Source organism: Mustelus asterias, chromosome 8 (assembly GCF_964213995.1).
Source record: "Mustelus asterias chromosome 8, sMusAst1.hap1.1, whole genome shotgun sequence".
In the NCBI taxonomy this organism is placed as follows: Eukaryota; Metazoa; Chordata; class Chondrichthyes; order Carcharhiniformes; family Triakidae; genus Mustelus; species Mustelus asterias.
The window spans coordinates 125,564,839-125,636,927 of NC_135808.1; the positions used below are offsets into that span (position 1 = coordinate 125,564,839).

Consider the following 72,089-nt stretch of genomic DNA (forward strand, 5'->3'; position numbering starts at 1 on the left):
TGGAGCTGTGAAGCAGCAGTGCTAACCACCGTGCTACCGTGCCGCACGGATCATTTTCAAAAAATGGAACTTTCCTTCCGTTTCTTTGAACACTTCCATTTAAGGAAGGGATGGTTGTGTGGAGGGATGGGGGGGTAGGTGTGGGAGGTGGGCGTGGGGAGGGGCGTGGAGGTAGTGTGGGGAGGGGTGGGGGGTTGGGCATGGGGAGGGTTGGTGGTTGGAGAGGGGTGGGGAGGGGTGGGGGGTTGGGCGTGGGGAGGGGTGGTGGGTGGGGAGGGGTGGAGGTGGGTGTGGGGGTGGGCGTGGGAAGGGGTGGGGGGTTGGGCGTGGGGAGGGGTGGGTGTGTGGAGGGGTTGGACGTGGGGAGGGGTGGGGGGTTGGGCGTGGGGAGGGGTGGGTGGGGAGGGGTTGGACGTGGGGAGGGGTGGGGGGTTGGGCGTGGGGAGGGGTGGGTGGGGAGGGGTTGGACGTGGGGAGGGGTGGGGGGAGTTGGACGTGGAAGGTAATATGATGAAATCTCCAGGAATGTCTCCACCCAGAGTTGGTAACACTTGTTATAGTAGAGGATGGGAACTAAAAGTTTTCATTTTGCTTTTCTTTTGTGCACTGATTGAGCTGTTCTCTTTAGCTCTTCACCTCATAGATTTCTGCCACTCATACAATCCTTCTCAGTGGTCCATCTTTCTGAGGGCCTCCAGCACTCAGGCCCATCACGGCCTGTCACTGATACAGGGACTGATCAAACAGTACGTTGCATTGCAGCAAGGCTGAAAATGTCACATCACAATCGTACTACAGATACCACCATTACTGCACCAAACTGTCCCTGAGGCACGGCGGCACAATGGTTAGCGCTGCTGCCTCACAGCACCAGGGACCCGAGGTTCGATTCCCGGATTGAGTCACTTCTGCACGTTCTCCCTGTGTGGGCTTCCTCCGGGAGCTTTGGCTTCCTTCCATAGTCCGAAAGACGCCAGTTGGCCATGCTAAATTCTCCCTCAGTGTACCCGGACAGGCGCCGGAGTGTGGCGACTAGGGGAATTCCACAGTAACTTCATTGCAGTGTTAATTTAAGCCATACATGTGACAAATAAATAAAGTTTACTTTACTTTTTAATAGCAGCCAAAGAACAGACAGCAGTTCATGTAGATCATGAGTTCACCAAGCCAGTACCTGTTTCAGTCCCAGGCATGTTGAGGCAAAGCCTCCTCTACTTAAGGTAACTTCCTGCTCAGTACTGCCTGCCTGAACGTGCTGCGGCAATCGCCAACACACTGAGGTTTTATTTAAACTTCAGCTGTTGTTATTGTTTGAGATACCTCTCTCTCTCTCTCGCTCCACCCTGTTCCCAACCCAGTTTGGCTTCTTTTGTGAGCGATTATGTAATTACCCAGCCACAGATTTATTTTTATTCTGGACAGTAATAAAGTTACAGACCCAACCAAGCCACTTTAAGTCAGATACTTTCCAGCTGTGGGAATTTAAAGTGAGTGGGGAAAGAAGATGTGGCCTGGGGGGGTGGGGGGGGGGGGGGGGTGCGGGGGGGCGGGGGGGGGGGGGGGGGCGGTGGGTGGTGGGGGGGGGGGGCGGTTCTTGTTGGGTATTTTTTACTGTTAGACTTTTTTTTGTCAGAGGAACCTCAGTAGGATTCTCATTTCCCAGATACTGCACCCTTGCAAATAGTAATCTTTTCTACCACACACGTTCAATTCTATCTTCTAGTTACTTGGCGGCCATTCCATGAGCTTTAAGGAGAAGGATGGTGGAGTAGATTTTTCATTATGGGAAGGAAGCCTATATTTCTCGAATACATTTATCCACCAGCAGGTTGCCAAACTTGATTTGATTTGATTTATTATTGTCATATGTATTAGCATACAGTGAAAAGTATTGTTTCTTGCAATCTATACAGACAAAGCATACCGTACGTAGGGAAGGAAAGGATAGGGCACAGAATGTAGTGTTACAGTCTTAGCTAGGGTGTAGAGAAAGATCAACTTACTACAAGCTAGGTCCATTCAAAAGTCTGATAACAGCAGGAAAGAAACTGTTCATGAGTCTGTTGGTACGTGACCTTAGACTTTCGTAACTTTTTCCCAACGGAAGAAGGTGGAAGAGAGAATGTCCGGGGTGTGTGGGGCCCTTAATTATGCTGGCTGCTTTTTCGAAGCAGCGGGAAGTGTAGACAGAGTCAATGGATGGGAGGCTGGTTTGTGCGATGGACTGGGCTTCGTTCACAATTCTTTTTAGTTTCTGGCGGTCTTGGACAGTAAGAGTTTTAACAACACCAAGTTAAAGTCCAACAGGTTTATTTACAGGGAAATGAACCGGGCCAAGTGTTAGATTTGGTTGTGGGAGAGCACTTTGGAGATAGTGACCACAATTCGGTGTCTTTTGTTATTGCAATGGAGAGGGATAGGACCGTACAGCAGGGCAAGGTTTATAATTGGGGGAGAGGTAATTATGATGCGATGAGGCAAGAATTAGGGGTCATAAGATGGGAGCAGAAACTGTCAGAGAAAGGCACTAATGAAAAGTGGAACTTTTTCAAGGAACAAATGCTGTGTGTCCTTGATAGGTATGTCCCTGTCAGGCAGGGAGGAAATGGCTGAGTGAGGGAACCATGGTTCACAAAAGAGGTGGAATGTCTTGTAAAAAGGAAGAGGGAAGCTTATGTAGGGATGAGGAAACAAGGTTCAGATGGCTCGATTGAGGGTTACAAGTTAGCAAGGAATGAGCTGAAAAAGGGGCTTAGGAGAGCTAGGAGGGGGCATGAGAAGTCCTTGGCGGGTCAGATCAAGGAAAACCCCAAGGCTTTTTACTCTTATGTGAGGAATAAAAGAATGACCAGGGTGAGGTTAGGGCCGGTCAAGGACAGTAGTGGGAACTTGTGTATGGAGTCAGTAGAGATAGGCGAGGTGATGAATGAATACTTTTCTTCAGTGTTCACCAAGGAGAGGGGTCATCTTTTTGAGGGAGAGAAGGGGTTACAGCTAATAGGCTGGAGGAAATAGATGTTCGGAGGGAGGATGTACTGGCAGTTTTGAATAAACTGAAGGTCGATAAGTCCCCTGGGCCTGATGAAATATATCCTAGGAATCTTTGGGAGGCAAGGGATGAGATTGCAGAGCCTTTGGCTTTGATCTTTGGGTCCTCACTGTCCACGGGGATAGTCATGATGTGGAGATGGAGCAGCGCTCCGAAAGCTTATGGTATTTGCTACCAAATAAACCTGTTGGACTTTAACCCGGTGTTGTGAGACTTCTTACACGGGGATAGTGCCAGAGGACTGGAGAATGTTGTTCCTCTGTTTAAGAAAGGGAATAGAAATGACTCTAGTAATTATAGGCCGGTTAGTCTTACTTCGGTGGTTGGTAAGTTGATGGAAAAAGTCCTTAGGGATGGGATTTACGACCATTTAGAAAGATGCAGATTAATCCGGGATAGTCAGCACGGATTCGTGAAGGGCAAGTTGTGCCTCACAAATTTGATAGAATTTTTTGAGGAGGTAACTAAGCGTGTTGATGAAGGTAGGGCAGTTGATGTCATATACATGGATTTTAGTAAGGCGTTTGATAAGGTCCCCCATGGTCGGCTTATGATGAAAGTAAGGAGGTGTGGGATAGAGGGAAAGTTGGCCGATTGGATAGGTAACTGGCTATCTGATCGAAGACAGAGGGTGGTGGTGGATGGAAAATTTTAGGACTGGAGGCAGGTTGCTAGCGGAGTGCCACAGGGATCAGTGCTTGGTCCTCTGCTATTTGTGATTTTTTTTAATGACTTAGAGGAGGGGGCTGAAGGGTGGATCAGTAAATTTGCTGATGACACCAAGATTGGTGGAGCAGTGGATGAGGTGGAGGGCTGTTGTAGACTGCAAAGAGACATAGATAGGATGCAAAGCTGGGCTGAAAAATGGCAGATGGAGTTTAACCCTGATAAATGTGAGGTGACTCATTTTGGTAGGACAAATTTAAATGTGGATTATAGGGTCAAAGGTAGGGTTCTGAAGACTGTGGAGGAACAGAGAGATCTTGGGGTCCATATCCACAGATCTCTGAAGGTTGCCACTCAAGTGGAGAGAGCTGTGAAGAAGGCCTATAGTGTGTTAGCTTTTATTAACAGGGGTTTGGAGTTTAAGAGCCGTGGGGTTATGCTGCAACCGTACAGGACCTTGGTGAGACCACATTTGGAATATTGTGTGCAGTTCTGGTCACCTCACTATAAGAAGGATGTGGAAGCGCTGGAAAGAGTGCAGAGGAGATTTACCAGGATGCTGCCTGGTTTGGAGGGTAGGTCATATGAGGAAAGGTTGAGGGAGCTAGGGCTGTTCTCTCTGGAGCGGAGGAGGCTGAGGGGAGACTTAATAGAGGTGTATAAAATGATGAAGGGGATAGATAGAGTGAACGTTCAAAGACTATTTCCTCGGGTGGATGGAGCTATTACAAGGGGGCATAACTATAGGGTTCGTGGTGGGAGATACAGGACGGATATCAGAGGTAGGTTCTTTACGCAGAGAGTGGTTGGGGTGTGGAATGGACTGCCTGCAGTGATGGTGGAGTCAGACACTTTAGAAACATTTAAGCGGTTATTGGATAGGCACATGGAGCACACCAGGATGATAGGGAGTGGGATAGCTTGATCTTGGTTTCAGATAAAGCTCGGCACAACATCGTGGGCCGAAGGGCCTGTTCTGTGCTGTACTGTTCTATGTTCTATGTTCTATTTGGTAGCAAATGCCATTAGCTTTCGGAGCGCTGCTCCTTCGTCAGATGGAGTGGATATCTGCTCTCAAACAGGGCATACAGAAACACAAAATCAAGTTACAGAATACTGATTAGAATGCGAATCTCTACAGCCAACCAGGTCTTAAAGATACAGACAATGTGAGTGGAGGGAGCATTAAGCACAGGTTAAAGAGATGTGTATTGTCTCCAGACAGGACAGCCAGTGAGTAATCCTGCAGACTCCACACAGACAGTGACCCAAGCCGGGAATCGAACCCTGGTCCTTGGTGCAATAGATCCATGCTCCCATTCACCATTCACCCCTCTGCTCGCTGACCTGCACTTTTCAAATCCATCCATGGCCTCGCCCCTCCCTATCTCTGTGCAGTAATCCTCCCCACCCCCACGATTCTCGGAGCTATCTGCACCCATCTAATTCTAACCTCTTGAGCATCTGATTTTAATCTCCGCACCATTGGTGGCCGTACTTCCAGCTGACAGTGCCCCAAGCTCTGGGATTCACTTGCTATCCCTCTCCGTCTCACTTCCCTCCACGAAGACACCTCTTAAAAATACCTCTTTGACCAATCTTTCGGTCATGTGACCTGATATCTCATTACGTGGCTCAGTGTCGTATTTTGCTTTGTAATGCTCCTGTGAAGTGCCTTTGGACATTTAATGTTAAAGGTGCTATATAAATGTAAGTTGCTGGTTGTTCCACATGAGTCTCTAGGCATTCCTCAAATAACTCTTACTAGCAAAAACATTCTATTTCTTACTTCTTTCATAGAATCCTATAATGCAGAATGAGGCCATTCAGTCCATCGAGTCTGCACCGACAACAACCCCATCCAGACCTTATCCCTGTAACCCCATGCATTTATCATAGCTAGTCCCCTGACACTAAGGGGCAACTTAGCATGGATAATCCACCGAACACGCACATCTTTGGACTGTGGTAGGAAACCAGAGCATTCGGAGAAAACCCATGCAGATATGGGAGAACGTGCAGACTCCACACAAACAGTCACCCAAACCGGGAATCGAACCCGGGTCCCTGGTGCTGTGAGGCACCACTGTGCCACCATGTTCATGTGTTTATCCAGCTTCCCCATAACTGTATCTATGCTATTTACCTGCTCTACCTGGTAGTGAGTCCCACACTCCTACCATCCCCTGGGTTAAATAAATTTCTCCTCGATTGCAAGTGAATACAGTTAAAAAAGGAGGAATCTTCTTGAATATATAGCACTTTATGGTGTTCTGTTGTTGTGAAAGGCGCTATACAATTGCAGGTCTTCCATTCTTCACGCCCACTTTCTCCAAGGGGCCACCTTTCACCACCTTCTCGAGGGCAATTAGGGATGGTTAGAAATGCTGGCCGAGCCAGTGGTACTTACATTGGAAATCATGAGGGGCTGGACAGAGTAGACAGGGAGGAACTGTTCCTGTCCGTAAAAGGATCAAGAACAAGGAGGCACAGATTTCAGGTGATTTTCACAAGGAGCAAATGTGATGCGAGAAAAATCTTTTTCACACGGCGAGTGGTTGGGGTCTGGAATGCACTGTGAGAAAATGTGGTGGAGGCAGATTCAATTGAGGCATTCAGGAGGGCGTTAGGTGATTACTTGAATAGAAACAATGTCCAGGGGTACAGGGAAAAGGCAGGGGAATGGCACTAAGTCATAGAAACATAGAAGATAGGAGCAGGAGGAGGCCATTTGGCCCTTCGAGCCTGCTCCGCCATTCATCACGATCATGGCTGATCATCCAACTCAATAGCCTAATCCTGCTTTCTCCCCATAACCTTTGATCCCATTCGCCCCAAGTGCTATATCCAGCCGCCTCTTGAATACATTCAACGTTTTGGCATCAACCTCTTCCTGTGGTAATGAATTCCACAGGCTCACCACTCTTTGGGTGAAGAAATGTCTCCTCACCTCCATCCTAAATGGTCTATCCTGAATCCTCAGACTGTGACCCCTGGTTCTGGACTCCCCCACCATCGGGAACATCCTTCCTGCATCTACCCTGTCTAGTCCTGTTGGAATTGTATAAGTCTCTGTGAGATCCCTCCTCATTCATCTGCACTCCACGAAAACAATCTTAATCTAGCCAATCTCTCCTGATACATCAATCTCGCCATCCCCGGAATCAGCCTGGTAAACCTTCACTGCACTCCCTCGAAAGCAAGAACATCCTTTCTCAGAAAAGGAGACCAAAACTGCACACAATATTTTAGGTGTGGCCTCACCAAGTCCTTGTATAATTGCAACAACACATCCCTGTTCCTGTACTCGAAACCTCTCGCAATGAAGACGAACATACAATATGCCTTCTTTACCGCCTGCTGAACCTGCATGCTTACCTTCAGCGACTGTTGTACAAGGACACCACTGCACACTCCCCTCTCCCAATCTATAGCCATTCAGGTAGTGACTTGCCTTCTTGTTTTTGCTTCCATAGTGAATAATCTCACACTTATCCAAGTTATATTGTATCTGCTATTGATCAGCCAACCTGTCCAGATCATTCTGAAGGATATCTGCATCCTCATCATAATGCTTGTTTGGAGAGCTAGTGCAGACACGATGGGCCGAATGGTCTCTTTCTGCACTGTAACAGTTCTGTGATGATTGGGATTGAGAAGGAATTTGGAAAAATCACCCATGCCTCCAGTAAAGGCTGCTGGTTGGTGGTCAAGTTTAGCAACCTGGGCTAATGCTCCACTCCTTAAGCCAGAATGCGGAGGTAAAGTAAAGTGAATGTTTACTTATTAGTATCAGAAGTAGGTTTACATTAACACTGCAATGAAGTTGCTGTGAAAATCCCCTAGGCGCCACGCTCCAGCACCTGTTCGGGTCCACTGAGGGAGAATTTAGCACGGCCGATGCACCCTAACCAGCACGTCTTTGGACTGTGGGAGGGAAACTGGAACAGATGGAATCCACACAGACACAGGGAGAACGTGCAAACTCCATACAGACAGTGACCCGAGCCGGGAATCGAACCCCGGTCCCTGGCACTGTGAGGCAGCAGTGCTAACCACTGTGCCACCGTGCCGACCCAAGGTCCTTTGTAACAACTCCAAGGTGGTGCAGGGCAGACATAAATAAGCTCAGAACATACCTAGAGTCGAACCTGTGACTTGCCTTGGGTATCGTAGCTCAGAATCAAAATTCATTCAATTAATGGCCGGGTCTGAGGAACTCGCTCTGACCTAAAGAAAATACAGCACCTAAAAATATAAAGTTCAATCACAAGTCAAATCTCAAAACAGATTAACAACGCGTTAGATCTGGAAGAAAGTGAATTCCACCTTTTAAACTACAGTCTGTGACAAGGGAGACACGTGTTCCAGCGTTCCAGGGGCTGTAGTGCATCCAAGTGTTTCATTTTCAAACAGTAAGAGGGCAGGGAAATGCGGGATCTGGCTGCTTTGGAAATGAAAGACTTACATTTACAATCCCCCTCCTGATAATGCACTGCCTTACTGCCTCTTAATAAAACAAGTACATGATAATGAGGTTCTCCTGTAGTTACAAGGATCAATCATGTGTCCTAATCTCGAAAAAGCTGCATTTATTCTGCTGATCTCTTATCCTTAATGTTGGCATTCTTAAGTGGAGAGATTTAGACTGGCATGCTCAGTGTCACCTTTCAAGTGTGGCTCAGGTTGCCCCTGGATATTTTAACAGAGAAATGTTCTGTGTTACCTGGCACAGAGACTCACACGTCAGGATGGGCCAGTGTTCCATTCCTGCACTCTCATACAATCATAGGCCTGAATTTTACCGCCCCATCCACCACGGGAATCGGAGCGGGTGAGGGGTGCACAATGGGAGGTCTGGTGACCCTGGGCGGGATTTTACAGTTTTGGGATGAGTGAGGTCGTAAATTTCCACCCATAGAATCCCTACAGTGCAGAAGGAGGCCATTCAGCCCATTGAGTCCCCAATAACTCTCCAAAAAAGCATCTTACCCAGGCCAACCCCCTGCCCTATCCCCATAACGCCATGAATTTACACCGCTAATCCCCTTACCCACACATTTTGGACACTAAGGAGCATTTTAGCATGGCCAATTCTCTTAACCTGTACATCTTTGGACACTAAAGGGCATTTTAGCATGGCCAATTCATCTAACCCGCACATCTTTGGACACTAAGGGGCATTTTATCAGGGCCAATTCACCTAATCCGCACATCTTTGGACTGTGGGAAGAAACCAGATCACCCGGAGGGAACCCACACAGACATGGGGAAAACGTGCAGACTTCACTCACGACAGTCACCCAAAGCTGGAAACGAACCCAGGTCCCTGGCATTGTGAGGCAGCAGTGCCAACCACTGTGCCACCGTGCCACTGAAATGCGCCACCACCTGCCTTCATCGCGCTCCATGGCAGGGCAGCAGGTGGAAACTGGCAATGTGTTGAGGAGCAGGTAATGAAAACAAAAAGCTGAGGTTCTTGTCTAGAAGATGTGTGTGGACATCAGGGGAGAACATGACTGGCCTCTGCTGTAACCCTGCCACAGACATCAAATAGTATGACCAGCATTCACGTGAAGATGACAACTTGTCCGAGGCCCAGACCGCCTTGCGCACCTTGTATGGTTTGAAGTAAAATTCTATAAACCGGGAAAGGTCTGTACCTTCTGCGAATGTTTCGAGAAGGACCGCACTTTACTGACTGGAGATTTTCAATACCACAACTTGCAACTGCTGTTTGAGTGGTTATGGAATCAGAACTACTGCACTTTTAATATGGCCTTTGTAAATCCTAATGACATTTAGTACGATCAGAATTTGACTGTCGATATATTTATTGAATCATAGAATCCCCACAGTACGGAAAGAGGCCATTCGAGCCATCGAGCCTGCACCAACCACAACTCCATCCAGGCCCTATCCCCATAACCCTGCTAATCCCCCGACACTAAACAACAGAGCAATCCACCTAACCTGTACATCTTTAGATTGTGGGAGGAAACCTTTGATTTGATTTGATTTATTATTGCCACATGTATTGCGATACAGTGAAAAGTATTGTTTCTTGCGTGCTATACAGACAAAGCATACCGTTCATAGAGTACATAGGGGAGAAGGAAAGAGAGGTCCGGAGGAAATCCAAACAGACATGGGGAGAACATGTAAACTCGGCACAGTCGCCCAAGGCTGGAATTGAACACAGGTCCCTGGCGCTGTGGGGCAGCAGTGCTAACCACTGTGCCACCATGTCGCCCATTGGGAAGAATTTTCTGGACCCGTTGCGGTGGGGGCAGCGAGCCGTTCAAATATCCGTCGGCTACAACGGGACCGGACAATCCCGCCAGTAAGAACAGCGGTAACATTCCACCCATCGTGAGGGCAAGTCCATTGCCAATCCCCACTTCCCTGTGAACTGGTTTCTGAAGGAATGTAGTTGGTTTGAACAATGGGCCAGAATATTGTGTCTGAGAAAGTGCCAATTATTTTAAACAAATTTATTTAAGCTGCCTGTCTGCAGTTTCTTAGGTATGCTTTTTTTTATTACGAGGAAAGCTTGAGAGGATTCACTTGCAAGCTGCTCCTGTCTGCGTATTGCTGTTTGTAATCATTTCAAATAACTCGAGTATTCGGTAAAGAACTGGTGTTGAAATTTCTCAAGTGTGCAGAATGCAAAATAAAATATTGGAATTGATTTTCTGTCAGCCCTCAGTCATTGCCAACACAACTAAAATAAATAAAGTTTTAAATCTCTGTAAATACCAGCGTCTCACTGGGAGCAGTTCCAGTTGTTATGACAGCAAAAGGCACATGACTTTGAGTGAGTTAACCCAAGGCCTATATATGAAGGAGGGGGAAGGGGCGGGAGAAAGAGCAAGAGCTAATCCAGATGTTCCTTCACCAGTACTTAAGATTTTATCTTTGGTTGGACAGATGTAAGAAATTAAAGCATCAATTAGCTAGTCATTTCGGATTTTCCTGGAATACTGTGGTGCAAACATCATTTCAGACCCACTCCATCCCCAAACACAGTACAATATTTTGATTAAACAATTATATCTGGTGTGTCACACACCACAAGATTATCACGCAAATAGTGATGCTCGGAAAACACGACAGCAATGGAGGAGATGAGACTTTTCTTTGTGTGTGTGAATCAGCCCCTGTACACCAGCATCAGGGATTGAACTCACTGCTGTTCCTCATATTTTATTCCCTTAAATTGTCTCTTAAAATATTGCACAAAGTGCCTCCCATTAACTTTCCTAATTTTAAATTTCATTTGTGGGGCATGGGTGTCGCTGGTTAGGCCGGCATTTATTGCCCATCCCTAATTGCCCTTGAGAAGGTGGTGATGAGCTGCCTTCTTGAATCGCTGCAGTCCATGTTCTGTGGGTTGACCCACAATGCCATTAGGGAGGGAATTCCAGGATTTTGACCCAGCGACTGTGAAGGAACGGCGATACATTTCCAAGTTAGGCTGGTGAGTGGCTTGGAGGGGAACCTGCAGGTGGTGGTGTTCCCATGTATCTGCTGTCCTTGTCCTTCTAGTTGGAAGTGATCGTGGGTTTAGAAGGTGCTGTCGAAAGATTTTGGTGAATTGCTGCAGTGCATCTTGTAGGTAGTACACGGTGCTGCTGCTGAGCATCGGTGGTGGAGGGAGTGGATGTTTGTGGATGTGGTGCCAATCAAGCAAGCTGCTTTGTCCTGGGTGGTATCAAGCTTTTTGGGTGTTGTTGGAGCTGCACCCATCCAGGCAAGTGGAGAATATTCCATCACACTCCTGACTTGTGCCTTGTAGATGGTGGACAGGCTTTGGGGAGTCAGGACGTGAGTTACTCACTTGAGTTCCTGTTGGTCTAGACAAGAGTGCCAAAAACTATTTAACCTGGAGCACCATTGAGGCAAGTCCTATCCTTGTCTCACCTGATATCGGCACAGGACAACAGTTAGAAGTAGAAGCTTGAAGCCAATTGCAGCATCCCTACTGCCGCCTTGATTGGCAGTTCAACAACAAAAAACTCTTAAACCTGTATAATGCCACTAATAGAATATGTCTCAAAGCACATTATATAAGTGAAGCTAAACTAAGCAATGGGCAGAGTACGGAATGGTGACTGGAAACTTGGGTTCATTTTGAGAAGGTTTCCAAGGGAGTTTAGGCAGGGGATTCCCAAGAATAGGGCCAAGGCGGTAGAAGAAGGGATGCACTAAAAGCTAGAATCTGGAAGGTACAGTGGTTAGCACTGCTGCCTTGCAGCATCAGGGACCCGGGTTTGATTCTGGCCTTGGGTGACTGTGTGGAGTTTGAATGCTCTCCCCATATCTGCAAAGGTTTCCTCCGGTTCCCCGGTTTCCTCCCACAGTCCACAGATGTGTAGGTTAGGTGGATTGGCCATGGTAAATTGCCCCTTTGTGTAAATAAATGTGTAGGTTAGGTGGATTAGCCATGGTAAGTACGCAGGGTTACTGGGATAAGGGGAAGCCTGAGTAGGATGCTCTTTATAGATTCAGTGCAGACTTTATTCAGGAACAGTGACCACAATTCAGTAAGCTTTAAGGTACTGATGGATAAAGATAAGTGTAGTCCTCAAGTTAAGGTGCTAAACTGGGGGAAGGCTAATTACAACAATATTAGGTAGGAACTGAAGAATGTAGATTGGGGGCAGATGTTTGAGGGCAAATCAACATCTGGCATGTGGGAGGCTTTCAAGTGTAAGTTGATAGGGATTCAGGACCGGCACATTCCTGTAAGGATGAAGGAAAAATGTGGCAAGTTTTGGGAACCTTGGATAACGAGAGATATTGTGAGCCTCGTCAAAGAGAAAAAGGAAGCATTTGACAAAGCTAGGAGGCTGGGAACACACAAAGCAAGTGTGGAATACAAGGAAAGTAGAAAGAAACTTAAGCAAGGAGTAAGAAGAGCTAAAAGGGGTCATGAAAAAGCATTGGCCAGCAGGATTAAGGAAAATCCCAAGGCTTTTTACACATATATAAAGAGCAAGAGGGTAGCCAGGGAGAGGGTTGGCGCACTCAAGGACAAGGGGGGGAATCTATGTGCGGAGCCAGAGGAAATGGGCGAAGTATTAAATGAGTACTTTGCATCAGTATTCACCAAAGAGAAGGACTTGGTGGATGATGAGTCTGGGAAAGGATGTGTAGATAGTCTGAGCCATGTTGAGATCAAAAAGGAGGAGGTATTGGGGTTCTTGAGAAACATCAAGGTAGACAAGTCTCCAGGGCCTGATGGGATATACCCCAGAATACTGAGAGAGGCAAGAGAGGAAATTGCTGGGGCCTTGAGAGAAATCTTTGTATCCTCACTGGCTACAGGGGAGGTCCCAGAGGATTGGAGAATAGCCAATGTTGTTCCTTTGTTTAAGAAGGGTAGCAAGAATAGTCCAGGTAATTACAGGCCGGTGAGCCTTACATCAGTGGTAGGGAAATTATTGGAGAGGATTCTTCGAGACCGGATTTATTCCTACTTGGAAATAAGGCTTGGAGGGCCGAAGGGCCTGTTTCCTGTGCTGTACTGTTCTTTGTTCTTTATAAGTGGACATATTAGTGAGAGGCAACATGGTTTTGTGAAGGGGAGGTTGTGTCTCACGAACTTGATCGAGTTTTTCGAGGAAGTGACAAAGATGATTGATGAGGGTAGGGCAGTGGATGTTGTCTACATGGACTTCAGTAAGGCCTTTGACAAGGTCCCTCATGGCAGACTGGTGCAGAAAGTGAAGTCGCATGGGATCAGAGGTGAGCTGGCAAGGTGGATACAAAACTGGCTTGGTCAAAGAAGACAGAGGGTAGCAGTGGAAGGGTGTGTTTCTGAATGGAGGGCTGTGACAAGTGGTGTTCCTCAGGGATCAGTGCTGGGACTTTTGCTGTTTGTAATATATATAAATGATTTGGAGGAAAATGTAACTGGTTTGATTAGTAAGTTTGCGGACGACACAAAGGTTGGTGGATTTGCGGAGAGCGATGAGGATCATCAGAGGATACAGCAGGATATAGGTCAGTTGGAAACTTGGGTGGAGAGATGGCAGATGGAGTTTAATCCGGACAAATGTGAGGTAACGCATTTTGGAAAGTCTAATACAGACAGGAAATATACCGTAAATGGCAGAACCCTTAAGAGTATTGATAGGCAAAGGGATCTGGGTGTACAGGTACACAGGTCACTGAAAGTGGCAATGCAGGTGGAGAAGGTAGTCAAGAAGGCATACGGCATGCTTGCCTTCATCGGCCGGGGTATTGAGTTTAAAAATTGGCAAGTCATGTTGACGCTTTATAGAACCTTAGTTAGGCCGCACTTGGAATATCGTGTTCAATTCTGGTCGCCACACTACCAGAAGGATGTGGAGGCTTTGGAGAGGGTACAGAAAAGATTTACCAGGCTGTTGCCTGGTATGGAGGGCATTAGCTATGAGGAGAGGTTGGAGAAACGTGGTTTGTTCTCACTGGAGCGACGGAGGTTGAGGGGAGACCTGATAGAAGTCTACAAGATTATGAGAGGCATGGACAGAGTGGATAATCAGAAGCTTTTTCCCAGGGTGGAAGAGTCAATTACTAGGGGGCATAGGTTTAAGGCGCGAGGGGCAAGTTTTAAAAGAGATGTATGAGGCAGATTTTTTACACAGAGAGTGGTGGGTGCCTGGAACTCGTTGCCAGGGGGGGTAGTGGAAGCGGATATGGTAGTGACTTTTAAGGGGCATCTTGACAAGTACATGAATGAGATGGGAATAGAGGGATATGGTCCCCGGAAGCGTAGGGGGTTTTAGTTAAGTCGGGCAGCATGGTCGGTGCAGGCTTGGAGGGCCGAAGGGCCTGTTCCTATGCTGTAATTTTCTTTGTTCTTTGTTCTTTATGTGCCAAATGGCTTCCTTTTGTACTGTAAGCATTCTATGATTCTAAGCGGTAATGCAAGATTGAGAGTGTAAGGTACATAGGGTGGGTTAAAGCCATGAAAATAACTCTTATAAACATATTAAAAGGTTTAAAAGTCGAAGTTAACAACAAGGAGAGGCTGATGGATGAATGGGACTTCAGTAAACTGCTGAGCTTTGAACAAGTTAGACTTGATAAGGGCAAAGGATGAGAGGCCATCAAGAAAGATATTAGACAAATTGGTCCTAGAGATGGCAAGGCCAGTCATGGAGGTTTTAGCAGGAAATGTGGGTGAGGTGGGGGTGGGTGAGGGGGAGCAGGAGGTAAACAGTCCAGGTGACTGTTCAGACACATGGAACAGGCAGGGAAATAGAAAGATACAGACCGCGTAGAGGCAAAAGGTCTTTAGTTTAGAAAAGTGCCATGTGTTGGCACCGGCTTAATGGGCCGAATGGCCTGTTCCTGTTTTTTTGTGACAAGAGAGGATGAAATTCAGCCTCAAAAATTGGTTCAGACCAAGCAGCTGGCAGAGAAGGGATGCAGCCCATAAAGACAGAAGAATGAGCCTGTATTTATATATCAACTTTCTCATCCCAAAGTGACAAGTTCTCAGTTAAGTACTTTTAAAATGGGGTCATTTTTAACGCAAGGGTACATGGCAGCCAATTAACACTCAACAAAGTGCCCTAAGCAGTGATAGAAACATAGAAACATGGAAGATAGGAGCAGGAGGAGGCCATTTGGCCCTTTGAGCCTGCTCTGCCATTCATCACGATCATGGCTGATCATCCAACTCAATAAGAGCAAATTACTGTGGATGCTGGAATCTGAAATCAAAAGAAAATCTCGGCAGATCTGGCAGCATCTGTAAGGAGAGAAAAAAGCTAACGTTTTGAGTCCAGACGACCCTTTGTCAAAGCTTTGACCTGCTGAGATTTTCCAACATCCAACTCAATAACCTAATCCTGCTTTCTCCCCATAAGCTTTGATCCCATTTGCCCCAAGTGCTACACCCAGCCGCCTCTTGAATACATTCAATGTTCTGACATCAACTACTTCCTGTGGTAATGAATTCCACAGGCTCACCACTCTTTGGGTGAAGAAATGTCTCCTCACCTCCATCCTAAATGGTCTACCCTGAATCCTCAGACTGGGACCCCTGGTTCTGGACTCTCCCACCATCGGGAATATCCTCCCTGCATCTGCCCTGTCTAATCCTGTTAGAATTTTATAAGTCTCTATGAGGTCCCCCCTCATTCATCTGAACTCCAGTGAAAACAATCCTAACCTAGTCAATCTCTCCTCGTACATCAGTCCCGCCATCCCCGGAATCAGCCTGGTAAACCTTCGCTGCACTCTCTCGAGAGCAAGAACATCCTTCCTCAGAAAAGGAGATCAAAACTGCACACAATATTCTAAGTGTGGCCTCACCAAGGCCCTGTATAATTGCAACACCGCATCTCTGCTCCTGTACTCGAAACCTCTCACTATGAAGGCCAACATGCCATTTGCCTTCTTTACCGCCTGCTGCACGTGGATGCGGTAAAGTGATGCAAGAACCTAGATAATCTTCTTTAGTAACATTGATTGAGGAGTGTTCGGATACCAAGAGTTCCCTTAGTCTTCTAACAAGTGCAATGGGATACTTATTGCCCGTCCGAGAGAAACATGGTTTAAAATTTCCTCTGAAAGGTGGGACCTCGGAGTACTGCACTTCCTTCGTGCACTGAAGTGTCAGCTGAGGTGAGGCGCTCAAGTCTCTGGTGTGGGGCTTCTATCAACATTTGTCTGATTCAGAGAAAAGAAAGATGCAACTAAGCCGAGGCTGACATCAGTAAGTGAAAACTACAGATTCCCATAAATTATCTAGTATTGCAATGTATTTAAGGATTATTTCACCATTTACCTCTTTAACATTAGGTTTTGGGTTAGAAGCACTGCTGTGATTTGCAAGCTGCTGCTCATCGTTTAGCCATCATAACTGTTTATTTATTAATCACAATTAGGCTTACATTAACACTGCAATGAAGTTACTGTGAAAATCCCCTAGTTGCCACACTCCGGCGCCTGTTTGGGTACACTGAGGGAGAATTTAGCATGGCCAATGCACCCAACCAGCATGTTTTTTTGGACTGTGGGAAGAAACCCACACAAACACGGGGGAGAATGTGCAGACTCTGCACAGACAGTGACCCAAGCCGGGAATCGAACCCAGGTCCCTGGCGCTGTGAGGCAGCAGTTCTAACCACTGTGCCACCGTGCCGCCACTGGTCACACAAAACGAAAATAAATAAATCCATATAATTATTTCAGCCCAAACTGCAGCATGATCTTGTCAATGAATCATAAAACCTGTGGGGTTTTTTCAACACTTTTTTTCGTGTTTACATTAAGTGATTAATACATGTCTCAGCCAGCCATCAACCAGTGTACAGAAATAAATATTCATGATTAGGGTTTCAATATCCTGCAGTAGCCCAGAATCACGCACTATTGCATGCAGGCTGGTGATTGAATAAATAGAAATGAACTGCAGATTTCTGAAAAATAATTCATCAAATGCATTCACTGCTAATAGGAGCAGATTGAGACATTAAAGCTTCCTCCAATGAAAATAGATGTCTTTTAATGGACTTGTGTAACATTTATCCATCCCTCAAGCTAGGAATCATTGAAATCCGGCTTAAAGGGTCTATGCCTTGCTCAAAAGGTGATTTTTATTTGGAACAATATACCAGGTGAGGTACTGAAGCCATTAGGATGCATGAAGCATTGAAAGCTTCAAAGGGCCGGATCGCTTTTCCTCCTCATCTTCGACTCTTCTTCTGTCGGGATGCCTGCTTGACAGTTGTCCGTGGACGTACTTCGCTTCCTCTCAAGGCGGCGGCTTCCCAAGACAGAGATTTCCAAAAGAGAGAACGAAGATGGAAAACATAAAGCTTGTACTTCAAAACCCCAACGGATATCTGTCCAACCTTTGTACAATACATGACATCTGATTGGTAACACACTTTGAAAATCAGGCCAACAACAACTTGCATTTGTATAGCACATTTAACGTAGTAATATTTAACATCCCAAGGTGCTTCACAGAACTGTCAAGCAATACTTGACACTGAACCACAGAAGATGATGTTAGGAATGTGGCCAAAACTTGGAGAGGTAGATTTTAAGGAGCAGGGATCAGGGGATTGTCACAGTAACTTCATTGCAGTGTTAATGTAAGCCTACTTGTGTTGCTAATAAATAAACTTGAACATAGAGGGCAGAATTCTAAAAGTCTGAAATTCCCGCCCGACTGTCAATGGCATTTCACATTGTCCGCAATCTGCTCGCTACAATTCCAATGGTGGGCAGGATGGGAGAATTCAGCCAGAATCCCTAGAGTGCAGAAGAGGCCATTTATCCCACCAAGTCTGCAGCAACTCTCTGACAAGAGTGTCTTACCCAGGCCCTCTCCCCCACCCTATCCCTGTAATATCACACCTTTCCCACAGCTAATCTAAGGGGCAATTTACCATGGCCAGTCTACCTAACTTGCACATTTTTGGATTGTGGGAGGAAACCGGAGCACCCAGAAGAAACCCACAGACATGGGGAGGACGTGCAAACTCCACACAGTGACCCAAGCCAGGAATTGAAACCAGGTCCCTGGAGCTGTGAGGCAGCAGTGTTAACCATTGTGCCACCGTGCCGCCCTTGTCACAGGTTAGCCAATTGATGACATAGTCACAAATGGTGGAGTGATTTAAAAAGAAGAGGTTGTACAAGAGTTTATCATCTTGTTTAAGAAAATTGAAATTTCCCCCCATTTGAAACCCAGAGCGATACATGTATACAAAGAACTACACACTTTGTTGGAATTGATGCATTCATCGTACAAGTGGTTAGCACTGCTGCCTCACAGCACCAGGGACCCAGGTTCGACCGGCTTGGGTCACTGTCTGTGTGGAGTCTGCACGTTCTCCCCGTGTCTGCGTGGGTTCCTCTGAATGCTCCCATTTCCTCCCACAGTCTGAAAGACGTGCTGGTTAGGTGCATTGGCCATGCTAAATTCTCCCTCAGTGGACCCGAGCAGGCGCCGGAGTGTGGCGACTAGGGGATTTTCACAGTAACTTCATTGCAATGTTAATGTAAGCCTACTTGTGACATTAATAATTAAACTTAAAACAGTTGTAGCAATCATCTTTCATTCTGGAAGAAAACACAGGGAGGTCTTTCTTTTTTATCTAATTCGATGCCATAAGATTAATCTCCATTCCATGGTGATCTAGTGGCTATACATCAGTAGGAGTCATTCCAGTTGTAGAGTTACAACACTTTGTTTGTTTAATGGATTAGGTACAGGTGAAAATAGGACAAGGTGGCAGAGAGAAAAAACAAGAGAACTGCACGCAACTCAAGGCGGTCTTCGGGTTCAAATGTTTGGCATCAACTAGCTGTTAAAAAAATTATACTCATTATCATCCATACCAGACAGCTCAGCCAAAGGAAGCTTTAACTCCAAAAATTAACAAAAGCTTTTAGAAAGATGAGCTGGTTTCCCATTACTAAGGATCTATAAAGTCAAGTTCCATTGATGTTTATATTAGGATTTTACTGGCTGCCTTGTAACAGGGCTACGTTTCAGAAAGTCTGGATTAGCCACTTTCCAGAGGGTCATTTCGGGGGTTGTTGAACAGATGTGTTACAGGCGGTCAGCTTCTCTGTTAAAGAAACATTCAATGCATCAGGGAAGCAGATGACATGATCTACCATCATCACCTGAACACCTTTAAATGCACAGACAGTCCCTCTTAAAATAGTGAATATCCTCTGTACTTGTAATTGCTTTTAGTTTCTAGCCTTCCCACCATTGCTTATCTTTCCCATGGCAGTAAATTGCTTCGAACCCAGATGTTAAATATAGGAGTTAATTGGTAATGCTTCATTTTGAATTAAGTCCCGATTTTATGAAATCTAATCGGTTATTTGAGATTTATTTCTGATTTAATGGGGGGGGAGCGGCAATCTGAGTGTCCACATCAATCTGGCCAACATCAGTTTCAGCTCTTATGTGGTGAACTACCTTCTTCACAACTGAACGATAGTTCAGAGTCAACCATCTGGGTGGTACAGCGGTTAGCACGGATGCCTCACAGCGTCAGGGATCCGATTTTGATTCCTGGCTTGGGTCACTGTCTGGGTGGAGTCTGTTCGTTCTCCCCATGCGTTCCCACCAGGTGCTCCGGTTTCCTCCCACAGTCCGAAAGATGTGCTGGTTGGGTGCATTGGTCATGCTAAATTCTCCTTCAGTGTACCCGAACAGCTATTGGAGTGTGGCGACTAGGGGATTTTCACAGTAACTTCATTGCAGTGTTAATGTAAGCCTACTTGTGACAAGTAAACAAACTTTAAAAAAGATCGTGACATTGGCAAAAACCATACGGAAATTAACTTCTTCCACAATGTGTGGACATCGTTGGCAAGCGAGCTATTTATTGCCCATCACTAACTGCCCTCGAGCGGTGAGCTAACTTCCTCACAACTGATAGTTAAGAGTTAACCAGAATACTGTGTCTGAAGCCATGTTTATGCCAAAGGGGAACAGATATCCTTCCCTCAAGGAGTTTAGTGAACTAGATGGGTTTTATTTGTGACAATCCAATGATCACATTGTCACCATTACTGACACTAACTTTTTATATTTCAGATGTGTTTTATTTAACCATGTTTATAATCTCCTTTAAATACAGTAAGAGCTCTTAATGCATTTCACAGAAATGTTACGAACCAAAAGTTGGCACCAAACTACATTCAGAAGATAATCGGATAGGTGATCAAATGCATCGTCGAAGATATAGGTTTTAAAAGAACATGCTGTGAAAGAATAACAAAGGTAGCACCTCTTTAATGCAACAAATGTCCCCAAGGCACTTCAGAATGAAAACTGAGCGGAAGTTAAAAGAAGTAACCAATAAAACAGGTTTGAAAGGGTTCTGGGGCAAATTTCAATACAGTAAGAAGTTTAACAACACCAGGTTAAAGTCCAACAGGTTTATTTGGTAGCAAAAATAAACCTGTTGGACTTTAACCTGGTGTTGTTAAACTTCTTACTGTGTTTACCCCAGTCCAACGCCGGCATCTCCACATCACAAATTTCAATAAGCAGAACCAAAGCATTTACATAGATTGCAATTGCACTATAAACCATTAGGCCACTGAAAACACAGATCCTTGTTTTTGGTCAAAGCTATTGCCAGTTGTTAAAACAGGTGTTCTATTTGCTTTCCCTTCCCTCATCTCCACCAAAATCAGCCCCTCCAGATCAAGTTAGTGCTTTGAAAAGTGCACTTTTGAAATGGGAGAAACAGTCACGTGCTGCACATTGATTTAATATATGCAAGCTCCAAAACCTTAGTGACTTTGGAACCCAACTTTTGCCATCAGCGACACCCTGCCCCTCAACACCACTTGGAAATCTAGATAAACCAAGAGTGCATTCGCTTTCAGCTGACGTGCAAGCCCAACCTTGGAACGCACCATCACATTTAGCTTGTAACGAGTGTTTAAAACCTTGAAATAGAATTCAGCAAAGCCCTGGATAAAAGCAAATTACTGCGGGTGCTGGAATCTGAAACCAAAAAAGAGAAAACGCTGGAAAATCTCAGCAGGTCTGGCAACATCTGTAAGGAGAGAAAAGAGCTGACGTTTCGAGTCCAGACGACCCTTTGTCAAAGCCTTTTTCTCTTTTGGTTTCAGCATAGCCTTGTTGCATAGCTTGAAAAAAAAAGATATCCAGGTGCGTTTCTTTAAAAAAATTAGAGACAGCGGGAGTATGTGTGAAAAGCTCCCAAAAGCAATAGGCAAAACCTTTTTAAACAGCACCCCATGATAAATTTCAGAGCTGTCCCACATTGATGCAATTCAACCATTATTTAGGAGGATGAAATGGAACCAGAGACAAGGAGAAAAAAAACGTCATTTCTGTCAACTTCTGCCCTCATGTAATGGCTTTTTAAACCGGGATTCGGTGCTGCCTTGATTTAGAGAATGCGGTGTTGCTCCTTTGCCTTGTTTGTCCCGGGGTGGGAAAATCTCGCATTAACATATCAGGAGCTGCATTCCAATGACAGAAAGCAGGTTTGAGCAGCTTCCCTGTGCACAGAATCAAAAAGGTGGCACGGGTTTTCCCCCCTCCCCGCCCCGACTTTTAACTTCCTCCAACGAAAGTTCATTAATCCCATTGCGAGCGAAAAGTTCTGGTGCTAAAATGCTTACAAACATGTCCGAAACTGGTGATTTACGATTCCCGAGTTTAGATTTAAGGTTCCCAGATCCATTACCGCTCACCCTTCTCCTCCCCCACCACTCCAAGCAGATCAAAGACGCCTCTTTACTGAATGCATATGGATTATCTGAGCATGAATGACATTTGTAACGTAATAGGTCCATAATCTAAAGTACATAAAGCTTTTCCCTCTCTCCACTCACCCCCCCCCCCCCCCACCCTCTCCAGCCCCGACCCCCGTTGTAGCCAATGCTAAATAGACAGAACCCATTAAAAGTTGGCATTAAAACAAACCTAATTCTACCAGTCTTACTGGAAATGGAACCAGAGTTGGGTGGTACGCATTTAAGAACACACAAAAATTCATCTTTTCCCCAGTTCAAGCTTTTTATTATTTAAATACAACGGTACTAGAGCAAATGGTTTCTTCTTTGAAAATATCACAAATAAAATTTCAATTCTTAAAGTCCTACATTAGATACTAGAAAGCTGGGATGTTTCAGCTGGGGTGGGGGGAGGGGGGGGGGGTGGAGGGGGAGAGAAGCAACATATGACAAATCACATACATGCATACATACATGTTATTGTACAGAGAACCACTAAAAGTGTTTATATGATAGCGAACTACCACAAAAATCACTGGATTTTTCTCCCTTTGCCGCCTCTTTATTAATAATAATAGCAATAAACACATTGTCCTTACAACACTTAGAAATACAAAGAGCCAACACAATTTTTTTTTTGCAAGGATGTCGTAAAGAAAAATAGAATATCAGTGAGGGGGTTGGGGGAGGGGATAAACCCGAGGCCAGTGCCTTGCTAATTATTAATGTAGGTACAAAGCACATTTCAAAACCTCCAGTAATTACTTTAATTTGTCATTATTCCAGATGTCCTCCAATGGGCTATTTTGTAGGTTTTTTTTTTCCGTCTCCCCGCCCCCTTTCTGAACAGTCTCATTAGCCCGGGTTCACGGAGTCCGTAATCTGGTGTCCTCAAGTCACTTCTAATGCAAGAACAGCCTGGTGAGAGCAAACTAGCAAGGGTATATACGTGTGCAATGTCGTCATGTACCTGGCATTGAAACCAGCCAAAAAACATGACTGTCTACTGGAACAAAGTGGGGTCCACCTGTGATGAGCCAGATCGAAACGATGAAGGCACGCTTTCTGCACTGCTCCGAACCATCTCAGCAAACCTGCGGACGCAAACCGTGATAAGGTCAGACCAAGGAGAGAAGAGGTTATTTTAAAATTCATTTCACCCGTGAGCGTCGCTGGCTGGGCCAGCATTTATTGCCCATCCCTGGTTGCCCTTGGTTCAGAGGGCAGTTGAGAGTCAACCACATTGCTGTGGCTCTGAAGTCATAGAATCATAGAAACCCTACAGTGCAGAAGGAGGCCATTCGGCCCATCGAGTCTGCACCGACCACAATCCCACCCAGGCCCTACCCCCACATATTTTACCCGCTAATCCCACTAACCTACACATCCCAGGGCTCTAAGGGGCAATTTTTTTAACCTGGCCAATCAACCTAACCCGCACATCTTTGGACTGTGGGAGGAAACCGGAGCACCCGGAGGAAACCCACGCAGACACGAGGAGAATGTGCAAACTCCACACAGACAGTGACCCGAGCCGGGAATCGAACCCGGGACCCTGGAGCTGTGAAGCAGCAGTGCTGACCACTGTGCTACCGTGCCGCCCTGGTCACATGTAGACCAGACTAGGTAAGGACGGCAGATTTCCTTCCCTAAAGGACATTAGTGAATCAGATGACAATCGACAATGGCTTCATGGTCATTGGTAGATTCTTAACCCCAGATTTGTTTTAAAATTAAATTCAAATTCCACCATCTGCCGTGGCGGGATTCAAACCTGGGTCCCCAGAACATTAGCTGGGTTTCTGGATTAATAGTCCCTTGGGAGCAATGCCTTTCAGAGGGCATTTGAGAGTCAACCACATTGCTGTGGATCTGGAGTCACACGTAGGCCAGGTAAAGGCGGCAGATTTCCTTCCCTATTAGTGAACCAGATGGGTTTTTACAACAATCGTTTCAGAATTAATTCCAGAAAATTAGTGAATTCAAATTTCACCATCTGCCTTGGCGGGATTTGAACCCAGGTTCCCCAGAGCGTTACTCTGGGTCTTTAGATTACCAGCCCAGTGACAATACCATTGCGCCACTGCCTCCCCGGTGTCACAATCAAACCCCCCTCCCCACCGCCCACTCTCTCCCATCCGACTGGAAGAATTTGGACAAAATATTACACATCGTTCCCACTAATATGTTGCCAGCTTCTAATATTTTCGGCTCCTCGTTTCATTGTTTTTTCCCTCTTAGACTCGCGTCGGAGCTCTCTGCTTGAAGTAGAAAGGCTGATTTCACTCAAAGGGATGTGCTGCAATCCGAAATAAACATCTCTGTTCCATTAATCCAGCTTTCAACTAGATTTTTGGAGTCGCAGCCAGAACATAACATTCAAGCTCATAACATTTATTCGGGGCAGCTGTCAAGCTTCAGACTAAACGCATTTAGATCTTACATGACTCAAGTTGTTCAACATGAAATCAGCTGATGTGGGCTAAATAAAATGGGCGGATTTGAACCCCCCCCCCCAAAGAAACACATTGGATAAGAGATATCTACCAAATGGATGAAGTTAACTACAAAATGGAAGCCTTTGCTCCGTTTTCCCAAGCAAATAGAAAGGATCTAGATACTAACTGGATTTCAATTATTGCACACTATTATTGAAACCAAGGTCTGCAATCATTTACAATGGGGTGGAGATAAAAGGCGCAAATATTGTAACCATGTCGCACCATTCAACACACACAAAAAATTCTCACCGCAAATCTCCCCCCCCTAACTTCGAGTGAAATACTGAAGTGGTTAGACAAACAAGTCACAGAGAAATATTCACTTTCCATAAATACCCAGTTAACTAAATGCACACTTCATTTAATTTTTTATATTAAAAAAAGTTCTATTTTCCTGACTTCTCGCCAGTTAAAACTTTTTTTTATCAGTTTAGTGCATCGCTTTCTTACCCTCTCATCAAGCCACTAAAAGCCCGAGGTGCATTAGTAATTTGCAACCCCCCACTCGCAGGCTAATTAAACTAGCTGAGGCATTGAGCTTTAATTCCCCTGAGTTTGACCACAGTGTGAAAAAGGTAATTTGTCTGTCTTGAACAAAGAGATTAGGGAGCAGCCTCGCGCCTATTTAATAAATGAACATCAAATGTCGGCCCCTATCGACAGAGACAACACCAATTATGCCGTTTTAATGGAAACGTTCTCGCATTTTAATATTTTTTTTAACAAGAAAACTTATCAGGCAGCGTTCCTGCCCTCCACAATACTTAGTCTACCAGAGTAAGTCATGTCCTGTTCATTCACAAAGTGGGGGGGGGGTGGCTGGGGAATTAAGGATGGGAACTGCCTAACTGGGGGTAACTGCTATTTTACTTATAAACTTCCCATAGCATCAAAGGTTAAAACTGGACGATGGGGGAAAAAGGTGCCTTTAAAAGGCGAGGCTGCATTTGGCACAGAATTGTTGACATTACTCTGCTGTTTAGAAGAAAAAACCCATCTGTTTAACACTTGTTAAAATTCCACACAGTTAACCCTTCCGGCGTTGCTGAATCCCACAGGCCACTTACGCTCCCACATGTCTGCAGGACGTCTGCACAAGAGTGTGAGCCATTTCAGAGACTGGTGGCATTGCAGAAGGCAGGACCAGACAGGATCAGGCTAGCACCTAGGCCAGATCGCAAGCTGATCCCACCCAGGCCAGTGTCGCAGGCAATCTCAAACTGGTCCCAATGCCCCAATCGGCTATCCTGAGCCATGGTCATTGATCAAGGGGCAACTTTCTGTCTACATCCTTTTCCTGGCACATTCCCACAGCACCTATTTATGTAGGCTGCACAGTGCAAGAGAAACACATTGTGCAAAGGGTGGAACTGTGTAACCATCTCCATTTGGTGCTTTACAATGGAGGGAATAAACCTCATCACACATAAGCCTTTGACTGCTTACTTTCCTTGCTGAACACAAAACAACTTTAACATTTTTAAACTCGGTACAATAGCGGCGTTTAAGGGGCATCTAGATGAATACATGAATAGGATGGGAATGGAAGGATACGAACTCTGCAAGTGCATAGTTTAGGCAGGCATCATGATCGGCGCAGGCTTGGAGGGCCAAAGGGCCTGTTCCTGTGCTGTACTGTTCTTTGTTCTTTTTTGAATAGGCCAAGATTTTGAGATCATGGTTTCTCATATACAATGAAGTGTTCCATTAGAACTCATGTATAAATAAACCCACATATCTGCTCAGAGTGAGGGAGGGAAAAGGGCATTTGAAAACATGCCCAAAACTGGAGACAGACATAACTCGTGAAGCCACAGTAGCTAACCAGCTGCACTGTTTATATGGACCGTGTCCCTAAGTGACCGGCACACTCATGACAAAGTCAGATTGGTTTTAAACCATTATGCTGTCTTCTTAACCTGTCTGCAGCAAGTGGGCACAGCACAAACTTCACCCCAGATTCTCCACAGGCACCTAATTGGGTGAAAGTCAATGTACTGGGCATAAAGCCTTATAACATAGAAGCTAATTTGCACTCAAAACCATAAAAGCTTTAATTTTGTTCCTCTCAAGTCTATAGCGATGTGAACTAGAATGAGGGGTCAAGAGACTAAATCAGGAGCTGGGTCATGGGGTAGTGAAATAAAAAGGACCTGGGTGAAGCAGTATTCTTACAGACAGATACAAAGGACACAAGGGTAAACAGTCAGCCCGACAAACTGGTAGATAAAGGGACACCATTTGCAGGATGGGTCACAGTGGCTGAAAGCGAGGAAAAGATTATTGTGGAATGATTACGCTGATACTTGCGCTAACCCTCAGGCATAGGATATCCCCCTCCCCTTTAATGAAAAAATCATTGTGGAAAATATGGAACATTTGCAATTTTTAATTTGATTTTAGCCTGTTATTCAGCTCGTAAAAGAAATGCAGTTTCACTAAGGAACAAGGTGAAACAGCATTTTGAAGTTCTGTTGTGTCTGCAACCAAGTGCCCTCAACTGGAACCTCAGTGTTGGGAGTCAAAGGAGAGACTGAACCCACTGGGTAAGTATCACCACCAATTAAATATCACACCTCAACCACTGCCCACCATCACCAACCCCCCCCTTGCCAGCCTGCGCCCCCCCCACACCTCACCCCCATCTCCTCTCCTCACGCCCCCACCCCCCCCACACCTCACCGTCCCCATCTTCTCTCCCCACACCTCACCACCCCCATCTCCTCTCCCCACCCCCCCCCCCCCACACCTCACCACCACCACCACCTACAACCCCACTATCCTTAGAATCATACAATCATAGAATCCCTACAGTACAGAAGAAGGCGGCCATTCAGCCCATTGAGTCTGTACCAACCACAATCCCACCCAGGCCCTGTCGTGTAACCCCACACATTTACCCCACTAATCCCCCTGACACTAGGGTCAATTCAGCATGGCCAATCAACCTAACCCGCACATCTTTGGACTGTGGGAGGAAACCGGAGCATCCAGAGGAAACCCACGCAGACACAGGGAGAATGTGCAAACTCCACGCAGACAGTGACCCGAGGCCAGAATTGAACCTGAATCCCTGGCGCTGTGAGACAGCAGTGCTAACCACTGTGCCACCGTGCCACCCTAAACAAGTGAGAGCTCATCCAGGATATATCTCCCAACAGTTCTCATTTCTAGTTGAAGTGCTCAAGGGAAACCTTCCTTCTCAGAGTCATTGCGGCTTCCTGAACATAAACTAGCTGGGGCATTTCTTTTGTACGTCAACATAGTAATGGGCAATGTAAGGTAGAAAGTTCGGAAATACATACAAACAGCATCTTCCGTGTCAGGGTCAAACACAAAATATTTACTTTCACTAACGAGTCAGTGAAATGCTTTGAGTTCCTATCTTTCCCACTAAAACAGATTATTTATTTGTCTGGTTGGTTGGTGGAGTGGGATGTTGGGGACACTCACACAGAAGTCAGTGCCAATCCAGATACCATCCATTAAATCAAAAAGCTCAGCTAGAACAAAGCACCAAGACGACACACGGAATAGTACACACGGAGTGACCTTGCTGAAGCAGCCCAGAACATCATGGCAATGTCACAGGGAAGTCGGATCACACAGCTCAACATCAAAGAGGACACCTCCACATCGGTAACAATTAAAGTAGCAAACCGCCTTCCATTTAGTGTTGGGCTTAACATGTTACGTGCGACTAACTTAATCATAGAATCGTAGAATCCTACAGTGCAGAAGGAAGCCATTCAGCCCATCGAGTCTGCACCGACCACAATACCATCCAGGCCTTATCACCATAACGCCATGCATTTACCCTGGCTAGTCCCCCTGACACTAAGGGGCAATTTTGCACGGCCAAACCACCTAACCCACACATCTTTGGACTGTGGGAGGAAACCGGAGTACCTGGAGGAAACCCACGCAGACATGGGGAGAACATGTAGACCCCACACAGACAGTGACCCAAGCTGGGAATCGAACCCAGGTCCCTGGTGCTGTGAGGCAGTAGTGCTAACCACTGTACCACCATGTTAGACTTCATGCCTGCAATACGCAGTGAGTTGCTCTACACAAAGCCAATGAAAAAATTTAAGGCAGCTTGACAGATGACCCCCCCTGCCCCCCCCCCCCCCCCCCCCCCCCCCCCCCACACCTGCCATCCCCACCCTACCGCCTTGTGAGGACAGAATAGAAAGAGAGAGTTTTTTAAAAAAACATTGCTTACCTTCTGGTCGGATAGTAGAGGATTGCTCTGAAGTGGATTCAAATGTCCATTGATAAGGGACGTGGGTCTGTCATGTTCACAGAATAAACTGCCATTGATATAATGAAACCTGTCTCCAGGGACAAGACGATTCCGGCAAGTGGCACAGGTAAAGCACTGTGGGAAAGAAAGCAGAATGTTCAGTTACCATACACTAGTGTTTAAGCAAACTTGTCCTTCCTGAGCACTGAACATAAATCCAGGGGCTGGGGTTATTTTCTCTAGAAAAGAGAAAGGCCAAGGAATGACCTAATACTGATCTTGAAAATTATTGTGGGATTTGAAAAGGTAGACTTCAAGATAGTTCTGATTTTGCAGAGCCAAAGAACTCGGGGCAGTAATAAATTTAATGAGGAATTCGGGAACAACTTATTTGCAAATGTGAAATTTGCTACCACAAGGAATAGTTGAGGTGAATAGCATTGAAAACACCATAAAAATGGTATGTTACACTGATTGAGTGAGATTAAGTAGAGTGCATGGAGGTGCATATGGAGCATAAAGACTGAATGGCCAGTTCTTGCGCTGTAAATAATTCGACATATCACACCCTTCACATTACATTGGTTAACTAAGTAATGGTGGCTCGAATGGCCAACCTACTGTACAAGAGCTCAATGCATAATAAGGGAAGATGGCAGTGGAGGGGGCTGGAATTGGTGAAGATCACAGTGGCCATACTGTACATTGACTCAGAAAGAGGAGAGTTGCCATGATGGACATTCCTCTAATGACTGATGGATGCCATTACCTTGAGGTGATAGACGTTGCCCTGTGCCCTCATAACCAACTCGCTGGCTGGAATAGATTGGCCGCACGCACTGCACGCCCCACTGTTCCCGAACAATCTAAAGACAAAAGAGCATCACAAGAATTACACCTCACATTCTTTATCCAGTGATTGCTGAGAAATTTTCAATCCCTATAATGAAGGAGGCCATTCGGTCCATCAAGTCTGCACTGATTCTCTGACAGAGTATCTTACCCAGGCCCTCTCCTCATAACCCCACACATTCACCATGGTTAATCCCCTTAATATTTTTTTGCATTCATGGGAAATGGGCGTCACTGGCTCGGCCAACATTTTTTGCCCATCCCTAATTGCCCCTTGAACTGAGTGCCTTGCTTAGGCCAATTAAGAGTCAACCACATTGCTGTGGGTCTAGAGTCACATGCAAGACAGATTGGGTAAGGATGACAGATTTCCTTCCCTAAAGAGCATTAGTGAAACAAATGGATTTTTATGACAATCGACAATGGTTTCATGGTCATCATTAGAGTTTTAATTCCAGATTGTTTTTTTACTGAATTCAAATTTCACCACCTGCTGTGGTGGGAGTTGAACCCCAGGTCTCCAGATCTTGCCTTAGGTCTCTGGATTACTAGTCCAGTGACAATACCACTATGCCACTGCCTCCCCTTCACAAGACTTTACAGGAGAAAATAGGAGCTCACTAAAAGAGATATTTCTGTGACTCCAAATGATTGACTTTAGGTATAAAATTGGACATTTTAATGGTAAACTATTTCAAAAATATGTATTTTTAATATACTGATGTCAGAATAATGAGCCAACATTAAATGGCACAGTCTTTTCATGCCCAGCTACATTGGAATATCGAATAACTGGTTGGTTGCAAAAGTTTCATTCGAGAGCAGAGAAGTCACCGCCTGAAGGAGACATACAGGTTTGAAAACCAGCCATGAATACCAGCATGAAAAAATATTCTTCGAGGGAAGGATAGTTACTGTGCCTTGTAAAACATTGACACCATTATATCCAAACCTCTGCCTGAGACATACAGGAAATAGTTGCCCTCAGCTCCCTCCCCAAGTGTTCTTCATCAATCTGGTTAGTCAGTCCATTTCTGTTAACAGGAAATAGCCAAAAGGTCTGGTTTGCTCCAAAATGTCTTGTATGGACTTTGGACCTCCCAAGCTTGTGAGAGAGCTCTATTCTCTTAAATCATCTTCCATTCCCCAAACTCCAACAGTTGGGCATGGTAAACGTATGTGTTGGAATTCATTACCACAAGGAATAGTTGATGCCAAAACATTGAATGTATTCAAGAGGTGGTTAGATATAGCACTTGGGGTGAATTGGATCAGAGGTTATGGGGAGAAAACAAGATTAGGCTACTGAGTTGGACGATCAGCCATGATCATAATGAATGGCGGAGCAGGCTCAAAGGGCCAAATGGCCTCCTCCTGCTCCTATCTTGTATGTTTCTATGTTCATCTGTGGATGGCTAATGAACCAGGGTGAAGGCAAGAATGTCAATAGTTTAGATCTCTCTCTCTCGCTCCGAAATCCCAGACACCTAAAAATGAATGAAACGTAATGTTCAGACTTTCTTATCTGTTGGGAGTCTCCCCCAACTTGGGATGACTTCATCTGTCTCTCATTGGAGGTTCCCCAACAACCAGAATGAAATTTTGATTTGACTGAAAAATAATTTGCTGGAGAGGTGCGGGGGTGGGGGAGGGGGGGGGGGTTGGGGGGATCTGCTGCCATTGGTCATCAGGCTTGCCCCCTCTAAGCATTTGTCTACACCCTAGCTATGACTGTAACAATACATTCTGCACGCTCTCCTTTCCTTCTCTATGAATGGTATGCTTTGTCTGTACAGGGCAAGAAACAACACTTTTCACTGTATACTAATACATGTGACAATAATAAATCAAATCAAATCAAAATCTTGCTGGGTCTGGGTGTGTAATGGAAGCAGACCAAAGCATCTGGTGGACCAGTCAAGGAAAGCGGTCAGAGCAAAGAAAAAGCAAATTAAATAAAAATGATAATTCGCCATTTGTAACCTCCACCCCCTCTCCCTCTTTATTTTCCGCCAGATGTATTTGTTTGAATGCGCCATTCATTCGGAATAATTGGCGTGTTCTCAGATTCTGAGCTGGGAAACAGGCGCCTGGTCATGTCGAAATGGACTAATTCGCTGTCGCCACATTATTGAAAATAGCCTCCAAGTTGTTATTAAAAACTATCGACAGGGCGACACTGAGCAATGCTCCCCCCCACCCCCCCTGCTTGAGATAGCTTTTCATAGGGAGCGCCAGGAACACATTTCGCAGCGGCATCGATTGAAGGACTTCAATCAAACCCCCATCTCAAAAAACTAATTAGTTTAGATACACAGGGCCACGCTCAGCGGCTGCACTGCAAAGGGGCTCGCCTTGCGCCCGGGTTTCCTGCCTTAAGAGTTTACACGCCGAACCTCTCTCGGAAATACAGGAGTGCCGGGACTTTGCACAGTGTGTTGCTTTCTTTTTTTAAAAAAAGCCCCACCGCTTACTGAGAAAAAGCTGGCAGCCCGTGCACTCGGCAAGGTCACGGCGTACAGTTTGTCCTGGTGACCAGTAAACCACTAATTTATAATGATCAGCCCATGGGAATGCGCTGCAGAGTGTAGCAAAACAAAACACAGCACCGTGGGGCTAGGAGCTCTCCGTGTGGTTTCCCGCTTGTATGACTCAAGCTTCATGTACAAGAAACACGTTATATTTTTGAGATATACAGCGTCTGAGATATACATAGATGTATGTTCAGTGTTTGAATATCGCTGTGAGAGATGTACATGGATGTACAGTGCCCAAGATGTACAGTGTGAGATGTACATGGATGTAGTGTGTGAGATGTAGTGTGCGAGATGTACATGGATGTAGTATGAGATGTAGTGTGTGTGAGATGTACATGGATGTAGAGTGTGAGATGTACAGTGTGTGAGATGTACATGGATGTAGTATGTGTGAGATGTACAGTGTGTGTGATGTACATGGATGTAGAGTGTGAGATGTACAGTGTGCGAGATGTACATGGATGTAGTTTGAGATGTACAGTGTGCGAGATGTACATGGATGTAGAGTGTGAGATGTACAGTGTGTGAGATGTACATGGATGTAGAGTGTGAGATGTACAGTGTGTGAGATGTACATGGATGTAGAGTGTGAGATGTACAGTGTGCGAGATGTACATGGATGTAGTTTGAGATGTACAGTGTGCGAGATGTACATGGATGTAGAGTGTGAGATGTACAGTGTGCGAGATGTACATGGATGTAGTTTGAGATGTACAGTGTGTGAGATGTACATGGTTTGATTTGATTTATTATTGGCTGTGGAGGCCAGGTCATTGGGTGTCTTTGTGACGGAGATAGATAGGTTCTTGATCAATAAGGGGATCAGGGGTTATGGGAAAAAGGCAGGAGAATGGGGATGAGAAAAATATCAGCCATGATTGAATAGCGGAGCAGACTCGATGGGCCGAGTGGTCTAATTTTTGCTCCTATGTCTTATGGTCTTGCATGTATTAGTATACAGTGAAAAGTATTATTTCTTGCGCGCTATACAGACAAGGCATACAACTCATAGAGATGGAAAGGAGAGAGTGCAGAATGTAGTGTTACAGTCATAGCTAGGGCGTAGAGAAAGATCAACTTAGTGCGAGGTAGGTCCATTCAAAACTCTGATGGCTGCAGGGAAGTAAATGTAGAAGGGATGTACAGTGTTTGAGATGTACAGTGTGATGTAGTGTTTGAGATGTACAGTGTGATATATAGTGTTTGAAATGTAGTGTTTTGAGATGTACAGTGTTTGAAATGTACAGTGTGGTGTATAGTGTTCGAGATGTACAGTGTGATATATAGTGTTTGAGATGTACAGTGTTTGAGATGTACAGTGTTTGAGATGTACAGTGTTTGAGATGTACAGTGTTTGAGATGTACAGTGTTTGAGATGTACAGTGTTTGAGATGTACAGTGTTTGAGATGTAGTGTTTGAGATGTAGTGTTTGAGATGTAGTGTTTGAGATGTAGTGTTTGAGATGTACAGTGTTTAAGATGTACAGTGTGATATATAGTGTTTGAATACCCTTCTAGAATAGTTAGGAAGGACTCAACACCTTCATTAAGATCAACAATACAGAAAGAGTGTGGGGCTGGAAAGAGACTGTTTCTTTCAATATGATCTTACCAATCCCATTCTGAGGCTGGGACCTTTAAAAGTGGGACCATTATCTGGAATTAACCTCAGCTAACTAATCAAGGTCATTTTGTTTTTAAAAACAAAACTAACCAGATGCACCCCACATATTTCCCAAACCAGAGACCATTTTTTCCATGTTAAGATTACCCCCTGGATTTGGGAGAAATGTTTGCCATATACAGAGGCAATTACCAGGAAGGCCGCAGATCTCGACAGATGGGAAGCGGGTTGCTTGTGAAAACTGTTCCTTGGCCACATGTGTAACAGTATCCTCAACTTTTCACTTTGGGCGCTCCGTGACTGGAATGCAAATCGCCCCGAAACAGGGAGATTCCTCAAGTTCATTGACTGGGGCTCTTCGAGGCGCCTCAAAGGAAGACGAGGTGCGCAATTAAAGTCCCTTATCGGCCGGGTGGCTTGGGGTACTTTGTAATAATCCCATTGCTTGTTTTAAAACCCCTTCGCGGAGGAGGGAGAGAGAGAGAGAGGAAAGAGAGCCGACTAATTAAAGGAGGAGGAGGAGGAGAGAGGGGGGGGGGGGGGGTTAATTTTCCCTCCCCCAGACTCTGACGGTAGAAAATTGGTTTCAATTTTCTTGAGGACGCCGAGTCGAAGGAGGTCGTTAATATTTCAGCAATTCGGCAACTCGATCAATCACGACATCAAGCCGGAGCCCCAGATGAGATTGAACTCGCCAAGCGTTTTAACATCAGCCGAATATATTGATACATAAACTGGCATTTTTGCATAATTACAAAAAGGGAGGGGGGAGGGAGAGAGAGAGAGATTACTGGGGATAAAAATAAGACAGCAAAAATATAGACATGGGATTTGGGGTGTGTTCTGGGGTGTGTGTGTGTGTGGAAAATGACAAAGGCATGCATGGTTAATTCAGAGTAACAGATATGGCCCCAAGTGAATTAAAAGACCTTGAATTAATCTGTTATGACAAATCAAGATAAACGTCCCCCTAAATTGCATGCGATTTAATTAATTTTTGAAATACTAGAGGTTTTTCTCCCCCCTTCTCTCGCTAATGGTTCTTGTGACGTGCTGCCCTCATTGTGAAGAGGTTTCAAAGTGATATGAAGTAACGAACTACTAAGTTTACCTAGCACGTCCGAAACGTTGGGGCTGGGGGGGGGAGCCAGAGAGAGAGAGAGCTTTCATTTAATTTCCGTGTCTGGGAATTAAAGAGAGAGAGAGAGAGAGAGGACAAGCGCCACCCGAGCTGCTAATAATCCCACTCTCAAAAGCCAATTTCTTAATTAAATGTTTTGTTTGTTAGATCTTGGCTGGCGGTTCTATTCATTTTCTACTGACCAACTCTCAAATCGAGCCTCTGTAATATCTCATTAGATTCTTTAAAAAAAGGGGGGGGGTGGGAAGCGGGTTGTGGAGGGAGGGAGGGGGGTGGTTGTAGAAGAGCTGCCACTAATTAAAGCTTTTAATTGTACCCATTCACACTGAGCTTGCTTATCTGGGAGATCTGAGGCTTCAGGGTCGTGCTCGCTGTTTCTCTCCCACGAACCCCGTGCTTATTAACAGGACTCTCATTCTCTCCCCCCCCCCCCCCCCCCCAGCCCCAAAAACCCACCCAAAAAGGTGTAGATTCTGACTCTTAATTAGTCTCGGCAATTTAAACAGGAGACATACTATTATGTATGTGAAAAACTGCATTGAGAATCCGCAGTTTATAAAAACACACACACAAAGAATCCCATCGAATCTCACTTCAATTATTTCCCTCTCTGATTCAGTCTCTCTCTCTCTCGAGTTTATTGCTACCGAAATTCACAGCAGCCAAAGTGGGACAGATAGAAGTTGAATGGAATCTGTCCCGGAATTTCAAGGACTTCCAACTCGGAAAACATTATGAAGACACAAAAAAAACTTTAACCTTTCTATCTCTCTCTCCCTTCCCCGGGAAAAGAGAAACCACTCAAAGAAATGCAATGTTTATAATCCCTTAAAAAGTTTTGACATGTGATCCTCTCTCTGGTTCCCTTCCATTTAGGTGATTGGAGGGGGAGTCACGTGGCAGGAAGAAGGTTACATATTGTGAAAAATACCCAAACTCACTCCCCAAACATTGGCTTTTTAATGAGATCCCCCACCAAAAGAAAAGTTGTTAGAAATGTCATCGACTGGTTCAGAATCTCTCTTTTCCACCCCCACCCCCTCTTACAGTCCCACATCGAACGGATGCATATTTTAAGTTAACACAGCACCGTCCCTTATGGGATTTTTAACCCCATTTAATTTCCTTGACCTTCTAGGTCTGAGTTACATTACATGGAGGAGTGGGTGTGTGTGTGTGTATATATATACACTGGGTGACTGCACTTGTAGTGCAAGCACTTTTAAAAAAAACAGAAATTTGAATCCAACCCCACGCCTCTACGCTGTAAATTCACTGTAGTAAATCTCCTAGTTGAAGTCGAACTATTTACTGGAATATGTTAAAACAATCGAAATGGAACAATTGAATCCCTACCCCCCCCCCCCCCCCCCCCATTACTGTTTACCTTTCTGATAGAATAGTTTCCAATCAATTCCTATTCCGGGCCTAGACAGCCAACCGAGATTGATTGACTCGATTTAATAAGATGTTACAGTGGCCCTGGGTAGAATACATATTAAATTGCAATTCTTATTTCAAATTAGATATAAATTGGAAAGGGGGGGGGGAGAGAGAGAGAGGAGGAATTGGCAGCAGTGTTGAACAGTTCCACACATCAGCAAATCTCTCAGCAGATTTTAAAAAGGAATCCTGTATTCCTGAGAGCCAGAGAGAATATATATATATATATAATGCGGAGGTGTCTCTCTCTCTCTCCTAGCAAGGATTGTTGATGAGATAGGGTAGATAGAGATTTGTTGAATTCCATTTCTCTCCCCACCCCCAAATAAAGAAGCCTATCTCCCCAATAATCCCTCTGGTTGGAAGAATTGGGAATGGGTGGGGAAGAAGGGGCAGCTTCTCATTCATTTACCTGATGTAGTCGTTCCTGCACAGAATCATGCCGCTCTTAGTGAAGCAGGAGGTGCCTATCTCGCCCAGCTGAGCCTGGCAGCAGGAACACTTGAGGCAGCGGCTGTGCCAGTAGCTGTCCATGGCGTAGAGGAGGAAACGGTCGGCGATCTTGCCCCCGCAGCCGGCGCACATTTTCCAAGCCAAGCCCGCGCGGTTCACCCCGGCCGTGGGCGCTTGCGAGCTCCCGTTGTTCACCATTTTTGTTTCGACACACACACACACACCACACACAAAAAAAAGAGGGACGTCTCAACACTCTTCTCCCCCCTTCCTCCTCCTCCTCCTCTGGATCTGCATTGGGCGGGAGGAAACGGAGAGAAATAACACAAAACAACAACAGGCGAGTGGGTGGGGAGAGAGAGAGAGAGAGGTTGGATTTATTTTCTTTTAAAATAAAGGCACAACATACATTGGTGGATTATTATTTTTTTCTACTGGGGGGGGGGGGGGGGGAGAGGAGATCGGGCCCAGTAGCTGCTTCTCGAAGGCAAGAGAATAAAATCCCAATTAAAGGTCTTTGGTTAACCTGTTACACGAAGCCCATGTTTAGCCCTGCTCTAATCTGCCCTTGATCAGTCATTTGAATGTTGCCGTGGCTCCTTCGGTGTCATTCCAAGATGATTGCGCCTACACACACACACACAGCCAGAGGAGGAGGAGGGGACAGTTAGCTGCCCAGAACATGTGCCTGAAGATGTTCGAATCGACCCCCACCCCCTTATAATTTCTGGGGTTTTATTGTGTTTAAAAAAAAATCTGAACACACACACACCAAAGTCAGACTTTAACACAGATAGCAGAGCAGAGGGGGAGGATCGGGGGGGGGGGGGTGGAGACAGAAGAGCCAAAAACATCTCAGTAACCTCCTCCCCCCTCCTCCTCCAAATTAGTGCATTTTTTTGGACTTAAAGAATTGTAAAAATTCCACCCCACACACACAAAAGTGAGAACCCCCCCCCCTCCCCTTCCCGATCCTTCATCAAGTTTCATTCTCAATTCGAGAAGGGAGGGAGCTTTCTTTATTTTTTTTGCTTTTAACTTTAAGAATTGACGGTGGGGAGCAAAGCCAAGAAGACACGAAAAAATATAATCAATCCAGGGGCGGTGAAAGGCAGGCAAGGCAAGGCGTGCTATAGGGAAAGGAGAAGTGGGCCACCTCTGGGAGACAGTCAGACAAGCATGCAATCTGCAGCAAAAAAAATCAAAAGCCTCCCTTCTCCTCTCCCGGGTGAGATCAGGAATGACACAACACTCACGTATAGATTAACAATCGGATTGAAAAACACACACACCAGGTTGTAATCTTACCTCGCTCCCCTGATGTGTGTGTGTGGTGGGGGCGGGGGTTTGCAGTTTCAGATATTCGCGTTGCTCCCGGCTGCAATTGCAAAGAATCCTCTGGCAGGCTCCCCTCAACACAGCAAGCGCTGGCTCGCTTCCTGCACCGGCCCTTATATATATATATGTATTTTTTAAAACCGGTTTAATCGCTGGCTTGCAGTAAATAGCACTAAAGCTTTGGACGCGATCTCTCCTCCGTTCACTAACGCCGCAAAAGGTAAATGTCGAAGTTGCTTCCTTTTGATATGTCCGGCTGCTAACTTCTGTGAAGAGCTGCTCCAAACCAGGCTCTCTCCCCTCTCTCGGGTTAAGTCTCCGGGAAGCTCTCGAGGTGATGGGGGAAGAAGAAGGCGGCGAGCCACACGCTGGGAAAGAATGTTTTTTTTTAATGGGAGTGGGGGGAGAGGGAGCTGAGTCTCACTCTCTCTCTCTCACACACACACCGCTTTCCCGTGCTGCAGCTACATGTGTTGGTGACAGCGGCGAATCCAGCAACACACCTCCCAGGAACCGCAACGTCAGTCTGTAAACCCACCAACCATCCACGTCCAATTCAAGCGGAATCACAGGAGGCAGCCAATCCCTGTGCCTGCAGACAGCCCACAATAGCGAACAGCCACCCCAGCCAATTCCGTGTGACTGTAAACGCGGAGAGCTGCCAATTACCCCCACCACCAACCTTTAATATTTTTTTAAGGAAGGGCAAAAACGACAAGTGTACAACACACACACACACACACACACAAAATGAGATTCACCTATACCCAGGAGGCCCATTTATTTACTGACTACATCTTTACATGCCTCGGATTTTATTCACCTGACACTGAGTGGCATTTTTTCTCCAACAAGCTTTCCGGCTCAAATATATTGGGTGAGAATTGGATGCTAAGGAATTGTTGAATACGCAGGAGAAGACAAACTCACCAGGTTAAGGTGGGGAAACAAAGCTAAGAGGACATTTAGCAAACGGAGCCAGGGTAGTCAGCGGGTTGGAGGGCTTTATCAGAACGGAATTTATCCCGGACTGATGTTGAAGTTTCTGGGTTAATTTGGAAAGTGATTGATGCTAGAATGGAAATTAAACTGAACTATATATTAAAAGTGAGCGACGCCATTTGACGCATGGTTCACATATGACCAGTTGATTGCTAGCTACACTCGGTTAGTTACCCTGTACATGGCGTGAGCCATATAACACAGCAAATATTCGGAATGTTCTGTGTGAACCATTAAACAGAAGGAACCCCAGTTATTTATTATTTTAGAATCTTTGTTCTCCCTTTCATCTTTGCTAAAGCCACACTTTTTGGTTAAAGAATAGTCTGAGTGAGGCTTTTTCCTCTCTCGCTCGCTGTTTTGCTTGTCTTGTTGCGTTGGGTGAGAGAGAATGTTCTTCACAGTGTCCGGAACTCTTTCAACTCTTCCGATTGCTTTACGGTGTAGGGGAAGCTGACTTGAAGTTTGACCACTCTGTGCTGCTGGTAGCGGGGTCAGTGTCATTCCATTGGGTCAGGCCGGAGCGTTCACTCAGTGAACTCTGTATAAGCCTGGCCATATGGGAATGTTTGGATGAGGTCCCGGATTCAGCTCCAATCTACCCGTGCCCGAACAGACAACTGCACTCAAAACAGGCATGGTCTATGACCTTTATAGGCAATGGATAGAAGGGCAAGCTTTGTATAACTGCACCCCAACCTTCGGAAAAGACGAGTTGAAGAACCACAATGTTAAGGAGGGATCTCTCTCGCTCAAACAAAAAAACATCTCCCTACTTCCAAATTCACATTGGTGTAAATAAGACTAATCCTTTTAACCTGCCTATTATTCAGTCAGGCTATGAATTTAATCGCTTGCACATTCTACATCATGACACACACCTGAGCTAACACACAAGCTGACCTTTCTACCTTACGTGTAACTGCACCCTCTCCTTTTCTTCTCCCCTATGTACTCTATGAACCGTATGTTTTGTCTGTATAGCGCGCAAGAAACAATACTTTTCACTGTATCTCAATACATGTGACAATAATAAATCAAATCAAAGTTTCCAGAGAAAAGGGCCAGGCATACAGCAGTGACAACAATAATATCTTCTCACCTTCCCACAGATGCTGTCAGGACCTGCTGAGTTTCCCCAGCATTTTCTGTTTAATTTTGTTAATACCTTGTCTAAGCATGCCATCCTTTCAGCTCCCCAGTCTGTCAGGGTGTCCCATCGGGACTACTCTATACACCTGTCACTGTGCAGAAGAATATATTGCAGAGGGAAAGTGCATGTCCACACACACATTGGGGATTTATCTTTGAGTCACTTTTGCCCACATGATTGATTTCTCTCCTGAGTTGAAGCATGCTAACCTGGCTTTCCCATGGCTTGACGGTTAAAAGCCCCACCTGCTGGATGAATAGGCGATACCTATCATTAGGTGCTGTCTTTGAGTCTCGATCTGTGTGCTCGGTTTACCTGACCCCAGTCAGTTCCGGGCATTGGAATTAATGCAAGCGCTCTAGGTTTTAGGAAGGGGAAAAGATCGCAAGAATAGCCATGTGCTTGATTCTGATCCTTGGACAATGGTCTGGTTGGGGTGTGGGGCGGATTTCGGGTGAGACCTCTGGCTGTGCCGTGATGCCCTCAAACAGGAGAGTAGTCTGCTCCCACTCACTTCCGAGACTCGCAAATGAAGACTGGCCAACTGCTCAGAGGAGAATCGGGACAACTGGAAACTCCACAGAATACAGAACCCTCCTGCGAGAGGAGAGGGGAGAAAGTAACCTTGAGGATAGGACAGGTACCATTGAACTTGCTGCCGACTGGACAGGGCACAGGCAATCTGTGACAGCTATGCAGATGAACTGATAACGATCAGTGACCTGTAATGCCAATTATAACATTCCGTGACTTGTGTACAATGCACAATTCCTACAACGTCACACTTTTGGGTCATATTTTCGAAGTCGCAATTTTGTTACTCCCCTGATATACCGCGAGCAATGCCGCAGGAGCTCTGTTAGTTTTTAAGAGTATATCAATTAATAAATCAAAAGCCACAAAAGATACAGTGTTTATAGTATCAGTTGAAGTAAAACTGATACATAATGTTATATATCACCTGACAGAAACCAGAGAACAATTTCTCACCATGCACTGACCCCTTGTTCTATGCACTTGAGGTCCATCCTCATCCTATTTGTGATTTCATTCGAATTTTAACCTTCTATTACCAGTTTTAATGTTTCTAAGTATCCATTGATTGCACATACAGATTTGTGTATGTGTGTGGCATAGATTTAACTATTGAGGCTCATGTATCTAGTGTACATCTACCGCTGGTGCTACACGTGACACTTAGGGCGACACGGTGGCACAGTGGTTAGCACTGCTGCCTCACAGTGCTAAGGTCCCAGGTTCAATTCCGGCCTGGGGTCACTGTCTCTGTGGAGTTTGCACGTTCTCCCCGTTTCTGCGTGGATTTCCTCCGGGTGCTGCGGTTTCCTCCCACAGTCCGAAAGACGTGCTGGTTAGATAGATTGGCTATGCTAAATTGCCCCTTTATGCGGGGGGAGGGGGGGTTAGTGGGGTAAATATGTGGCATTATGGTGATAGGGACTGGGTGGGATTGTTGTCGGTGCAGGCTCGATGGGCCAAATGGCCTCTTTCTGCACCGTAGGATTCTATGACAGACGGCAGAATCTTTTAGTTAGAAAGACAAATGGCATAACTATAAGGTTCGTGGTGGAAGATATAATAGGGGGGATGTACGGGGTAGGTTCTTTACTCAGAGCGTGGTTGGGGTGTGGAATGGACTGCTTGCAGTGATAGTGGAGTCAGACACTTTAGGAACATTTAAGCGGTTATTGGATAGGCACATGGAGCACACTAGAATGATAGGGAGTGGGATAGCTTGATCTTGGTTTCGGAAAAGGTTCGCCACAACATCGTGGACCGAAGGGCCTGTTCTGTGCTGTACTGTTCTATGTTCTATGTAAAGAACGGACTCTGGCTTTTCACCTCTTTCGGGTTGAAACCAGAGTGAGGGGATGCGAATTCTACCTCCTTGCTGCTTTGTGCTTGCTCTGGGATATACGGTTCTGTACAAGCTGCCCCTCAGTCCTCACGCATTGGCAACATAACTCAAAGCAGCCCCAACGCTGATTGGTGTGGGGGATGCCACACCGGTGTCATTCATTGCTTGGTACTGAGGGACATGGTTAAGGGTAAATTTTAGCTTGTGTTAAACAGACAGTTAAGCAGAGGAAATGGGGACTGTTCCATTCTCAGTATCCCGATCAATAAATAAAACAAGAACCTCCTGTCTGAAAGCCAATGTCACACTACATTCTGCACCCTCTCCTTTGCTTCTCTCCTATGTACTCTATGAATGGTATGCTTTGTATAGCGCGCAAGAAACAACACTTTATACTAATACTAACAACAATAAATCAAATCAAAAATGGTGCTTCTTTTGAAATTGATGGCCTTAGATTTACCAAGTTCACCTCCGGGATGTCTTGTGGCGGTGGGGAGATATCTCAGGGTCAAAGACTTGCAGGGTCGAGTCCTTCCCCAGGACTTGATGACCGAGAAAGGTGGGTCCTTCAACCATCCAAACAGAGTATCAACTTGGTGCAACCTCCCAACAAACTCACACACACCAATAACATGCGACAAGAAAGTTCCTGGTCAACCATGTGATGGAAAGATGGCTGGAGCCTCTGTCACAGCTCAGAGCTCCAACATAACAAACAGCAGCAAGCGTGGGCCACCAGAGGCCTGTCGGAACAACTCCCATTCAAATCGACCGCGCTTAATCTTAAACTGCAACCCTCATCTTTGCCGCCCTTAATTCCCCAATTAACAACTCCACAAACAATTTCTCTGTCCCAGCCTTTAATATATTCAGTGATGGAGCTTCCACAGGCCTCTATGGGATGAAAATTCCAAAGATTCCCAACCTTTTGAGTGAAGGAATTCCCTCTCTCCTCAGTGCAAGTATCTGCGGCCACCGCGACTGGGGACTCCCCCCCCCCTCCCCCCCTCCTCCTCCCTCCCCCACCACCACTTTCCTCCTCGCCCCTCGGAGTGCCTAAAGGGACAACCCGAGTAGACCACAGTTCCATCAGCAACTGAACTTTACAACCGCGGATACCAAGGGAGTGGCGTGGCCCATCCACCCTACACGGAGATCCGTCCCAAACAAGTGACCTCTGAACATTCTGAATGGCCAGGGTTAGGTAAAGTTTAAGTTGATTTATTAGTGACACATTACATTAACACTGCAATGAAGTTACTGCGAAAATGTAAACAAGGCTTGCGGATTTCTCGCCATATTCTGTCTGGGCCTAAATGTACAATATGCTTCGAAGTTGTTAAAGGAACAATATTTAATGCAAGCGGGATTGTTACAGCAACTCAAACGGATTGTTTAACGTTTTCCTACTTCCTTTAATGATCTGGCAACCGACAGAACAAACCTGACACTGACACGGGGGAGAAAAGTAATTCAGGACATCTCATTGCGGATAATCATTTGTCAAAGCCCAGGAAGGCAATACTGGCTGTGTCCCAGAAATCACAGATACCCAAGGCGCAAGCCTGGCTCGTTCAAGGGCAGGTAACCTGCTTCACCTGTACTGCGGTGCTTCAGGTGTGGGGCGGCTGAAAGATGCCCTCAAACATGTACAATCCCTGCGAGATGCAGTCAGCCGAGGCGCCGACTTCAGCCAATGCAGAGGACATTATAAATTGTACTGTCAGGCGAGCTAACATTCTTGTACTGTACAGGACACGCCAGAAGTTATTTATATATTGTAAATATTGAGGCATGCATTGGAGGAACCTGGGGCAACAATCATTCGAACAATTCCAATCTAGATAGCACCTAGCATTGGCAATATTTAATTAATAATTAATTATTCTCCCCCCCCCCCCCCCACTCAAAATCTGCAGTGTTACGTTCAGCTAAATGTTGCACTGCTGTCTGCTCGCCGAATGTTTAGCAATAAAATAAAGCTAGCATTTTGTAAAAAAAATACTAAATAGCGCAATTTTTAGTTGCGTTATTTAATAGTGTGAAAATGTATTATTTTTAAATGAACAAATCCCCAGCTCAATACTCACAAGCAGCCTCGCTGTTTTGCAACGGTTCTTACCAAAGGGTGGTTCACCCAACTTGCATGAGGAACATGCAAATGTTCGAATCTGATGGATGCGAATCTGATGTGGGGTTTTAAATGGGTTTCTGTCTTCAGGTAATATCAAAGGACTCAGGCGTGTTCCCAGGGGAGTGGACAATGTGTTCGCACCCCAGCGGCATCTGTACCTGCCATTGTCTTAATCTAATTAATCATTGCTTCAGACGCTCACTGTCAAACGCGCCTCGATGTTCATTAGATTGTCGGGTAAGGATAAAGGCGGGTTCTGATTAAGATCTGACTATAACACGTCTGATGTGCACGCACTTTAATTTAGTCCCCGGACTGCCGCTGTGAAGTCAAGAGAATCACAGTGGAAAACAGTTGTAAACAACATCTTGTTACAATACAGATAACTATGCAACCGATACTTAACGCTATTTGGCAGTTATTAAAGCAAGGGTCCGTTTAATGGCTCACAGTATAGTATATGTTGTCTATTACTCTCTTAAAGAATCTCCATTCATTATGTAAAGTACTGCAAACTCCGCCACACAGTCAATGTAAATTGCTTTGGTCTCACAATATATGTTTTAATTGGAAGACGGAGGCCACTCGGCCTCATGAGCCTACTCCATCATTCAGTAAGATCTTGGCTGATCTGCTGGTGGTCCCAAATCCACTTGCCCCCCCCCCCCCTTACCTAACAAAAATCTAGTTAACTCAGTCCTGAATCATTTCAATGATCCAGCCTCCAGTGTTTTTTGCAGAAGAGAATTCCACAAACAGCCACCCTTCAGAAGAAAACAATTCTCATCATCTCTGTTTTAAATGGACCTGCTTTACATTAAATTAATCCTTATTTCCCCCCTAGCTATGATTGTAACACTACATTCCGCACCCTCTCCTTTCCTTCTCTATGAACGGTATGCTTTGTATAGCGCGCAAGAAACAATACTTTTCACTGTATGTTCATGCATGTGACAATAAATCAAATCAAAAAAGGAAGACCTTTTGTTTTTTAAAAAAATGCTGCCCTCAAGTTTTGGTCTCCACCACAGGGGAAAAAAACGACCCCCTCTCCCCATATCCATCCAGTCAAGTCCCCTCGGAATCTTATAGGTTTGAATAATGTGGAGTTGCCGGCGTTGGACTGGGGTGGACACAGTAAGAAAGTCTCACAATACCAGATTAAAGTCCAACAGGTTTATTTGGCATCAATAAGAGAAGTTTCAATAAGATCACCTCTCCTTCTTCGAAACTTTTTGACACACAGTAGAACCTCTGAACAGTCTTAGTGCTTGATTCGTAACTCATCCACTCCCTGCCCCCATTGTTTTACTTTAAGGCGGAATATTTACCCCCCACTGTGATTAATGGGGGAGTTTCCTGGGGGGGGGAGGCGAATGTCCTCTATTTGTAAATGACTCCACGGGAAATTTGGGGCCGAGCCAGTGTGGTGCAGAGAAAGAAAAAAAATGCGAGCGGCAACATCTTGAGCGAGACAAGACAATCTCCTGGCACACTGGGGCATGGGCATTGGCCCTTCCACGGATGTCCTTCGCTATATTTGCTACAACGACTTACAATGCATTCGTGGGAGTGGGAGTGGGGGCGGGGGCGGGGGGGCGGGGGGGGGGGGGGGGTGGGGGGCAGTTCTAACCACTGCGTTCAGGGGTGGCGCCTGATCAAGACCATTAATTAACTCCACTTTGGAGCAAGAGTAGGAACTTTTGAGATAATTCCCTAATGAAAGGAGCACTTAATCACCTATAGCTTCTCAGACAGCACAGAGGGCCACGGTAATGAACTCGCTCCGGCACAGTCACGCTGAAAAATGCCTCACGAATTTGGAAGCGTCCCAAAAAGATATAATTTATATAAAACAGATGCTCGGGAGTGCTTTAATAGGCTATAACACAATCTGGGAGTGGGGGATTGATACCTTTCTTCTGGCTTATGGCATCATCTGAACCCCCTCCATCGTGTTAAGTTACACACTGTAACACCCTTAAAGGCATCTGTTTTTGCGTTCACAGAATGTAATCAGCAGTCGTTCCATTCTGTAGACTTGGCAGGCATTTCATTGAAAGGATAAGGCAACTTGGGAGTCACAAGAACCGGCACTGTGTCCCCTCACTTTATTTATGTCTACTTTAAAAAAATAACTTGCAGCCATGGTTATTTCTTCTTTCAAAAATGTCCACGCAGGTCAGGTGAATGATCAAGCCCCAATTGATACGGCAAAACCCCAATTCCAACCTCAAACCTGCTGCGTTCAGTTGTCCCAGCCTGTTCACACAAAGGGAGTTAGAATCTATTCCTACACCTCCTCATGGCACGGCAGCACCTCCTGCTGGCTGCTCGCTCCCATTGCCACCGATTCTCTGCTTTGACTTTTTTCACTGCTTAGTTTTAAGTTGGAGTTTATTTTGTTAGTGTCAGAAGTAGGGTGCTCCGGTTTCCTCCCACAGTCCAAAGTTGTGCGGGTTAGGTTGATTGGCCATGCTAAATTGCCCCTTAGTGTCAGGGGGATGAACAGGGTAAATATGTGGGGTTACTGGAATAGGGCCTGGGTGGGATTGTGGTCGGTGCAGACTCCATTGGCCAAATGGGCCTCCTTCTGCACTGTAGGGATTCTATGATTGTATAAATATGTTTACATTAACACTGCAATTAAATTACTGTGAAAATCCCCTAGTTGCCACACTCCGGCCCCTGTTCAGGTACACTGAGGGAGAATTTAGCATGGCCAATGCACCTAACCAGCACATCTTTTGAACTGTGGGAGGAAACTGGAGCACCCGGAGGAAACCCACGCAGTCACGGGGAGAATGTGCGGACTCCACACAGACAGTGACCCAAGCTGGGAATCAAACCCGAGTCCCTGGCTCTGTGAGACAGTAGTGCTAACCACTGTGCCACCCCAGCAGACACTGAAAGGCTGTTCTTAAACATGGCTAAACATTCGAGTACAAACTGAAATTGCAGCCATGTACCATCGATTGGACCCAATCGCTGAAGAAATAAAGATGGATAATTAAAGATGAGCAATGGGGTGGCACAGTAGCACAGTGGTTAGCACTGCTGCCTCACAGTGCCAGGGACGTGGGTTCAATTCCCAGCTTGGGTCACTGTCTGTGTGGCGTTTGCATATTCTCCACGTGTCTGTGTGGGTTTCCTCTGGGTGTTCCAGTTTCCTCCCACAGTCCAACAACAACGTGCAGGTTAGGTGAATTGGCCATGCTGAATTCTCCCTGCATGTACCCGAACAGGCGCAGGAGTGTGGCAACTAGGGGATTTTCACAGTAAATTCATTGCAGTGTGAATGTAAGACTACTTGTGACTAACAAATAAGCTTTACTTTACTTTAATGGAGGCTGTAAATAAAGTTCTCAGGATAAGAGAGAGAGCAGAAAGCCTTGACCACAATGGTTCCAGGGATGGGGATCTTCAGTGACACAAACAGTTTGGGAAGGGTGGAGCTGTCCCACTTAGGGAAGAGATTGAGGGAGGATTTGATAGAGATGTTCAAAATCATGAGGGATGTGTACAAGAGTATACCAGGAGACAGAAAATGTTGGGAAACCTCAGCAGGTCTGACAGCATCTATGGAGAGAGCAGAGCCAATGTTTCGAGTCTGGATGACCCTTGGTCAGAGGGGTAGCTCGACAATAGATTGGGATAAAGTGTTCTCATTGGCAAAAGGGTCGAGAACCAGAGTGCAGGGATTAAAGGTGAAGGGTAGAAGTTGACTCTCTCAAGGCAGCCAGTGATGGGGGTCTGGAATGCATTGGCTGAGAAAATGGTGGCGGCAAATGGAAGTGTGGCTTTCAAATTGGAGTTGGGTAGGGGTCTGAGGAGAGCAAACATTGCAGACCAATGACGGGAAAGACAGGAGATAGTTGAGCCCACAGGAACATGGCAGGCCAGACGGCCTGCTCCTCTGTGCTCTGACTTTCATACAACTCTAAACAAGGTCAAAGCTTGGGACACAACAGAAAGAGGACATCAGCAAAATGTTGCCTGTAAAGGGAATGATTTATATAAAGTCTTCAACAACCTCAGGAGGGCCCAAATGTGGTACTTTACAGCCAAAGATGTCCTGTGGATGTGTAGTCACTACTATAATGACTCATGGTCTATTGGACATTTACGGCACAAACAGAGACCATTCGGCCCATGGTGTCAATGCTGGTCAACAAAGATCTGGTTCCACTAATTCCATTTTTCAGCACTTGACCCTTAGCCCTGGAGGTTACAGCAACACAAGTGAATATCTAAATACTTCTTAAATGTTCCATGAGTTTCTGACTCAGCCACCCTTTCAGATCAAGTTCCAGACTCCCAACACCCTCTGGGTGAAAAAGCTTCTCCTCAACTTCCCTCTTAGCCTCTACTGTAAATCTCTACCCCCTAGTTATTGACCCCTACTAACGGAAGAAGTGCCTTCCTATCCACCCTGTCTATGCCCTCATAATCTTATCCACACCTATCAGGTCCCCTCTCAATCTTCAGTGCTCCAATGAAAACAATTCTGGCCTAACCAATCGCTCCTCATAGCTCAGATCCCCTGGCTCAGGAAGCATCCTGGTGAATCTCCGCTGCACCCTCTCCAGTGCAAACACATCCTTCCTCTAATGTGGCACCCAGAATTGCATACAGTACTCCAGTTGTGGTGATGTAGGAAACGTTCAGTTATGGGTGCAATTGCTTCCATTCCACTTTCCCCAGCACCCATTCCTATGGTGCGTGTTTGGAGAGGCCCCTAATCTGACTCCCATCACAGTCTCCGATGTCTTGGCAAAAAAAAAACATCCATCTCACCATGCCTTACAGAGAACCTTCTTATCCGAAGCAAATCTTTCATTTAATAACAAATGAATTCTGTCAATTTTTCTTAAATCACCTGCCTTAGTTGGGTCAAGGTTTTAGCTGCGAGTCGGATAAATGAGGATAGATCACTTTGCAAAGTGTGTTCACACCTCTGGGTTAGAGTGTGTGAGATGCACTCCTATTGCACAGTGTGAACCCAGGTTGGGAGTGCTGCACAGGTCTGAGGATGAGGACTATTGTGAAAGTGTTTGTGGATGTTACTTTTCTTTTGGTAATGATTTGATTGGTCTCTGGTGCGATATCCGGGATCTGACCTCAGTGCTCCAGTGATCCTTGACCACATGACTGAACCATGTTCGTTCTCACTTTCATAACAAGGGCGTGAGGGGATAAACCGGTAACAAGTTATCACTTGTGATGCCTCCAGAAACCTTTCTCAAGAGGGAGGAGAAACCTTCCCCCCAGATCTCCTGTCAGAGCCTGCCTTTGTTTCCTGGTTTAAATTAGTTGTTTTAAACAGTGCTAGGAAACGGTTAGGGGAATAACAAATGGAGTGAGGGAAAGGTGGACAGACAGAATGTGCAGAAAGTTGCAAAACCTGAGTGAAGAGGGCTCTGTAACCATGTACACAGGAATTCTGCTCCAACCATTTTCAAGTTTGTTGATGACACCATTGTCGTGGGTTGGATCTCAAACAATGACGAGACAGAGTACAGGAATGAGATAGAGAATCTGGTGAAATGGTGCGATGACAATAATCTCTCCCTCAATGTCAGTAAAATGACGGAGATAGTCATCGGCTTCAGAAAGGCAGTGGAGAACATGCCCAAGTCTACATCAACAGTGGTGAAGTGGAAATGGTCGAGAGCTTCAGGTTTCTAGGTGTCCAGATCACCAATAAACTGTCCTGGTCTCTCCATGTGGACTCTATAGTTAAGAAAGCCCACCAATGCCTCTAATTTCTCAGGAGGCAAAGGAGATTTGGCATGCCAGCTACGACTCTTACCAATTTTTACGGATGCACGATTGAAAGCATCCTTTCTAGTTGTATCACATCTTGGTATGGCTCCTGCTCTGTCCAAGACTGCAAAAAACTACAAAGGGTTGTGAATGCAGGCCAGTCCATCACGCTAACTAGCCTCCCATCCATTGACTCTGTCTATACTTCCCACTGCCTCAGTAAAGCAGCCAGCATAATCAAGGACCCCACCCACCCCAGACATTCTCTCTTCCACTTTCTTCCATTGGGAAAAAGATACAAAAGTCTGAGGTCACGTACCAACCCACTCAAGAACAGTTTATTCCCTGCTGCCATTTTGAATGGACCTACCTTACATTAAGCTGATCTTTCTCTACACCCTAGCTATGACTGTAACATTACACTCTGCACCCTCTTCTTTCTTTCTCCCCTATGAACTCTATAAACGGTATGTTTTGTTTATAGTGCGTAAGAAACAATACTTTTCATTGCATCCCAATACATATGACAATAAATCAAATCAATCTGCCCATCAATTTTCAAACTCTACTCATTTACAAAAAATACAATCAAAACCTTCACATTGTGGCCAGCAGAATTGTCCCAAAGAGTCAGAGTGCAGTGGGATGGAATCCTGAATATTAAAAATACTGGACCCACAGACACTTGGAACTGGAAAATTAAACTCCCCAATCACCCACCCAGCCACCCTTAGAACAGGTATCCAATGCAGAGAGATTGGAAATGATTGCCACTGCTCTGTCAACAAGGTGAATCCGCCCTCGCCTTCGCAGATCACCTGCGGTTCACCAGGAGCAGGGAGGGGTGCAAAGGCAACTGGACCTCTCGCAGTGGGACAGGGGGAAGGATTCTTAACTCCCCCCCACCCTCCCAAAATCATTTTAGAACCATTGCATCTTCCCCCTGGAATCAGACTGGAATCCAGGTCAACAGCACACCCAGCCAGATATCCCCAAGCCAAAACAGAAAAAATGTTGGAACATCTCGGCAGGTCTGACAGCATCTGCAAGGAGAGAAAAGAATGGGCCAAATGGCCTCCTTGTGTACTCTAACAATGATTCTGTAACAGTTGGACTTTCTCTCTCACCTTTTGATGTGGGCACTCTTTTCTCTCCTTCCAGATGCTGTCAGACCTGTCGAGATTTTCCAGCATTTTCTCTTTTGGTTTCAGATTCCAGCACCCACAATCATTTGCTTTTGTCTCGGTATCCCCAAAAGTGAGCTGACAAGGAAGCTCTGATGTCTTGTTCTCTGCATTGGGTGGTGGGGATGATATGGGAATGGGGAAAGACAGACCATGCAGTGACATGTGGGGGGGGGGGGGGGGGGGGGGCTCCTTATGAAGTGTTTGTTTGTGGGAGGGTGTACCCAGAATCAGACAGATAGATATGGAAAAGGTATGACACCACACATGGGTTAATGTGAGGGCTATCAAAAGAACAGTGCAGAAAATCAGCTTAAAACACAGTCCCGCACACACATAACAGAGTGAGTGGTTTTATTCCGAGTAAACCATTAGTATCACCCGGATCATTGCCGCTGAGATCATTTTTTTTCTCTCTAAAAGTCCCGTGTACAATTTAAACCCAAATCAATATATGGCGAGAATGTTTCGGAATAATTCTATATTCCTGTAAAACTTCCAGTAGTTAAATCTCAGAGGAACGCGCCTTTATTTCTCTCTCAGAGTGCGGGTATCATTTAACAGGCCCCCCCTTCGAAATATTCCGTTGTATACCAGATTCCGCACTGTGGCTCACCTCGGGCAGGTAACTAACTGGCTTCTCATTCACACTCCCTCCGAATTCATTACCGCAGAGTTACCGTCATGATGCAGCTATCTGTTATGTTGCTGCGATTTACTGAAAACCCTGTTCTTTATATTGCGGTTCAACATATCCCAGTCTCCAACAAGGAGCACAATTCTACTGAGAGAAGAATCAGAATTAACACAGCCCCAGGGACATGAGAAATAGGAGCGACCATTCGGCCCCTCGAGCCTGAGGAATAGGGGCCGAATGGTCGCTCCTATTTCTCACGTTCAGTACAATCTTGGATTTCAACTCCAGTTTCCTGCCGACTCCCCATTTTCCTTAATTCCCGGAGAGGCCAAAACTCTATCATCCCAATCTTAAATATATTCAACCATGAAGTATCCGCAGCCTACTGGAGTCGAAAATTCTAGATGGACAACCCTTTGAGTGAAGACATTTCTCCTCATCTCAATCCTAAATGATCCATATCCTCAGACAATGACTCACCCCCCACCCGTTTAGTTTCCCCACAACCAGCGGGAACAAGCTCTCAGTGTCTATCCTGTCAGTCCCCACCCTACCTGTTTGTTTTTGTATGGGATATGTATATATATATATATATATATCACTGCAGTAAATGTACTAAGGCACCAAATGCCAGACATAATTAAGCCATCCGGCACTAGATATTGGCCGGACTATTATTTTATTATTTATTTATATAAATATTTTAAAAGTATATATATATATAAGCACATAAATAGTCCATTGGATCAAAAGGTTTAGCTTAACACATTTTTTCTCTCACCCTATTCATCTCAACCTATCATTGAGTTCTTCTGCTCCTTTCTTCCCCCAGGTAATGTCTAGTTTCAACCTTGCTTCAGTTTGGTGAGCCCATGCTGACACGATGGGCCAAATGGCCTCCTCGTGCGCCCTAAAGAATGATTCTGTGACTGTTGGTCTCTCTCTCTCTCTCACCTTTAGATGCGGGCACTCGAATGTCAGTGACTATCCAAGGTACGTTGAGGTGTCACATCAAGACCAATGTGGACCAAAGAGAAGTGGGCGGGGGGGGGGTGGGGGTGGGGATTGGCTCTCTCCTGCGTCCTGATAAATGTTCACTCCTGGAGCCACATCACCGAACAAGTTACTTGTCCATTGACACATTCCTGTTCCTGGGAGCTTTCTGTGCGCGAATTGGCTGCCACATCCCCTACATTATAACAGTGACTACACCTTGTAAGTACCTGCTTAGCTGCAAAATTCCCTGGGACCTGCTAAGATCATGAAAGATGCTAAGAAGCGCACGTCTTTCCTGTTGAACGCAATGCCATTCCCTATCGTCCCAGGCTCACTGGCACAATCTTCCTCTTTAATAACAGCAGCGCCGTGGATTCTAACAAACCGGACTTGTTTCTAGAAAATGAAAAGATTATTTCTTCAAATCTTCTAACTGTTTGCAATATAACCTATAACCAGCCGGGGTGCATTTTCTCCAAGGAAGCCACAATTCTCCAGTCCCCGGCTTTCTGTCATTCTCTCAGCCGCTGCCAATTTTTGACACTCGGTGATGCTTTGTCTGCTACAGTTATTAATGCGGCGACTTGTTTCTCAATTAAATGTGGTACAAGACTGAATAATGTCAATTCAACACCAACACGTCTCTCCGCTAAATCAACGCCAATTGTTTCAATTTTAACATTTAGGGGTAATTTTATTGTAAAAATCTACATTTCCAACACATGTATTTCATATGGCATTATAGCAACTCCAGTTGCGCTTAATATCTTTTTACCTGCAATTTTTACCTAAATTACAGAATCTGGCAAATTTGTAGAGGGAAATATATATATATGTATCCAATCAGATTTTATAAGCTCCTCTTCACTTTCAACATTTTAAAAGTTAGTTGTCCGTATACTTTTTAAAATCAATTCAACATAAGCACACATTCCCATCATTTAACGGAGTGTCCTCATAGAGGATCAGATAAGACATGGAAACATAGAAAATAGGAGCAGGAGGAGGCCATTTGGCCCTTCGAGCCTGCTCCACCATTCATTATGATCATGGCTGATCACCCAACTCAATATCCTGATCTCGCCTTCCCCACTCTGATCCCATTCGCTCTAAGAGCTATATATAATTCATTCTTGAAAACATACAACGTTTTGGCCTCAATTGCTTTTTGCGTGTCTGAATATCTATTCCCCATCGCTGTTTTCTGGGAATATCGTGTTAATTACAAAAAGAACATTTCTTATGGATGTTAAAATTACAATTAAATATATATAAATATATAAACTTATTTTTAGGTGTCTGCTTACTGGCTATCGGAATGAAGTTAAGAATGAATGAACTATTCAGAATGAAGTTACCCCCTCCCCCCTCTCAGGTGAGGTTAAATCCGCCGCAGAGGTGCTGTCAATGCATTTGTCAAATGTCCCCTACACTACAGTTACACTGGACAAATTTTACAGGAACCTCCTCCACCTTTGGGAATGGTGAACTGCTTTGGACACGCTGCTTCGGTAGTTAATTACGAGAAGGTTGCACCGCTGTAAATAATCCGGTTATTGCTGGTAAAAAGAAAGCCCCAACATCCGCCCAACAGATAGTCTTTCACTCAAAGAAGAAATCACATGGGGGGGGGGGGGGGGGGGGGTGGTGGTGGACAGGGGTGGGGAGGGGTTACTGTAAATCACACCGCAGTCTGTGATGTTATCTACCCTGACACCCAGTGAGTTATTTACTGTAATCCATGACAATAAGGTAAATATAACCCTTAATGGCCCTGAGTGTGTTGAGAGAGAAAGAAACACGTAGAAATCAGTGGGATTTATGAGGGGAGTCGCAGTAATCGCTCACAGCCCAGGCATTACCCCATCAACTCGGTTTATGGATCATTGGAGCTTACTGAGGCTGACTGACAAACGGAGGGTGCTTCCGAGTTGGAAGAGGATTTACATGTTTCATTCACAGTCAGTGGCGAAGTCCAAAGGCAATCAATGGCTTATTATGCAACGGAGGGTCCCCATTGTAAAAGTGACCCCTACTTGTGTGTGCCCGCTCCCCAGCCCAGAACCTGTGAATCTGCAGTGTCAGTGGCTAAAGTATCGCTGTTTGGAGATTGACAGGGTTAACGAGGGTGCTAATGAGTGAGAACGCCGCTTTATCGATCCGAGCTTTTCTTTTTGTGCCCTCCCAATTCAGTTCCAGAAGTGATTGCCTCCCGGCTGAACTTGAGACCAGAATAAACCCAGCCAATACACGTGCACACATTTCAGGCGTGAGAATAAAATAAGGTGGGTTTTCTTAGAATTTAAGCATCAGTTTAGTTGGTCAATTATGATGCCAACGTGTGGGCCAATTCTCAACGTGGAAATTAAAATCTCAATCCTATTTCGATTTGAAACCTCAGTTTGTTCCCTCCCTCCCTCCTCACTATTAATGAATTATTGTCTCTCCCCCTCGCCTGCTGGCGCCGAGATTGTTCCATTTTCTAATTTCCCCTCAAATTCCACCCAGGCCCGAGTTTATAAGCCATTCATCCAGATGAATGATGTGAATAATGCCGTTCTCACGATGGAATAATTAATTTGTTCCAACTATTAAAACAAGAGAGAATTATGAACTGACTTGAATGGAGAGTGGGGGGGCCTCGGAGGAGCCCCCATTGTTTGTCCTTTAATGAGCTTTTTGGTAAATGGCGAAGAAATATTGCCGCTTTTCTGTAATGCGATCGCGGTAAAAGTGAATTCAGAAGAGGCGAAATCCCCCAGTGGAAACAGTTTGGAAAAGGATCCCGCCTATTTTTTGTGTGCGTGTGTGAGGGGGTTTGGGGAGGGGAGTAGTCTTTTTCAGCCAGTAGCTGATTAAGGTCCACTCTTGTTGGAGCTACACGCGAAAAGACAATGCCACGATATGGGGCAGGTAGAATCTAATGAGCTGCCGGGTGATAAATTTCATAATTATTCTACCCCACTGCTAACAGAAAATTCATCAGTCAAAGCAAATTAGTTCAGATTCATTAGAATAAGGAATCTAGCGGGCCTGTATACTTTATTAGTTTACACCAATAGGTTTAATTAGCTACATATTTCACGAGCACAGTGTTACTTCAGTTCGCATCTTCGGGAAGGGATTGCTTTATGTCTTTTATTTACAGTAACAAGCTATCAGAGCCCGTGTTAACCCCGTCATTAATTCTGAGAACACGAGATAGGCTTACTCTATTAATCGGAGTCCCAGCAAATCTTCTCTTGAACTGGGCAAATGTTGTATTTGTTGGGCTGCGTTATACTGACGCCCCCAAACAAAACAGGTACAAAAAAAGGACACAAAAAGGATTCAGCGCATCAATTTTGTCTAGTTCCTTACAATAGCTTCGGCCCTGAAGGAACTCACCAGCTACCCTGTGTTCTAAATATGATGTGGAGATGCCGGCGTTGGACTGGGGTAAACACAGTAAGAATCTTACTGTTCTAAATCTGAGACAGATCTGGGATCTGTCAATTTCACATCAACTTTAATGTTCTGACTAATTAGCACTATATTGTCCAAAACAAATTGGAACTCGACGTTCAAATAATCCACTTACTTGTGATAGCAAATAATCTTCCTCTTAAGTAGCGCAGAATCCGTCACTCGTCTTCACCTCAGTGGCAAATGACAAGTCTCACAATCTCAACATATGCTGGGACCCAGTTGCTGAAGAATTGGCGCCTCCTTTTGGGAAGATCTGGAACTCCATTGCACACCAGCTCGCCACATCAAAGTTGCGAGAAGGCTTTTAAAGAAAAGGCATCAAGTTAAAATAAAAACCTCCATGGTGCATTCATTCATTACTGATGCCTACAGTACAGGTTCCACACCTACAGTACCTTGTTTCTAAAAGTTAAAGTCTTATTTATTAGCCAGAAGTACGCTTACATTAACACTGCAATGAAGTTACTGTGAAAATCCCCCAGTACGTCACACTCTAGCACCTGTTCGGGTAACACTGAGGGAGAATTTAGCATGGCCAATGCACCAAACCAGCACGTCTTTCAGACCGTGGGAGGAAACCAGAGCACCTGGAGGAAACCCACGCAGACACGGGGAGAACGTGCAGACTCCACGCAGACAGTGACCCAAGCCAGGAATTGAACTCGGGTCCCTGGTGCTGTGAGGCCATGATGTGGAGATGCCGGCGTTTGACTGGGGTTAACACAGTAAGAAGTCTGACAACACCAGGTTAAAGTCCAACAGGTTTATTTGATAGCACAAGCCACTAGCTTACTCCACTTGGAGCCGGTGAGGCAGCAGTGCTAACCACTGTGCCACCGTGCAGCCCGCACAGTAAACCTGCCTTCCGTACAAATTCCACCCCCCACCCCCATCAGGATTGTGTCCTAAGCATGTTTTCTCACACACATATTCCAGAGTTCCACTCCTGATTCTTCCTTTTAATGCAACGCCAACAATATCAAACGACCCGCAGTAGCTCAGAGGTCGCACTCCCACATCTGATTTAGAAAGTTGCGGGTTCCCAGACTGAAGGTGCCACACAAACGCAGTAAAGAGGGGGACCTCCCCTCGCAGATTAGACACTCAAACTGAGATCCCAACTTTCATCTCAGCCAGAAATGATACATTTGGAAGAGCCGCGGGGGGGACGGGGGGGGACAGATTTGCTGGTTACATATATATATATATATAATCCCTCAACTAACATCACCCACACATAGATTTTCTGGTCATGATCACATTGCTATATTTGTGAGGTGCTGCCGTGCTCCATGTGGTTGCCGCACTGCTTACACCGCAACAGTAACTACACTTGAAAACTGGTTCAGTGGCTGCAAAGTGGCGTCTCGAGGTCGTAAAAAGTGATGTGTAAATTCAAGTTCGCGTTTTTTTCTATCTAAATGAACGGAGTGAGGAAATTCCCGAGCGCCTTTAAACTGGCCTTTATGTTACAAAGCAATGCCCACAACCATCTGGTGTGAGATTACATCCGTCAATGTGTCTCGCACCCCTCCCTACTGGATGCAAGTTGGAACTATCTGTCACTCGTGCTCAGAGCTACGATTTCCTGACAGCAATGCTAAAAGCTTCGAATGTATATATATATAAAACATTCAGTCAGATAAATGGTCAAAGTGCCTCCTAATCTACACCTCCTAAAATTTCGATACATTGCCTAACTTCACCAGCTAAACTTTTATTTTTAAACAAATTGCATAATTTCCGCAATGAAATTGGAAGGTACAACCCTTTTCTAAGAAAAAATATAGCTGGCTGCATTATGAGTTCAATAGAAAATTGTGCAGAATGTGTTTCAGATATATTCAATGAGTAAAAGCCCCCCAGAGCACAAAAGTTAGCAAACCTGACAAGACGTGGTAATTAGGTTACAGTGTAGGGTGTGTTTTACCTGAATACCGACTGCTGAATTGCACTGCTTTGAAGATGTGAGACCTTAAAAATCAATAAAATACGGTTTCATTTTTATTTGCGAATTTATTGTGTCCATGGGGACTAGATGTAAGAAAGTCTAACGTGACTCACAGATAAGCGAGCTGATCAAACCAAGGCAGTGTAAAGTAAAGGTTTGTGTTTCACCTGGTAAAGACATTCATTTCCCCATTCATCGCCATTGTCTGTTGGGGATAAATTGCATTAGAATGTGTACTGCTTCCTGCTTCTATCATTTGGGGTTAATATAGGGAAATGTATTGATCAACACCCTGAGGTTATTTTCGATTTCCAGTGGTGTCACATTTTAAAATCTTTGTTTCGAAATTATCTTTTGGTTTGAATTTGAGGAAGTTAAGTTCTATTTCATAAACACACGCATTCAGCTCCAAACCTTGCTTTTTGATGTTGCCCGCCTAGCTGTCTGGCTGACTATTAATATGCCTCACAGGCATAATTAAAATCTATTTTCCTGCACCCTCCCGCCCCAGCTCCCATCACTAACAATTAACAAATATACAGCGGGAAGGATGTGAGCCTGTGCACCAAGTGACTTGTATCAAGTAGATGTTGTGTACACTCTGTGACTGGCTGCAGTGTAAAGTCAGTCTTACATTTCATCAGTTGGGGCAGTGATACATTGCATACAGTGGGAGCAGATAGAGTGACTTTTTTTTACACCAGCATTCAGCTCAAAACAAACCAGTTTTGTTTGCCCTTTGAACTTGCTCACCTGTCTGTCAGCACCCTATTTTTTTCTCTTCTCAAAATATGCATCATTTGCAACCATAGCTGGAGGTGGGAGGTTCGCAGAGTGATTTATGATCAAGTCCTCAAAGTTTTTTTACAGATTAATTATTTGTTCCATTAACTGTCACACAGCCCGGCTTCAAACACGTGAGCTTTATAAGGGAGCGGGGGGTGGGGGATGGAATCGCAGATTACGAACTCAATTGGAAATCTAGATTATAAAGAGAATCTTGTTCTCCCCGAGTTACATTGGGAGTCTATTGAGTGAGCGATCATTTCCTGAGGCTGAGTGATAGCGGCGGCCTAAAGACAACACAGAGACTTTTTTTTATAACACAAGGTCATTACAGCCAGAGGGGGTCTTCAGACCTGCTTCTGTTTGACAACTTGGAGACACTGCTGATGGGATGTATTCTTCTGCTAGAGACGCACTGTCTGGCATAAGAAAAGGAAACTTGTTTTCTCTACCCACGCCCCCCCCCCCCCCCCCTCAACTCTCTGGTCCAGTTTTATTGTCATAATTGGACAGAGGAAATCTCAAAGTCATTCTGCCTAATGTTTTTGAAGATTGACTGTATAAAGGTTTCATTATGGCTCAGCTGTGTGCCACTTAACTGTATTCGAAAAACATGGTTTGGGTTTTAAAGATTAGAAAAGGGCTGAACGAAGTTAATAGGCATATCTTCATGAATTCTTGCTCTTGTTTCCTGCAATAGGTTTTTCTTTTTAAATATCAAGCTTTGTGGGGTGGCACAGTGGTTAGCACTGCTGCCTCATGGTGCCAGGGACTGGGGTACAATTCCAGGCTTGGGTCACTGTCTGTGTGGAGTCTGCACGTTCTCCCCGTGTCTGCCTGGGTTTCCTCCGGGGTGCTCCGGTTTCCTCCCACAGTCCGAAAGATGTGCTGGTTAGTTGCACTGGCCATGATAAATTCTCCCTCAGTGTACTCGAACAGGCGCCGGAGTGTGACGACTAAGGGATTTTTGCAGTAACTTAATTGCAGTGTTAATGTAAGCCTACTTGTGACACTAATAAAATAAACTTTAAAACAAGAAAGGGAAACATGAAATCAACAAGAGTTATAGTTCATAGGATCCCTACAGTGCAGAAGAGGCCCTTTGGCCCATCGGGTCTGCACTTACTCTCTGGCAGAGAAGTCTTAGTAAGAGTTTTAACAACACCACGTTAAAGTCCAACAGGTTTATTTGGTAGCAAATACCATACTTTAACCTGGTGTTGTTAAAACTCTTACTGTGTTTACCCCAGTCCAACGCCGGCATCTCCACATCAGAGAAGTTCCCCCCCGCCCCCCACCCCTCCATCCCTGTAACCCCACACATTTACCATGGCTAATCCATCTAAGTAAGAAGTCTCACAACACCAGGTTAAAGTCCAACAGATTTATTTGGTAGCAAATACCATAAGCTTTCGGAGCACTGCTCCTTCATCAAATGGAGTGGAAATGTGCTCTCAAACAGACTTCTTACTGTGTTTACCCCAGTCCAACGCCGGCATCTCCACATCATAATCCATCTAACCCACACATCTTGGGACACTAAGGAATAATTTAGCATGGCCAATCAACCTAACCTGCACATCTTTAGAGTGATGTGGAGATACCAGTGTTGGATTGGGTTAGGCACAGTAAGTAGCCTCACAACACCAGGTTAAAGTCCAACAGGTTTCTTTGGTAGCATGAGCTTTCGGAGCGCTGCCCCTTCATCAGGTGAGTGAAGAGTTGAGTTCACAAACAGGGCATATATAAACAAAAACTCAATTACAAGATAATGGTTGGAATGCGAGTCTTAACAAGTAATCAAGTCTTTACAGGTGCAGACAATGCGAGTGGAGAGAGGGTTAAGCACAGGTTAAAGAGGTGTGTATTATCACCAGCCAGGCCAGTTAGTGAGATTTTGCAAGCTCAGGCAAGTCGTGGGGGTTACAGATAATGTGACATGAACCCAAGATCCCGGTTGAGACCGTCCTCATGTGTGCGGAACTCATGTGTGCGGAACTCATGTGTGCCAAGTTATAGAGGAGCTGCTGGAGGATGTAGCAAATGTGACACCATTGTTCACAAAAGATTGTCAGAACATTTCTCATAACTACAGGCCAGTCAATTTAACATAGGTGGCGGGTAAAAGTTTGCAAACAATAATCAAGGAAAAAAACTTACAGGCACTTGGAGAGGTTTGAGCAAATTACGGAGATTTGTAAAAGGCCAATTTGTTTGACTAGTCTAATTAATAGCTTTGATGAAGTAACAGAGAAGGTTACTGAAGGGAATGCAGTGGATGTTGCCAATATGGATCTTAAGAAAGATTTTGACAAAGTACCACATGAAAGGCTGGTTAACAAAATTGAGGCTCATGGAACAGGAGGGTCAGTCTCATGTTGGACAGATAGCAGATTGGGAAACAGCAAGTTTCTTTGATATATGTAAATGACTTGGATATTCAAGTGTAATATAAGATTCAAGGCCATGGACTGCACAAAGGTCATAAAACAGAGTTAAGTTTAAGTTTGTTTTTTAGTGTCACAAGTAGGCTTACATTAACACGGCAATGAAGTTACTGTGAAAATTCCCGAGTCACCACACTCCGGTGCCTGTTCGGGTACACTGAGGGAGAATTTAGCATGGTCAATGCACCTAATCAGCACTTCTTTCAGACTGTGAGAGGAAACCAGAACATTTGGAGGAAACCCACGCAGACACAGGGAGAATGCGCAGACTCCACAAAGACAGTCACCCAAGCCGGGAATCGAATCCAGGTCCCTGGCGCTGTGAGGCAGCAGTGATCTTATTTATTCCACTGGGATGAAAAAGTCATAAACATTAACGGAAAAGCTTAACCTTGAGGGACAAACGGTTTACAATAGACATTCATGGCCAATGCTCCTGATCCACAAAGATACCATCTTGATCTCTAATCAGCCTGATAGCCGAGTTCAGTTGGTGGAGCTCCGACTGCTAACTTCCTGTGACCATGTGTCCCAGATTACCTTGTCCTCTAGACATGGGTGGGTTTTAGTCTGCTCTATATGTGACCTGGATTCCCCAGTGCTGTGATGCACCAAGTCTCAGACTTCTGCTCCTGCCCCTTGCCGCTGTCCTGCTCTCCTCTCCCTCTCTCTGAGGTGTTGGGTTTCTCGAATCTCTGCAGCCCATGCTCCAGGCTACACATTCCACCTCCCCCAGCCTGCCAAGGACATCTCTGCTTACCTGGAGTCCTCAGGGCCGACAAATGTCGTGCCTGCTATCCTGCTGGGCTGATTACCCCTGCTGGCAGGAGCCCAGTTTCCCACAGGGAATGCTCCACATGCTTCTGCATGGGACCCAGTATCAAGTGCCATGCCGATGTCAGAAATCAGGGCACTGAGGTCCCACTTGTCTTCCCTGGAATCAAGAGTAAGGTTGCAAAATTGGAAGATATTATCAAAACCAGCGATGTTGCAAACAGTGAGGATGATACCAACCAACTGCAACAAGACATGGATAGGTTTGCAAAATGGGCAGGCAAGAGGCAGATGGAATTTAATACATGGTAGTATGAGGTGACGCATTTTGGCAGAAGGGATTGGGACAGGCAATATGGACTTAGTGGCCAGTTTTCAAGAGTGCAGGGACACATGGACCTGGGGGTCATGGATCTCTGAAGTTGGCAGGACACATTGACAGTAGTTAACAAAGGGATCATGAGCTTAATAAATCAAGGCATTGAGTACAAATGCAGAGAAGTTATCCTGAGCCTCTGGTTAGGCCAAGAAAGCATGGCAGCAGAATTATATTCAGCCACAATCTGTAAGCTCATAGCCAGCATATCCCCCAAGCTACCATTAGCATCAAGCTGAGTGATCAACCCCCATGCAGGAGGGCACCAGGCATACCTAAAAATGAGGTGTCAATCTGGGGGGGGATGATGGCCTAGTGGTATTATCATGAGATATTATCCAGAAACTCAGCTAAAGTTCTGGAGACTCAAGTTCAAATCCCAGCACAGCAGATGGTGGAATTTGAATTCAATAAAAAATATCTGGAATTAGGAATCTACTGATGATCATTGTCAATTGTCAGAAAAAAAAACATCTGGTTCACTAATGTCCTTTAGGGAAATAAATCTGCCATCCTTACCTGGCCTGCCCTACACGTGACTCCAAAGCCACAGCAGCGTGGTTGACTCTCAACTGCCCCCTGAATAAGGGCAACTAGGGATGGGCAATAAATGCTGGCCAGCCAGCGACGCCCATGTCCCACGGATGAATAAAACAAAATCTGGTAAAGCTACAACAGTCTTACGTCAAATAGCAGAAGCAGCAACTGATAGACAGAGCTAAGTGAACTCAATGGATCAGATGTCAAGCTCCGCAGTCCTGCCACATCCAATCATGAATACCGATGGGCAATTAAGGAGAAAGATGCTCTGCAAATATCCCCATCCCAATTGATGCAGAAGCCTAGCACATCAGTGTAAAAGACAAGACATTTGCAACCATCTTCAGCCAGAAGTGCCAAGTGAACGATTCATCATGGCCTCCTCCTGAGACAGATGCCAGTTTTCAGCCAATTCACAAGCTGAATTCCAGGAGTGAAGTGAGAGCGACAGCCCTTGACATTAAGGCAGCATTTTCCTGGGTGCATTAGCAATGAGCGTGAGTTAGTAAAATTGAAAGCAATGGGAATCAAGCAAAAGCTTTCCATAGTTGGAGCTACATCAATCACAAAGATTGTTCTTCTTAGAGTTCAATCATCTCAGGCCCAGGAGATTGCTGAAGATATTCCTCGGTATTGTGTCCTACACCCAACCATCTTAACTGCTTCTTCCGTGCTCCCCTCTCCCTCATGAGATGATATTTTCTGATGATGGTAACATTCAATTCCATTTACAATTTGTCAGATAATGAAGCAGTCTGTGCCCACATGAAGCAAGGCTTGGGTAACAGTCAGGATTGGGCTGAAAAGAGACAAGTGTGATGATACTGTGCCTTTAAGAAATGTATTTGTCATGTTTCTTGTGCACAATCTGTTTTAGTAGTTTTTTTATATTACTGATGCCAGTTTGCCTGTAACTGGCAGCCCACATTGTTACTGCAGCAGCATGATTGCTCCTAATTACTAGAATGTTTGTTTCAATCTGGACTAACGCTGTTCTGTTGTTTTTAGTGTTCCCCTGGGATTTTGCAGAGTGGGACTTGATTGACAGGTAAGGTCATATGACTGGGTGGTGCTAGGCTTACAGAGAGAATTCAAACTTTGTTGCTCTTTAGATGCTGCTTTAATTTGTTAGGGAGCTGTGCCTCTCTTTTCCTTTCCTGGAATCTTCCAGGAAATAAATCTCTTTCTCCGAGGAGTTGCTTTTTGGAAGCTGCAGACAGAGGTATCCCTTTCTATCTCTGGAGACTGGAAGTGCCAGAGGCTAGGTTCACTCTCTGAAGTTTTGTTGTTTGAGTTTTAAAAAAAGTTTATTTATTAGTGTCACAAATAGGCTTACATTAACACTGCAATGAAGTTCTGTGAAAATCCCCTAGTCGCCGCACTCCGGCGTCTGGTTGGGTGCACTGAGGGAGAATTTACCATGGCCAATGCACCTAACCAGCACGTCTTTCAGACTGTGGGAGGAAACTGGAGCACTTGGAGGAAACCCACAGAGACACTGTCCGCACAGACAGTGACCCAAGCCAGGAATCAAACCCGGGTGGCTGGTGCTGTGAGGCAGCAGTGCTAACCAGTGTGCCGCCCAAAGGGATATATCCTTCTCTGGAGACCACTCTGGATCTTTGTCCAGAGGTGTTGAAAGGCTGGAAATCGAACATCCACATAAGCGCACTTGCACTTGGTGCTAATTGGTTCTAAGGAAGGGATTTATATCCATGGGGGATACTGCTAAATTGGAACAATAGCGTTGGACATCTGCTAAGAATTATGCTTCGTCATATTTAAGTATTTTAATTGGTCAAGGTTATGTTAATTCTTTTTGTTATATTCTAACTGTGTTCTTAAATAAAATTTGTGTAGATAAAAGCTTCCTAGTAGGTCACATGAATCATACCTGGACTTCAGCAAGGCGTTCGATAAGGTCCCCCATGCAAGACTTCTTGAGAAAGTGAGAGGGCATGGGATCCAAGGGGCTGTTGCCTTGTGGATCCAGAACTGGCTTGCCTGCAGAAGGCAGAGAGTGGCTGTGGAGGGGTCTTTCTCTGCATGGAGGTCAGTGACCAGTGGAGTGCCCCAGGGATCTGTTCTGGGACCCTTGCTGTTTGTCATTTTCATAAATGACCTGGATGAGGAAGTGGAGGGATGGGTTGGTAAGTTTGCTGACGACACCAAGGTAGGTGGTGTTGTGGATAGTTTGGAGGGATGTCAGAAGTTGCAGCGAGACATAGATAGAATGCAAGACTGGGCGGAGAAGTGGCAGATGGACTTCAACCCGGATAAGTGTGTGGTGATCCATTTTGGCAGATCCAATGGGATGAAGCAGCAGTATAATATGAAGGGTACCATTCTTAGCAGTGTAGAGGATCAGAAGGACCTTGGGGTCCGGGTCCATAGGACTCTTAAATCGGCCTCGCAGGTGGAGGATGCGGTCAAGAAGGCGTACGGCGTACTAGCCTTCATTAATCGAGGGATTGAGTTTAGGAGTCGGGAGATAATGCTGCAGCTTTATAGGACCCTGGTTAGACCCCACTTGGAGTACTGCGCGCAGTTCTGGTCACCTCATTACAGGAAAGATGTTGAAGCCATTGAAAGGGTGCAGAGGAGATTTACAAGGATGTTGCCTGGATTGGGGGGCATGCCTTATGAGGATAGGTTGAGGGAGCTTGGTCTCTTCTCCCTGGAGAGACGAAGGATGAGAGGTGACCTGATAGAGGTTTACAAGATGTTGAGAGGTCTGGATAGGGTAGACTCTCAGAGGCTATTTCCAAGGGCTGAAATGGTTGCTACGAGAGGACACAGGTTTAAGGTGCTGGGGGGTAGGTACAGAGGAGATGTCAGGGGTAAGTTTTTCACTCAGAGGGTGGTGGGTGAGTGGAATCGGCTGACGTCGGTGGTGGTGGAGGCAAACTCGTTGGGGTCTTTTAAGAGACTTCTGGATGAGTACATGGGATTTAATGGGATTGAGGGCTATAGATAGGCCTAGAGGTAGGGATGTGATCAGCGCAACTTGTGGGCCGAAGGGCCTGTTTGTGCTGTGGCGTTCTATGTTCTATGTTCTATGAAATGCCTTACTCTCACCCTAATGCCAAAACCAAAAGTAAAAGTTAAGGTCTAGGCTAACTTCATTATATACCTTGGAGTTTCTGATCTGATCCCTAACACAAGTAATATTGTGCCAGACAATGGCTATCTCTAACAGGAGAGAATCCACTATCTCTCCTTACTATTCAACAGCATGATCAGTTTTGGATACCCCACCATCAACATCCTGGGGATTAAAGGGGGTGGATGCAGGGGTCACAATTTATCATGAGCGTAACTAGACTAGCCACATCAGTACTGTAGCTCCAAAATCAAGTCAGAGGCTAAATATTCTGAGGTGAGCTAATCTGAGAAATATCTACCATGCACATGCCCAAGTATGTGATGGAATGAATGCAGTTCACTCAAGAAGCTTGACACTATCCAGAACAGTTTGATCTGGCATTGCCCCTGGCCTATAACCCTCCAATATCTCTAAACTTCTCCAAACTCTGGCCACTTGCTCATTCCTGATTTTCTTTGCTTTAACTTGCCTGGGGCCCAAGCTCTAGAAGATCCTCCTTAAAGCCCTCTGTTTGTCCCTCTTCCTTTAAGACATTCATTGAAACAGACCTCTTTAACCAAACTTCTGGTCAGCTGTCCTCATATCTCCTGTTGTGGATCCTGTGTATGGTTTGCTTCATTTATGCAAAGACTTCATTTTAAGATATTTCTGCCTATATAATTGCATTTAAATGCTAAGCTTCTAAAGTTAACTTGGCCACATTTTGAACACGGCAGGCATGTTGGGATTAATTTGAGGAATTGACTGCAATCTTTAAAATTACAATGCTAGCAGAAACAGGCCTTTTTCATAGGCCAAAACAAAACTTTCATGGCCACAGCTGCAAATTGTTTATGAAAGTTAGAGACGGCCTATACCAAGCAATTTCACAACACAGATAACAGGACAGCTATAATTCTGTATGTAGCCATATGTGTTCAGTGAGATTTGGGTCAAGTCTGTGCCAGGACTGGCTTTTGCTAGTATCTCTCTCTCTCTCTCTATCACCCAGTTTTTCGCTCTCTGTAATGTTTTAATTTTAAATCATGCCCAATAAAAGAAATTCAACATATCAGTGCTGTCTCCGCCCATCCTTATGTGGTGTGGTGTCAAATTTGGTTTGACAACGTTCCCTCGATAAACCTTTGGATATTTTGCTATGCTAAATATGTTTGTCGAAATGGTGTGGTTGATTTTGTTGTTTTGATGTCCTCGAGCATTTATATATATTAAAAACCTGATACCTGTTGCTAAGTTTCCCCATTATAAATTTCTATCCAGCAGCCTCAAGGGCAGAAGTGATTATTTGTGCCCTGGCAAGTTTACATATTTAGACCATTCCCATTACAGATGTGAACAGGGGAATTTATGAGGTAAATATAAGAATAAGGACAAAGAGGATGGGTGAAATTCTCCAGCCTCCCAGCCATGTGTTTCCCTTCGGCGGGAGGCGGCTCATTGTTTGCTGGCGGCAGAATTCTCTGTCCCGCCGCTGTCAATGGGAATTCCCATTGACATTACCCCACGCCAGTGGGAAACCCACGGCAAGGCTGCTCTGCCGGCGGGACTGGAGAATGCTGCCGGTATGAATGGCCGGAGAATTCTGGTCAACTTTAAAATGGGGTAGAGCTATATCTGCAACCTTTATCCAATTTGTTAAAACACCCGAACCGTGCTTCACATGAAGAGTATACTTGTTCTTGACCCCTGTATATGACTGCACAGGAGACCAGGAAATATATCTAATCATGGAGCCAGGGGTGGGAGTAGGGGTCAGAGATGACCCAGAGGGGTCCAAGTGGGGCGAGGTCAGTTTGAGGAGTTTAAGCCAGGGTAGGAGTGGGGAGGTTGGGTCAGCTGAGGCTGTGAGTGGAGGATCGGGGGGGTGAACTGGAGGCACGGGTAAGCGAGTTGAGCTGGGGATACCGGAGGGAAGATTTAACAATGCTGGGGGTGACCGGAGAATGCCGATTAGAGGTTAACACTGCTGCCTCACAGCGCCAGGGCCCCGGGTTCGATTCCCGGCTCGGGTCACTGTCTGTGTGGAGTTTGCACATTCTCCCCATTCTCCGAGGGATTTGAGAACAAGGATGGGAATGTTTCAAATTGAGATGCTGTTGGATTGAGAAGCAAGGTGGGTGAGCAAGGATAGGAGTGATGGGTGAATGGGACTTGGAGTATGTTAGGTTACAAGCACAGTAAGAAGTCTCACAACACCAGGTTAAAGTCCAACAGGTTTATTTGGTAGCAAATACCATAAGCTTTCGGAGCACTGCTCCTTCGTCAGATGGAGTGGAAATCTGCTCTCAAACAGTGCAAACAGACAGAATCAAGTGAGTTACTTGATTCTGTCTGTTTGCACTGTTTGAGAGCAGATTTCCACTCCATCTGACGAAGGAGCAGTGCTCCGAAAGCTTATGGTATTTGCTACCAAATAAACCTGTTGGGCTTTAACCTGGTGTTGTGAGACTTCTTACTGTGTTCACCCCAGTCCAACGCCGGCATCTCCACATCAAGGTTACAAGCAGCCAAGCTTAGGATGATATCTGGTTTGTGTTGGTTGGAGTATGGCCAAGAGACTGTTAGAATAGTTAAGTCTAGAGCTAACAATCACGAGGGCATCTCAACATGTTTCACAGGCAATTACTTCAGTTTGTAGCGTTGGTACCTTGGCAGATGCAGCAACCAATTCATACAAAGTCAACAAAAAGCAAAGGAGATTTATAACTCCTTAGCTAATAAGGAAAAGACTGGAACTCTGGTTACAGGCACATGCAGAAAATGTGACAATCTGTCTTCAATTTGCAGACACTGATTGGAATTCATCACTCAATCACCAGCAAAGACACAGAATAAGATTAGAAGTAAACTTGCAGACCACTCAATCAGTGGGGTGTGATCAGAAACAGTTTAAAGTTTATTTATTAGTGTCACAAGTAGGCTTACATTAACACTGCAATGAAGTTACTGTGAAAATCTCCCGTCGCCACACTCCGGTACCTGTTCAGGTACACTGAGGAAGAATTTAGCATGGCCAATGGACCTAACCAGCATGTCTTTCAGATTTTGGGGGGAAAACCAGAGCACCCGGAGGAAACCTACGCAGACACAGGGGGAACATGCAAACTCCACACAGGCAGTGACCCAAGGCCGGGTCCCTGGCGCTGTGAGGCAGCAGTGCTAATCACTGAGCCATTGTGCTGCCCCAATTCACAATTGATCTAGCATCAATGTCACTTGTGGAAGACAGTTCCAAATGCCTGCTCCCCTTGCCGTGTTGATCTTACGTTTACTTTCAGCGACTGATGCACGAGGACTCCAAGGTCTCATTGAGTATTCACCTCCTTCAATTTACACCCATTCAAGTAATAATCTGTCTTCCTATTACTGCTACCAAAGTGGATAACCTCACATTTATCCACATTATACTGCATCTGCCATGCATATGCCCACACCCTCAGCCTGTCCAAATCATGCTTAAGCCTCTGCATCCTCCTCACAGCCTACCCTCCCACCCTACCTTATATCATCTGCAAATTTGGAGATCAGCTCCCTCTTCCAAATCATGAATATGTAATGTGTACAGTTGGGGTCCTATGGAACCCCACTAGTCACTGACTGCCAATCAGAAAAAGACCCATTTATGCCAACTCTTTGCTTCCTATCTGCTAACCAGTAGGTTTTCCCTGTACTCATTGGAGTTTAGAAGAATGAGAGGCAACCTCATAAGATTCTCAGGGGGCTTGACAGGGTAAATGCTGAGAGGTTTTTTCTCCCTCATGGGAGAGTCTAGGACCAGAGGGCATAATCTCACAATAAGGGGTTGTCCATTTAAAACAGGGATGAGAATGAATTTCTTCTTTCTGAAGGTAGTGAATCTGTGGAGTTCTTTAGTGCAGAGGGCTGTAGAGGCTGGGTCATTAAGTATGTTCAAGGCTGAGATTTTTAATCAGTAAGGGAATCAAGGGTTAAGGGGATAAGGCAGGATTGTAGAGTTGAGGATTATCATACCAGATCAGTCATGATCTCATTGAAAGCTGGAGCAGACTCGATGGGCTGAATGGCCTACTTCTGCTCCTATGTCTTATGATTCCTGAGATTCACAAATGCAAATTTTAAGTTTGTCCCTGCTCAAATAAGAATTACAAAATACAAGCAACTAATGTATCTTTTACAAACATTTCATTTTATTCAAAGAACCAAGCTGGGACATTTCTGATTGTAGTCTTGTGTAAAAGTTTGTTATTGCTGCTTTTTTTGGGGAGAAATTATTGATGCTTCCCTATGATTACTAACTTTGACAGTTGTTGAAAGTTTTAATGGCAGTTCCCTGGAGCAGGGAAGAAGTGTTGGTGAAACTTAAGGGACTAAAATCTTACAAATCCCCAGGACCTGATGGCCGACATCCCAGGGCTCTGAAAGGGATAGCTGCAGAGATAGTGGATATGCTAGCTATGATTTTCCAAAGTTCCTTAAATTTGGGAATGGTCCCATTGAATTCGAAGTTGACAAATGTTACACTGCTTTTTAAGACAGAAGGGAGAGATAAAAAAGTGAACTTCAGGTCATTTAGCCTCATATTAATTGTTGGGAAAATGCTGGAATCTTTTATTAAGGAAATCTTAACAGTGCACTGACAGACATAACATGGTTAGAACAAGCCAACATGATTTTACCAAGGGGAATCTGCTTGACAAGTTCATTAGAGTTTTTTAAGGATGTGATTAGGAGGGCAGATTAAAGGGGGAGCAGCAGATGTAGTATATCTAGGGACTCAGTAAGGTGCCATGCAGAAGATTAATAGATAAGATAAGGGCTCCTGGAGTTGCGGGTAATATTTTAACATCAATAGAGGATATATTTATGGATAGAAAGCAGAGGGTGGGCATCAACAATGCTTTTTAAAGCCAGCAGGCTGTGAATTGTGGAGTACTGCAAGGGTCAGTGCTGGGGCCTCAGTTATGTACAATCTACATTAATGACTTAGATTAAGAACCAGTGAGTGATGTATCTAAGATTCCTGATGATACAAAACTAGGTGGAAAGGTAGGTTGTGGGGAGGACACAGGGAGACTGCAAAGGAATATGGACTGGTTAAGTGGGTGGCCAGCAAGATGGCAGATAGAGGCCAGAATTCTCCGATCTCATGTGTCCCGCTACCGCTGCCGGTGAGACTGGAGAATTTGGCACTCAGCTCAGCCAAATCACCATTCACTGCAGCGGGACCGTAAATTCCCAGACTCGGGTGAGGTCAGAGAATTCTGGCAATAGCCTAGTGGTATTATCACTAGACTATTAATCTAGAAACTCAGTTAATGTTCTGGGGATCTGGGTTCGAATCCTGCCACGGCAGATGGTGGAATTTGAATTTAATTTTTAAAAAATTCGGAATTAAGAATCTACTGGTGACCATGAAACCATTGTTGATTGTTGGAAAAATCCACCTGGTTCACTAATGTCCTTTAGGGAGGGAAATCTGCCATCCTTACCTGGTCTGGCCTACATGTGACTCCAGAGCCACAGCAATGTGGTTGATTCAACTGCCCTCAGACAACTAGCAATGGGCAATAAATTCTGGCCAGCCAGCAACAACCTTGTCCCACGAGTGAGTTTTTAAAAAATGGTGGAGCAGGCTCGATGGGCCGAATGGCTTACTCCTATTTCTTGTGTCTTTGTGTTCATGTTTCTGTACCTGTGGCAGTCCCATGGTTTGGGAATAAATGAGGCAGGTTTTGTTGTATGGTTAGAGTTTTTCTAAATTAGAACTGTGATCATAGAATCATCCAGGACAGAGGGAGGCTAT

General features: G+C 45.2%; 1 protein-coding gene across 4 annotated transcripts; it reads right to left on the minus strand.

Moving 5' to 3' along the window:
* Positions 1-22,230: 22,230 nt before the first annotated feature.
* LOC144497526 (LIM domain transcription factor LMO4.2) lies at positions 22,231-39,609 on the minus strand. Of its 4 annotated transcripts, none has more exons than XM_078218920.1 (5): positions 38,079-39,609; positions 36,730-37,061; positions 29,490-29,586; positions 28,700-28,855; positions 22,231-23,064 (listed from the first exon to the last, which is right to left on the minus strand). In XM_078218920.1, the coding sequence occupies exons 2-5, from the start codon at positions 36,966-36,968 to the stop codon at positions 23,056-23,058; spliced, it is 501 nt and encodes a 166-aa protein (XP_078075046.1). In that variant the 5' UTR covers positions 36,969-37,061; positions 38,079-39,609; the 3' UTR covers positions 22,231-23,055. The 4 variants fall into 4 exon arrangements, with proteins under 4 accessions (XP_078075046.1, XP_078075048.1, XP_078075049.1 ...); XM_078218922.1 differs by having other exon boundaries at positions 38,063-38,604; XM_078218923.1 differs by having other exon boundaries at positions 38,027-38,583.
* Between the last annotated feature and the right edge of the window lie 32,480 nt (positions 39,610-72,089).

Bases quoted from the DNA above. Each gene is read 5' to 3' on its own strand.
- LOC144497526 (XM_078218920.1), bottom strand. From the start codon at position 36,968: ATGGTGAACAACGGGAGCTCGCAAGCGCCCACGGCCGGGGTGAACCGC. The intron at 29,587-36,729 runs GTAAATGAATGA...TTTTGTCTTTAG, and splicing joins TGCAGGAACGACTACATCAG to ATTGTTCGGGAACAGTGGGG. The intron at 28,856-29,489 runs GTAATGGCATCC...TCTTTCCCACAG, and splicing joins GCAACGTCTATCACCTCAAG to TGCTTTACCTGTGCCACTTG.